We start from the raw sequence: 71,309 nt of genomic DNA, 5'->3' as shown, positions 1-71,309 counted from the left end.
CTCACGTACTGCTTCGCTGCAGGGTGACACAAGAAGAAGTTCAGACAGTTGTCTGGCCGTAATTGGTGTCCAGTTGGGTTTTTTTTTTCGTACCGATTTCTGATCGGGTATGTGGGTTCCCTACCCAAGTAACAATTTTAGCTTTATTATGGTCAGCAAAATGTCGTTTGGACCATAGCATTAATCTTCATAAAAAGCTAAAGTACATTCTATAACATCACCTGGACTCTAATAAAGCCAAAATTAGGCTATTTGGCCCTATCCTAGGGACGTCATCATGACCAATCATTGTTAGTCATCAATATTGGTCACCAAAGCTTTTAAAAAGCTATTATAAAACATGTTAGAAATTTTTGTTTTTTTTCGGTTCTGTCAGTTCTTGGAGTTTTTTTTTTTATTTTTTCCAGCAACCGTAATGGTTGATGAATGATGATTGCATTATTCAGATATGAATCTGGTAAAATTAATAGCTAAAAAACCAATGTTTTACCCATATAATGAGCGTCTTTTCTACTGCCAGTCAAGATTTTAGGTAAAATGTATATGAAATAGTATCTTAAAATAAATGCGCCTCGTCAAATCTGATGGTCAATCATGATGGGATTGATGGAAAAAAGGCCTGAAAAAATATTTTCCAATGCTGGCATTGTGAATCCATCAACATGGCGTCATTTTGTACCCTTCGATTTTGCAACCAACATGGCGTGAGTCAATTCATAGTTTTATTATGGTTTAATGATGACCCCAAAAAAAGCTACGATTTGACGTTTCTCTCGCAAGCAAACCAATTACACGCTAAGGTTGAGGTCCTCATTTCTGAGTTGTTAATCATTAGTACAGTAAATGAGGACAGACTTTTTGAATGAAAAGGGATTGGTTTTCAATGACCCGTGGAATAAATCATGAGTTGAAGTCAAATTTCGTTGTCTGAAGCCATCTTGAAATCCAAGATGGCGGATTCCGCTGAACTTTAAAATGGTGTAAATGACTTGAAATCGCATGAAACCCCAACAAAATGGGTATCGGGTGAAAGTGCTAAACGAGTAGAAGTCGAATTTCGCTATCCGACGCCATCTTGAAATCCAAGATGGCGGCATCCGCTCAACTTTTAATGCTTAATGCTGACAAAAAGTCGCATTAAACCACCACTATACGAGTATTGAATGAAAAGGCTAAGCTAGAAGATGTCGATTTTTTTCTTTCCGACGCCATCTTGGAATCCAAGATGGCAGCTTCCACTGAATTTAAAATGCTGTTAATCAATGAAAATCGCTTGAACACAACTTTTTTTTCACGTAATACTACATTAAAACTACTATTTTAAAACAATTTAGATCATTTTAAAATCACTTTTATTATTTTTTCATTATGTTTCGAATGCATTTAGATTTTTTCTTGTTTTGTTTATAGTTTTTGATTGTTTTTGCCATTTATGTAATTCTTTTATTCCTATCATGCTATTATGTCTAAATTGTATTGGTCTTATTCTAGCGAAAACTATAAGGTTATGTTGTTTCTGTTAACCGTCTGATTTTGGCACATGTGCCAAATTCGATGTTGCCAAAATCGAATGTTGCCAAAAACGAACGGGGTCTGTATTGTGGTATTTTTTGTGGGATTTTCAGTCACTTACAGATTTTTAGAGAAACGCGAAAAGAGATATTTGACTTCTATCATTTAGCCTTAGCACCCAATACAATATATTTGAGAGTTTCATGCTATTTTCATCCATTTACAGTATTTTTAAGTTCAGCTGAAGCCACCATCCTGGATTTCAAGATTGCGTCAGAATGCAAAAATAAACTTTTTATAGCTTATCCCAATTGACAAATATCCATATTTTGGAGGTTTCATGCGATATTCAATGATTTAGAGCATTTTTTAAGTTTATAGAAAGGTGCCATCTTGGATTTCAAGATGGCGTAAGATAGCGTAATTCAACTTCTACCGGTTGATTTCTTTTAACTTATACCCCTATAATATAGGTTTTATGCGATTTTCAGTCATTTACAGTATTTTTAAGTTGAGTGGTAGCCGCCATCTTGGATTTAAGATGGCGACGGGCAACGAAATTTGACTTCTACTCGTTTATTACTTTCACCTTATAACCATATTGTGAAGATTTCACGATAATTTCAGTAATTTACAGCTTTGAAAAAAAGAGAGGAAGCCGCCATCTTGAATTAATGATGGCGTCAAGCTTTTTTTTCCTACTATTTGGGCCCTTTCACTCAATACTCATATTGTAAAGATATTCATACCACTTTCGGTGATTTCAAGTTTTCAAAGATGTATTTTTTTAATTTAAACTCAAAACCAACACGCATAACTTACCAAAAATGTGTAAAAATGGGAGTTCCAATTCAAATATGTGCTATCTAATCTGAGCGTGTCCTGTTTTGACATTTTGATCGAGAACTGTCACTAAGTTTTATGGCGGTTTAATAATCAGGCACTGAGTGCTATTATAGAACATGCAAAAAAAAGCTTGGAGCAAACTTCTAAGTTTGTGTTTTATTATAGTTTTAAAATAGCATTCATAACTCTTTCAAAATAACTAAAACAGTATGTTTAATAAAAGTTTTATTAGCGTTTTCAAAACCATCTGCAAACATATGGTCGAAAAAAAATATAAGCATTCTGCATGACCATAATAAAACCGTCATAAAACGAGCTGCACAAAAAAATGTCATAATTAAACCATAATAAAACTTCCTAATGCTAGTTGGCATAATCTGTGTTACTTGGGTATAGTACCGATCCGAGTGTCGATAATATTCTTTAATTTTTTCGGGGTGTGGTACGCACGCGAATTTCTGCTTCAAGCACCTTGAATTTCAGCACGGCCGGTGTTTTTTTTTTCTTCGATAACTTCAGCCTGCTGGCCAACAAAAACTAAACTGAGCTCTTGAATTTTTCACTCTTTTTTCATTCGATGTTGCGGGCAAAATCTTAATCGGGTTGAACGAAATGTTCCCCCTATTTTCGTGACACTACTCCTTGCCTAGATATCACACAACACTCTAAACACAAATAGGCCGCCCGCGAACTCCTGGAGCAGGATGAGCGAAGATTTAGATTTCGCCGTACACGGCCAATTTTTTCCCGAGAAACACGACACGATTCAACACACGGTTTCTGTTGATAGCATGCAAAGCTGCTCCATTCACAGTACGACACCAAAAGAGCACGAACACTACGTTCCCACCGCACAATCGTCGTCGCTCTTGCTCTCTCTCTCGCTAGTTGGCGATTGCTATCTGTTCGCTCATTCACAGAAGACCATTGAGGAGCACTCACTCGTCCCGTCGTTTGACGGCAGACGACGACGACGTCAGTCGTCTTGTCTTCACTTGCTTCGCCGGCACCTTCCTTCCGCAGCACAAAATCAACCGAGGGACAAACGCGCGCAGACACACCACTTAACGGGACTCACCGGCGGCGGCAAACCCAAAAGACAACACTGTGTGCATGAGCATGAGGAGGAGGCCTCCGGGAATACACCGATTCCAGCCAGCCGGTCAAACAAACACGCACTTCCCGGAGCGAATTTCGATTCGCTCTCTTGTTTCGTCACCGATTCACTCTCTTTACTGTTCGTGTGTCTGTTCGTCTTCCTCCTTCACCTCCTTGGCCAATACTCGATTAACAACGAACGTATCGGAGGCAGAGAATGGATATTCTTCCTCGTCTCCGCGTCGCTCACTTCGGTGATGTGAGTTCGGATGCTGTGAGTTCCACCTTTCCGCGAGCTCACTCTACTTTTTGTAACTCATTCGAGTTTTGTTATTCACTGATCTATCTGGCTGTTGCTAATACTTCACACTGGTGAGAGAAGGACGTTTAAGAATTATACCGACCGACCGAGATCTGATGATATCTCTCCAATAAGGAGATGCAAATGGGCTCCGTCGTTTCGAGGCAGATTAAGGCTGATGTCATGCTGAAGCAACTAGCAACGCAACGCAACGCAACGTTCCAATAAGATTGCGTTGCATTGCATTGGTATGTCATGCTGGCGCGACCGGTCGCTTTGAAATTCCCTACAAATCATCACATCTCTACATCTGATAATGCTTTGAATCGTCTCCTTTCTTTCCGGAGCCATCAAAAACTCATCAAATCACGACCCGGATTGCAAGAATGCCGAAATTTGAACCGACAAAATTCCTTGTTTTTTTTGCCGGAACTAAGAATTCATGAAAATTTTCTCGCCGATTAAGATAGTTTTTAGTTTATTATCACAAGTTCGGACAGATCTTCGTACTATTGTGCTTAAAACCCGGAATCACTGCTTCAAATCGAGAAAAAACAATGTTCCTATTGGATTTCTTACTAGTCGTGCTACTAAACACATTGGCATCAGATTGGTCGCGCTACACAAAGCGACCAGTATGACAGGTCTGCGCGATTTCCATGAAGATCAAATGAGAGCTGGTTAGTCGTGTGAACGTTGCGTTGTAGGTCGCGTTGCTAGTTGCTTCAGCATGACATCAGCCTAATGCTTGTGTTTATTTATCCCCTCTGTGTCTTCTCTCGGTCTCGGCCTATCTGTCTCTTTGGTCGATTCGAGGTGGCGCCTCTATACTAGTGCTTTGCTCATCACACTCGGTCACACAATCCCAGTCAGAGCTCGGTGGTGGAGATTTTCGATTTTAAGTATTTTTTCGGCAGAATTTCAGTGAGCTCTCTGCGGTATTAAGATTGGGAAATCCCTCGAATGAGCTTTTAAACATTCCAGTGGATTGATTGAGCATTGTTTTAGTTAAATATAGTATTTTTAAAAAAACCGGTTAAATACACAATTGACACAATGGTAGATTTCGCATTTCTAAATCATATGATAATGATTAAAGATAAATCCAAAATAAATATAAAAACAAAAGTTTTCCAAGAACGGGTATAAAAAGAGTTCATTTAAACAATTAAATTATATCATTGAAATACATGTTGAAATGGTGTCGTGGTAGCGCTTGGAACTCACGCGCTGCTGGTCGGAGGTTCGAGTCTTGCTCATTTTTTTTTTGTTTTTTTTTACAACTGGATAAATTAAATCAACAGTATTGATGGCTGGCGGATGAGCTCTACCTTGCAAAAAAAAAAAATGGTTCAGCATAAGAGGAAAGTGATATGAATTATAACTCCTGCATTGATTTGATTCTGGAATTTGAATCTGAAAGGTTAATCTGATTTCAAAATCCGAACTTTAAGGAAAAATTTTTTGGTAAAAAGTCATTTTTTTCGATTTTTTGTGGTCGGGGTGGTCGCGTAAAAAACATCGAAATTTTTAATCAGGCAAAACTTTGAACTCGAAAATTTGTTTGGTAAAAAGTCATTTTTTCGATTTTTTTTGGTCGGAGGTCGTGTAAAAAACCTTGAATTTTTCGAATCAGGCAAAATTTTCAACTTGAACTTTTTTTGGTAAATGGTCGGGGGTCGCATATAAAACCATGTATTTTTTCAATGAAGCAAAATTTTCAACTTGAAATTTTTTTTATGAAAAAGTCATTCATCTTTAAAATTTTTTGGTAACGTCAGTTTTTTTGATTTTTTCTAATCGGGGGTCGTGTAAAAAGCCTTGAATTTTTTTAAATCAGGCAAAATTTTCAACTTGAAAATTTTTTTGTAAAAAGTCATTCATCTTGAAATTTTTTTGGTAAAAACTCATTTTTTTCGATTTTTTTCTGGTCGGGGGTCGTGTAAAAAACCATGAAATTTTTGAACCAGGCAAAACTTTCAACTTGAAAATTTTTTGATAAAAAGATATTTTTTTTTTCGATTTTTTCTGGTCGGGAGACGCGTAAAACAATTTTTTTTTGGTAAAAAGTCTTTCTTTCGATTTTTTCTGATAGGGGGTCGTGTAAAAATCCTTGAATTTTTCGAATCAGGCAAAATTTTCAACTTGAAAATTTTTTGGCAAGAAGTCATTTTTTTCGTTTTTTTTCCTAGTTGTGGATCGCGAAAAAAACCTTGAATTTTTCGAATCAGGTAAAAAATTTTAACTTTTAAATTTTTCAGTAACAAGTTTTTTTCGATTTTTTCTGATCGGGGGTCGTGTAAAAAACCTTGAATTTTTTTTAATCAGGCAAACTTGAAAATTGTTTGGTAAAAAGTCTTTTTTTTCGATTTTTTCTGGCTGGGGGTCGCGTAAAAACCATGTATTTTATGAATCAGGCCAAATTCTCATTTTGAATTTTGTTTGGTAAAAAGTCATTTTTTCGATTTTTTTCTGATCGGGGATCGCGTAAAGAACCTTCAATTTTTTTAATCAGGCAAAATTTTCAACTTGAAAATTGTTTGATAAAAAGTCTTTTTTAGATTTGTTCTGGTCGGATGTTGCGTAAAAGCCTTGAATTTTTCGAATCAGGCAAAATTTTCAACTTGAATGTTTCTTGGTAAAAAGTCATTTTTTTCGATTTTTTCTTGTCGGGGGCCGCGTAAAAATCTTGAACTTTTTTAATCAGGCTTTAATCAAGTTTTTAACTTGAAAATTTTTCGGTAAAAGTTTTTTTCTTTTTGGATTTTCACTGATAGGGGTCGCGTAAAAACCTTGAATTTTTTGAATCAGGAAAAATTTTCATCTTGAAAATTTTTTGATAAAAAGTCTTTTTTTCCTAATTCTTATTTCTAATTCTGAATCTGAATTCATAATTATTATACTTAACATGACTCCTCAATCCGAATTTCAAATCTAAATCTGGGAATGTGAATGTGATCTCATTCTGGAATGATCTGAATTCCGAACAGAAATTCAAAATCTAAACTAAGAATCTAGCTCTAAACTGAACCTGAGCCTTATATCTGATCTGAATTCATAATTTGATGTCCGAATTTGAATTCCGAATCTTTAATCTAATCTGAATTCTGAGGGTGAATGCTGGTGAATCTGGATTCCGCTTTCAATTCTGAATGTGAATCCAAAATTTGAATTTTAAATCTCTGTTTTTTTCAAAAATTAAAAAAAAATCTAAACTGGACCCTGAATTCAAGAGCTTTCATCAACTTTGTAATTTTCGAAAATCGATTTTTTAGTTTCTTAATCTGAATTCTGAAAAGAATTGTGAGTTCTGATTTTGAGCTATGAATTTCAATTCCTCATATGTAATTTTTGTTGTAATTGTTATGTAAATAACTGGATATGACAATGCATGTGAAAAGAAAACTCTGTACACATACGTCAATTTGGTGTCATTTCAACCAAATTACATTGGTTTTATGCCGATTTTGAGAAGGGTCTACAGGCTTAATATAACTTCCCTTAATCTGATTTTGGATTTCTAATTCAAAAACCAAACAGAAAATCAAAATCTAAACGTAGTCCAGCCCATCTGAATCTAGATATCCTATCTTATCTGAATTTTTAATTTGATGTCTGAATTTGAATTCTGAATCCGTACGCAGAATTAAAATAAAGACTTCGATTTTAAATCTGAATGTGAATCCTGAATCTGAACAAGGAATCTTTTTTTTTTCTTCAAAAATTAAAAAAATAACATTCAGAATTCACACTTAGAATTTACCTACATTCATCTGAATCTGAACCAGAATTCTGGAGCTGAAATCTGAATTCGAATCTGAATCTGACATCTGAATCTGAACTCTTGATCTCAATTATGAATCGGAATCCTTTTCTTTGAATCTGAATGTTAATCCTGGATGTTAAGTCTGTACAGAACTATGAATTCGAAAGCTTTCAGAAATATATAAATTTTTAAAATCGATTTACTAGTTTCGAGTCCTCAGTCCAAATAGTATTTCAGCTGTAGAATTCATTAAATAAAAAGATCAATGATGAATTCCATAATTAACAACACGTATTCTTGCTAATAAATTCGTGAACCTTTTTTAACTTCTGAAGGTAGGCTCATTGTTACATCCAAAAACGTCGAGCCGGTGCTGCGTTCTTCGACCAGAAGAGGGAACAAAAAAAATGGCAAAAATTTCAAGTTGTCTACTATTAGTATGCTTTGTCCAGTCCATGTATGAACTCTTAAAGGGGTTTTTTGTGGTGGAAAAAAAAGATGTCAGATCTAAGTTATAGAACTGAATTCTGAATCTTAATATTGATTTTAAATTTTTTTTCCTAACCTGTGAGTTGATAAGAATAAATTTACTTAAATTTGATTTCAAAAAGGTTGAAAAACACCAAGGCTAAAAAAATCTTCTCATCAAATCCGGACAAAATACGAGAAAATTTTGTCAAAACCCAGAAATTTTTCAACAAAAACCAAGTAAAAAATTGACAATAAAAATCCAAAACTATCGACAAATTCAAAATCGTATTTAAGCCTTCCAAAAAACCTTTCATTTCATGATTATTTTTGTATAACCTGTCTTAAGTCTCAGGTCTGAAGTCTTAGGTCTCATGTCTCGTGTTTCAGATCTTGAGTCTCATATTTCTCTCAGGTCTCAAGTTTCAGGTCGCATGTCTCATGTCTTATGTCTCATTTCTCAGGTCTCAGATCTCATGTCTCAGGTCTCCGCTCTCATGTCTCAGATCTCGAGTCTCATATTTCAGGTCTCAGTCTCAGGTCTCATGTCTCGTGTCTCAGCTCTCATGTCTCAGGTCTCAGGTCTCAGGTCTCAAGTCTCAGGTCTCATGTCTTAGGTCTCAGGTCTCAGCTCTCATGTCTCATGTCTCATGTCTCGTTTCTCAGATCTCGAGTCTCATATTTCAGGTCTCAAGTCTCAGTTCTCATGTCTCATGTCTCATGTCTCAAGTCTCAGGTCTCATATATCACGTTCTTAGTCTCAGAGCTAAGATTTTCCCAACTACAAAAAGATCCTAAGTGTTTTCCTTTGAATTTTCTCTCAAAAACCGCGTTAATTCGCGAAATCCGTGTAAAAAAAACCGTGTTAATTCGAAAATCCGCTTAAAAAAAAGTTGCGTAAAAAAATACCGCGTAAAAAAACCACAGTGCATTTCCTTTGACTAATTTGGCCCTATTTGCTTAAAATGTTATCGTTATATTCTTCCCTCCACTGGAGGTTTCTCGAAGAACCATAGAATCATTTTTCCATTCCAATTACCCTCCCCTACTAAAGTTGGTTTCTTTCGTATGACTAATTCTATAAATATGCTACAAAAATATATGGGACTCTCGCTTTCTCTTCCTTTCTCACTTAATGGAAAAAGGAAAGGGTCCTAAATTAGCTAACTGTGATTAAGTAGGGGTCACAAACATCCCTAGAGTCTTTTTCCGAATCCAAATATCATCCCATGCCAAATTTAGTTCCTTTTACTTGATTATTTCTCAAGATATGCTAAAAATTGTATGAAAGCCCCCTCCCCCCTTTCTGTTTCTCCAATGCAAAGTGAGAAGGGAACATTTCGTTCACCCAAATACCCTCGCATTCCGAATTCGATTCTCCTCGCTTTATCAGTAATATAATATAGCAAAAAAAATAGTTGGGCTCCCTCCCTTTTTCCTATCCTCCCATTGCAAGTCAAACAATATTAGAACTTTTCCCACATCCAAATAAATTTCCATGCCAATTTGGTGCCAGTTGCTCGAATAGTCATCGATTTATTCAATAAAAAATGTATGAAAGCCCCGTTTCTTTCTCCTCACTGAAAGAAGGAAAGGGTCTCAAATAATTATTGGAATATTTGTAGTATCCAAAACTGGATGCCAAATCTGGATCCCTTAACTAATTCTCGCGTTATGCAAAAAAATTATAAGAGAGCTCCCCTCTACCATTCGTATCTCCTTACTGGAAAAAGGAAGGAAAAAGAAATATTGATCGTAGCCAAATACCCTTGCATGGCAAATTTGGAACCATTTGCTTGAAAGATTCTTAAATTATGCAAACGTTCCTCTTATGCTTGGGAGATCCCCTCGCTCCTTCAAGTAAGAGGGAGGGTTCTCAAACTGTAATAGGAACCTTCCCCGGCCTCAGAACTACCCACCTGTCAAGTTAGGGAACAGACAGACAGACAGAAATCCATTTTATATTTATAGATATCCAGGCAAACCCGGATAAAACCGCACAATCTGGCAACCTTAAACACATATTTCAAAGTTTTTTTTTATGGGAGTTTAACACGGAGTGTCATTCTTCCCTTGATATTTCAAAGAAATCTTTCCACCTCGTCTTATTCATCGGAGCCGGAAAAATCTTTGCAAGAATCTACTGTTCGAATCTGTTCCTCTCCAGCAATTTCGTCTTGTTTATCGGTGCCGGAACAACTACAAAACATAATCCCGAACATGCTCAACGGAAACCGACTGAGTTGATGATTCCTTAATAAATAGTTATGCATCGATCTTTGGTCAGGATACTGCCAAGAAAAAAAAATTCTTTACACCAATTCGAGATGTGACCGTTTAGAAAGTACAAGTTTTTGTTAAAAAAATCCCTTATAACTAACGAACGTCTCTCAAGTTTACTCTCTGAGGGAAAAATGAGCGCATTTTAATTCCATGCAAATCAAATGCTTAGAAGACATTTTTATTGTATGAATTCAATTACAATTGTTAGAGCCAAAATTCTGCAATTTTCGAAACACCCTAATATTTCAACATTCTAAAAATCATAACTCGCTTACGAATCGTTATATGTATGTGGTGTCTTCGGCAATGTTGCCACCAAAACTGTTGGCTACAACTTCTGTTCATTGGAAAATGTTTTTATGTGAAAATCATGCAAAAATTACACACCCCAAAATATTATTTGAAATTATCAAAGCGCATGGTTCGATGTGTATTTTCGCTGAAGACATGATTTGTCTATCTTTTATAGTATCTTCGTAATCCGAGATGCCAATGTGCCTAACTTTCATAATTTGCCTGATTTTTTTAGGCTCGGCCTGACAACCTCATAAGCCATTGAATTTCCCTGATTTTGAAAATATGCCTGATTTTGCCTGATTTTTGCGAAAGTGGTGAAAAGGATAGTAAGGAACTGGATTTGGAACTATTGCTGAAGTTAAAAAGTGAAAATGTGTCTGAACCAAAGCAATCGAAAGATTCCCTTTCATTCTTATTTAAAAAAGGGTATTAAAGGGAATCTTACGATTGCTTTGATTCAGCAGAATTTTTCAACCAAATAGGCTCCTAACACATATTAGAGTGAAAATGTATGACCAAAAAACAAAAAAGGCCATCACTTTGAGTGAAATTTTTGTTACTTTAAGTTACAGTGCCCGAGCTTGTTTCATTTCTGTGATGTTACGGTTGTTCAATTGTATGTTCCATAGGATGTGTAGATGAACCCACTTTTCACTATTCACGAGGATTTTAACAAGTAAGAATCATTCATCAGTTCAGCCTAGTCTCTCTTGAAAATCACCATCGATCGAACCAAACGATCTTCACTATTCTGGACGATCTCCAGAATTCCTTGGCTGCAATTTGATGCTAAGCATTTCTTCCTTCCATGCGCAACAGAAGTTCTTTTAATGATGGTTGCACAATTTTTGGGGCCAACCGATTACTGTTTACAATTCTGGTCAGTGTTCCTCGTTCAGCACAACGAATTTCAATTCGTCACACAACACACGCGGCGATCCTGTTATCGAACACATTGCAGAGGGTCAATTCTTATTGGATTTGGTATTCCCTCTTATTTTGAGACTATCTCTTGGATGGTTGATTGAAGATTAAATTCATTCTCTTTCCCTCTCTCTCCCTCAACAACACGCACCCACCCGCTACCAAACCAAAGATGGTCTTTTGGCTACACTCTCGCACATCACTTCGGCACACACAGCTAGACAAGATTGGTCACGAAAAAATGGCCCCAAATCCCCTACCCCACGAGAGAGAGAGAGAGGAAAAAAAACTGTTCTATCCACAAGACAGTGGATTAAAAGCCAAACGAAACCCCGTTTAAAGAACACTAACAATCGAAAAATGCACTTTTCGGCAACCTTTCCGGAAGCCAAGAACTATTTTAGACTTCTGCCAACACCATCGGCGGCAGCGCGAGAACACACAGATGAATTATTCTTAAGAGAAAAAAAATGGATGGGAAAGAAAAACCTCTTTCGCAGCACCTCTTAAAACCGATTCTACCGCACCGAAAAAGCTCGCATCAGAAGGAAAAACGACGACCACGAAGAACGACTCTCATCGAACGACTGACTGGGTACTTCGGCGCGTTGCCTTGCCAAAAAGTGTAGGGCAGCGATGCCACACATACCGATTTTCCGGTATTTATACCGATTTTTGAGCAAAATTTTGACCAAGAATCGGTATATACCGATTACAGATTTTTGGCAAAACATACCGATTTCATACCGATTTTTAAGATTTTAACTCAAAATTCATTCCACTTCAACATTTCCACTTCATTCAAGCTATCCTCGTAAAGGTCCCGTAGAAGGAAGAGAAAGTTCGGTAGCTGGCGTGGCGTAACTTTGATCTGTACAACTTTTAAAGTATTCTGCCTAAGATCTCCACGGCTCACTCTCATAATTCGTTCAGTTGTTCGCGCTGTTTTGTTCCTTTGTTCTGTCAAATGATGCACTATTATGGTACTCAACCTCAAAGCCAATGGACTAATCTCAAGGCTGATATTTGAACTTCTGCGACTGCCAATAGAAGTTCCTTAAGGTCAATCTCAATTGACGATCGCATTAAAGCTCTTGTCTCGTGAGATGCTAACTTTTCAAGAAAATACATACACCGTTTGAATATAATCATAATCCTTGTTCAACTCGTCGCCAGATGGGGTATGTCGAGAATTGACGTGCAATCAGATACACGGAATGTAATATCATCGGTATAATCTTCAATCCTTCTGCATATTGTTAGCCAAATAAATTATATCATAAGTATCTAAACTGCAAAAGTCGCAGAATTAAAGACCACGCCAGGCAAAATGGGTTTCAGTTATAGTAAAACCACTGACCATACTGACTGGACACTCGATTTCGTTTGTTGGATAATTTTTCCAACAGTACGCAATATCGATTCCAGAGTGCGCATCGATCAATTTGAAGAAATGCTATCCCAGTTAGAAAGTTCCACCCAACTTTCGAAAAAAAAGGCAATTGGGACGATAAAATCAGGCTAAACAGGTACAATTTTCCTACACGGCATTTGTATCGGAAAAATGGTAGGTTCACCACCTACCGTCGGTATTGCGAACCTGCTAAATATGATGATAAAAATTAGCCAGAAAATGATCGAATTTTTGTTCTAAGTGTCCTGTCAGTATGATCAGTGGTAAAACTATGTGTTTTTTAATCTTTTTCGGAAGAACACCTTCTTTTAGAGCACATTTCTCATTTATTTTCGCATAAAATTCTTGGATTTTCATATGACTAATGTGTGATTTTTCATAAAATAAAATTAATTTTTTATTGGCTATAAAAAATTGAAGCAACAACTCTCTCAATTTTCTGCAATCATTTCTTTTTCTAAGCGCTAGAATTCATATCTAATACTAAAAGCTGAATTGGCCAGATTGGCGAAAATCCATCAATAAAACGAAGAACATCAACTTGGGCCCAAATTTACCTCGAACGTCAAAAAGCCGATGGATTTGTAAGTGCTCACTAAATTAAAATTTCCTTTAGGTTGACCTGGTTCTATTAATGCCTTATCGAATTTATCAAATTTACATCCCACTTTAGCCAAACATCAAAGTCTCAAGTTTTTACTTAATTTATATGCTTAACCAACGTGTAACCTGAAGATGCTAGCCATGCCCCTATTTTTCTTATAAAACGGTAGCTTTTAAAATAAATTTCCATTTAGTTATGAGTACTGGAAAGAAACACTTATTTCGGATTTTCTGCTGAATTTTCATTTGTGATTTATGCTTTCGTCAGCAAAAGCAGATAGTTTTAAATTAAAAAAAAATGTACAAGTCATGGCAAATATGAAGTTCTGTTAAAATTTCAAAACCGTCATTTAGTGTAAATTTCTGTTACTTAGAACCAAGTTACGGAGAAAATGCAATAATATATGCTTAAACACATTTAGTCAGTTTTGAACTAAAAATGAACATTCATAAGAGTTCATTGACTTGCTGTTTATTGCAGGCTTCTATTTAAAGAAAAATACGTTAGGAAGTTGAAAATGTAAGCATTTTTGAATATCCTTCTCAAATACCGATTTTCATACCGATTTTTAGGATTTACATACCGATAAAAGATTTTTTTGGGTTTCAAAATACCGATAGAAATGTGGCATCACTGGTGTAGGGTCGCCCGCCGCACTCTCGCTTCATTGAAGAAGACGCGTACGCACAATCGTTCGTCGGGTCGGGTCGAAGGCTCTCTCTTTTCCGTCGTTTTCTCTCACTTCCGAGAAGAGAGAGAGAAATCTGATGGTGTTTGTGTAGGTGAAATCGAACGAGAAATGAGTGCCCACCGATGTGGAGGTGGACAATCGATCGATTTCGCTGTTGTGTTACACTCATACATTCAAACCCGCTGGAGATTTGTTTACGTTTCGACCTGGGGGAGGAAGACTGAAATTTGCTGTATCGTTTTCTGTATCGTTTTTTTACTGTTCGGCAAAAAGCCAGCAATTGTTGAAAAGATTTGTAATCGTTCAAATTTTAACTTTAGATGATCAGTTTCTTGTAGCGAGTTATGTAACTCAGTTGTTTCGGTGCTAAATTTAGATTTAGCTATATTTTTAGAACAACTAATTATCAAACCATTTTTATTTATCAGCTTCAAAACTTTGACGAAATTTGAGCGACTCAATACGCCTGATCATGCAAGAATTTGCCAGAGCAAAACAAACCTAATTGAATCATTGGTTTATGCAAAACAAGTGCTTTTCAGCATCAAACAAGTTTTATTAAAAATCACTAAACAAGAAAGTAAAATTTTGAACCTTCACACTGGTCGGTAGATTGATGAGAGCAATTTGACGTTTGAAAGATTTTTTTCTTTTTTTATTCAGTCTTCCTCCCCCAGGTTTCGACTGCCGTCAAAAATTTAAACAGCCGTTTGACAGTTCTCCAATGAGAGATGTTAGCCGTGATGGGCAATGTTTTGGTGATTAACTTGGCTAGCGATTGATAGATGGCGGTAGAGGAAATTTGAAATGACCGTTAATCTTTCCGTTAAACGATTATGGGCAACGCAGATTGAAAAGACTGCTGATAGAGAACAGAACTGTCAGACAAGGATGCCGAAATCACAGAAGATTCTGTAATTTCCTAGAATTTTGAGCAAATTTTTCATCACAGAATCTGTGTCACAGAACACAAAATATTAAAATATTCACAGATTTCACTGATTTTTTTAATTTGAATGAATTTCAATTTTTTTTTGTCCAATATTAAACATAGATTTTCTACTTACTTTGAATTAGAAAAATATAATAAGATTGGTTATGTTAATTGATTTTTGCTGGCTAAAATGTAAAGAAGACCCAATTTATCATGAATTTTCAATGAAATTAAAGGAAATAGCATCACAGAAAATCACCACCGAATTTTTGGGATAAAATCACAGAAAGTCAGATTTTTTTTCTCAAAAACACAGAATTTTTTTTTCCGCCAATCTCACAGTCAGTCTGTGTTAGGTAATGTGCCAGAAGGATTGAGACTACTGCATTAACCAAAATCTGGCCCTTCTGGCGACTTGAGATTACCGGTGAAATGCGACTTCAACTCTTATAGTTTCGATTTCGGCTAAACCGTGACTTTTACAGAGCATTGAGACTTCCGCTGATATAAAAATGTAGCTCGAGATGACCGATTCTTAAAATTCATAGAACTGATTGAGACTTCTGTTGATTTTCTATGGAAATGAATTCTAAAATACGCTCAAACTTCTGCTAGTAGAAATTGTTGCACGTGACTTGAGACTTCTGCTGAACGCAAATTTCGAAATGAACTGAGACTTCTTCTCATGAAATGCAACACAGGTTCAAAATACGAATTTTAAATTATTTCATTTTTTTAAGCAAATTAGTATGAATTGAAATTTCGAAGAGTAAAAAAAACAAAATTAGTCCTAACTTTCGAGCTTCGATGTGACATCACATACATGGTACATTTATTATCCTAAATTGTCTTACATAAATAAAAAGTAATAAAACCAAATACTAGACAGTTTCGTGTTCTAAATCTTTCAGATTTTTATATGGAATGCACTACGGATTAAACAGATTAAAACTTTGGTGTAATCTACATAATTTTCGTATTTCTAAACCTAAAACTCAGCTTAATAGTCTTTATTAGTGTTTTTTTCTCTTTCAGGTATCAGCCTTTCCAAGCGAATGAATGTTCTACGGAGAGCTTTCAAGCGCTTTTTTTGTAGGTACTACTCTAATATAAGTTGGGGCGTAGTTTATCATTTAAAAATGTGTAAAAACATTGACCTAAACATACTGATAATAATATACAATTTTCCTATAAATCACACATGCGTAGCCGGTTGATTGATTCAATGATATTAATTTCAGGTGGGCGGAATCGGTAGCCGATTTTAGGCAATCACCAGCAGCGGACCACCCTCGGTGATTGGATCCGGTGTAATCGGTAGATGGCTCGTTCCGGGATCGTTCGGGGGAACATTGTCACCCGGCAGCTCGGTGTACTGATTGTTTCTAAAAGAAGAGGAACGATTAAGCAATGTTTAGCTCAACGTGAATATTACATAAGATTGCTTCCGAGAATTTACTGTTCGCTATCGAATAATAATGTAATAATGGAAAAGTAATTGGCCCATAGTCTGTTGAGCGAAATTTTAGTGCTAAAGATTTTTTATAGTGGGCCAATTGTGTTTGGAATGAATAAGGCGAGTGGTTTGTGTCAGTTTTTAATGTTAGTAATGGTGATTTAATATACAGTGTAACAGTATTACTAGACGAAATCAATATGAGGCAAAGAGTAGAATCACATTGATGAATTTCCAAAAACGACTTTTTCCAATTATCATTACTGAAAACTGACAAAACCTTCAGATATTACATATTTCGTTTAAATTATACTTTGGACTATGATCTGTTTTTCATCCTGGAAAGTCGTTTTAGGAAAGAAAAAAAACATTAATGTAACGAGAATAAAAAAAAAAGCTAGTTTGAAGAAGATTTTCAAACAAATGTTTTCCATAATTGAATTATTTTAAATAATACTTTTGTCTTTCCGACAGCTTTAGAGCTTTTTATCATTACATCATAGATAGGAAAAGAAGTCTCATTAAGAAATACCAGCTAGGAGCATATAAGGTGAAGGAAAACACGGTCGCACAATTTATCAAAATGGATCCTGATCTAAAGACTGTTCCAGAAATTATAAGCCCATTTTCAAAATAATAAAAAAAAATTGATTCATTCAACTTTATTCATATTATTTTACACACTGTATTTGTGTCCTACCCAACACTGCACTTTTATTTGTTGAAAATCTTTAATCCTAAGCCAGACTTTGCTCTTTTCGTCGAACATGACTCATAAGCGTCTGCACAGTGGCATTACCCACCATTTTCACCATGTCAATAGCTGGTTTTATGTACTTCCGGAGCTTTGCTTTGGTTAAAGCCCAAACAGTTTTGGCTTTTGTACCACCCTAGAGTGTCTTTGTCGTAATGACATGATGCCAAATCGGGCCAAAATATGACGGGTCCATCATGCTGATAGATCATCGGCAATAAACGCTTCTGGAGGCATTCCTTGATATAGTTCTGGGTGTTCATTTTTTCGGATGTGACGTATGGGCTATATATTTTGCCGTACTCGCAAATTGCCTGCCACACAATCACCTTCTTGCCAAATTTTTCGGTGAAAATGGCTTTCTCCGTTCTAGGGATATTCTTGTCCTTGCGTACAGTGAAGTATTTGTGACCCAGGAAGGGTTTTATAGTCCAATTTCATATACGTTTCATCGTCCACGATAATTCACCTAGAACTTTTGTAAATCATACAGTTTCCGGGTTTTTGGTTTGACAGAAGTGGCTTGATTTGGGTTCCTTTTAATTTTTTTCTGCTCCGGTACGTCTTAAGCCTAATTCGCTCTTTAGCACGCATCACATTGGACGTTAAGGTCCTGACTTTTTCGCCACATCCCGAACGGAAGCTGATAGTTTCTGTTTGAAGGCATCTCTGACCTTTTTGTCGATAGCAGGACTTACAGGACCAGATTGTCGACCCCTCCTCGGTTCATCTTAAAATGTACAATGTTTACCATATTTTTTTAATAGCTGTCCGTACCGCTCCGACGCTTACATCCTCTTCTTTGCCCAATTTTCTCAATGAAATTACACTCACAGTACACCACTTGTGCACGATACTTTTTCTCTCCTCCTCTCTCCTCTTTAATAATCTAAAGAATGTATGTGAGCACATACTTAGCCATAAGCTGCGGCGAACCCGTGCACCCATGGTTGATAACCAACACACATACATACAAAAGGTTGATTGAACCTAAAAAGAATACTACTATTTAACATTTCTTCATATTTCCCCCATTGACTACTAGGACGTGGTCGGCGCCGATATTGATCTGTTTCAAAGGAAGGGTATGAGTTTTGTGTAATTTGAATGTCCTGCTTATCCCCAAGCACCATTCTTTTGGCCCTTGCACAAAATTGATGGCTTGATCAATCACGGAGTAGCAACCATTGGCGATGTGGACCATGTTTTGCTTAGCCACGCCAACGGTCATGGAATTGGAAATGCGTAAGTTTATCAAAGCCTAATAAAATATGTTATGTGAAGTCTTTTTGGATTGTCGGTGCATAATTATTTCTACACAGCATTTCAAGTTCAATGATTCAAGGTGGATATGAGTAATCAACAAAGCTTAGCTATGCTTAGTGCAATAGTATTTTTTTCTAACGAGGCTTATTGGTCACCACAGTATATTTATTGCCGTTGACATTTTTTTTTATGTTAATGCCTTTGATAATCACCATACAGACATATCTTAAACTTAACACAACTTATGTTCTAAGACTACGAATAATATTTTTAAAGACATCTTTGGACTGGTTAAAATTAAAAACGCTTGACACTTCGTTAAAAACACGACAACAATTATACAAAGGGTGGTTTTGTGCAAAAACGGTGCGACTGAGTGGTATCCACAGAAAATTCTGTTGTCGAAGTCTTCTCGTTGGTGCGTGAATGTTGATGTTTTGTAGCAGTTGTGGGCAGTCTATGTTATTCATTAACAGGTCAAAGACAAACATTCTTTGAATGTATGTCCGCCTGCAACGAAGGGTTTCGAGGGATAATAAAGTGCATCGCTCTACGTACGGTGGTAGTCTAACGGCATCATTCCATGGCAGTCGTCGGAGTGCATATCTTAAAAACTTCTTTTGAACCCTTTCAATCCTTTCGATTTGTACTTCCTGATGAGGTGTCCAGACTATCACGGCATATTCCAATACACTACGAACCAGGGCACAGAAAATCGTTTTGAGGCAGTAAATATCTTCAAAATCAGCGGTGTTTCTCCGGATGAAACCAAAGATGGCAAAAGCTTTTGCGGTGGTGGCGGCTATGTGTTCCGTAAAAGTCAGTTTGTGATCAAACACTACGCCCAAATCTTTTATGGAAGTCACTCTCTCCATTTCTTCTGTGTCCATGGTGTAAGCAAAGCGGATGTGCTCTCTTGATCTATGGAAAGTTATACATTTACACTTATTCGAGTTAGCTATCATCCCATGTGACCTGCACCAGTCCGAGAGTATCAAGATGTCAGCTTGAAGTACATTAACTTCGAAGATTTGAGTATCCAAGCAAGGTCGTTCACGAAGAGTATAAAAATGAGTGGGCCTAAGTGGCTTCCCTGAGGGACGCCAGACGGAACGTCGAATGGCTGAGATCTGATTCCTCGTAAGTTCACAAATGCTTGGCGTTTCGTCAGGTAAGAGTACAGCCACGATGTGGACCACGACGGGAAACCAAAGCGTGCGATTTTTTTAATTGCGAGCTCGTGCGGTACTTTGTCGAATGCTTTAGAAAAGTCCACGTAAATAGCGTCAACTTGTTGTTTTTTGCTCATAGCGGAATGCAGTGTATTAGAATAGCACAACAAGTTGGAAACAGTCGATCTTTTCTGCACAAACCCGTGTTGATATTCTGATATTATCGGTTTAGCGGCGTTGTACAGTCTTCCATACATAATTGTTTCGAAAACCTTTGATAAACAGCAGAGTATTGAGATCGGTCTGTAATTTGTCACATCATGTAAATTTCCTGATTTGTGAATAGGAGTTACAGCAGCCATTTTCCAAACACTAGGAAAAACACCATCAGTAAGCGATCGATTGAAAATTATCCGTAATGGCTCGGCGATCGAAGCGGCAATGTTCAGTATGAGAAACGGAGGAATACCGTCTGGTCCGGGACCTTTTGAAGGATCAATGGCTTTTAAGGCAGACAAAACTTCATGTTGGGTGAGAATTGGCTGAGGTAAAATGACGTCAAAGCTGGGCATTGCTTCAAGGTATTCGTTAGAGACAGGCGGTGATTGTGAAGTGTGGACGCTTTTAAAGAATTCAGCGAACAGATTCGCGGATTCGGCAGTAGTTTCAGAGGAATGACCTTCAAAAGTAACTCGCGATGGAAAGCTGTTGGAATGACGTCGAGATTTGACAAACTTCCAGAAATCTGACGGATTATTTTTCATTTCTCTCTCCATATTACGGATGTATCGCTTGAAAACAGTATTACGTAGCTCGGAGTATTCGCCTTCCTTTTTGCAAGCTCGGTTCTGTTCGCATCAGTTTTATTTCTGAAGTATTTTTTGCGCAACTTGCGTAATTTATTTCTACAGCGACGAAGCTCAGCATTCCACCATGGTTGCTTGTACTGCTGGTATCGGAGCTGGCGTTTTCTTGGAGTGTGAAGCGCGACTGTCTTTAGCAAGTGTTCGTAGAAAACGGAAACAGCATCGTCAGGGCTAAGACTGCCTAGAAGGTGCAGCCAATCGGTAGATGCTAGGGCTTCAATAACGGGTACAGAATTACATCTTCTAAAGTCAAGATCGATACGATAGATATCGTTGTCGGTTATGGCATTATCATCGGGGCAGTCGATAAGAATCCCATAAGGTCTGTGATGTCGGTCCGTTGGTAAAATGGAAATTGGCGGGTCCAAAGTTTCGGTTACTTCAGGTCTGTTTGTAAAAATCAGATCGAGAACTCTACCGTTCACGTTTTCTCTGGAGCATATCTGAGCAAGGCCTACAGCTAACGTCGTTTCTATAACTGCGAGTTCTTGTTCGGTTGAAGCATTCACAGGGATGTATCCGTTGGTGATTTCATCAAATGTCCACGAGAGATTCGGGAAATTATAGTCCCCAGCAATAATTACGACGTCGTTTTCAGAGGTGTTATGCATAATTCCTTCAATGGCTGTGCAGTGTGTGGCATAAGTAGAAATATCAGTATTTGGGCGGAAATAGGCACAACAAAAGTATAGGTTTCTTTGATACCGAAAGATCGACGATCAAAGTCTACGGATAAGCTCTACTCAAGGTCAATGTTGACCTACGACGAGAGTTATAGAATGATCGTATGAAAGTTGAAAAAGCAGCATTCACTTACAGTGGAGGCAATATACATACATAAATTTCATTTCTTTCTAAAGCGACGAAAACTACACAAATTGGGCGTAATCCGGCACCTTTTTCGTATCTATCGGATGAATGCAAGATTTCGCTCTAATAACCTTCGAATCGTTGCCACCGACAATATTTTCCAGTTTTCTCATTGATCAATATCATTCTATTTCCATCTGATTTTTAGCTATCTGAATGCACTGTTGGTTGCAGAGAGAATATGGCGATGATTTTCTCACTTGAAGCCCGCGCGGGAGCAAAATCGTTTCAAAATTTACAAACCTGGCGAACTTTCTATCATATCCGATTTAAACTGACTTTAGATGACATTTTATGCGATCTTTTCACTATGCAGTTGGAATTGCGATTCGCAGCATCATTGTAAACAACTTAAGTTATCATTTCTGATACGATTTCAAGTTAGCCGCCGCCCGAGCTGAGTTCGAGCTGTTGATGAAGCTCGGCATCTGTCGCCCGTCTATCTCTATCAGCAACTGGTCCAGCCCTGTGCATATGGTTTGAAAAGCCAATGGTTCGTAGCGCCCTTGCGGTGACTACCGTCCACTGAATAGTCAAACAATTCCGGGTCTCTATCCATTGCCACACTTTCAACTTCCAAGACTTCACATACAACTAGCAAAGTTAAGCCATTTTTTTCCGAAAATTGATTTCAACGACTGATCCATGAAGTAGTACGAGGCCTGGATTTAGTCTGGCTTCCATACATTGATGATTTGTTCATTGCTTCTAACTCACCGAGAGCACCTACACTCTTTTCTCGACTTGATCAACAAAATCTAAAAATCAACGTGGCGAAATGTGAATAAGGGCGAACCGAAATCATCTTTCTAGGGTATTTAGTTACAAAAGAAGGGATAAAATCTGTACCTTAACGAATTAAAACGATACAAAGTCTTCAAACAACCGTCTACTGTCAGTGAATTAAAAAGTTTTTTAGTCATGCTGAACTTTTATAGACGCTTCAATCCGAATGCAATTAAAGCTCAAGCTCCACTTTTAACATTGATTCCGGGAAACAAGCGAAATGATAGATCTCAGCTAAAATGGTTTTCCGAAGCTACTTCATCCTTCCAACTATGCAAACAACAACTAATCAATGCCACGCTTTTATAGCCTACCAGGGCAGACATGCAGAGCTGTTTCTGTGGGTATAGGCATAACACCCGGCAGCCGAAGCCTTGCTTCATCAAGTCGTGAACGGAGCACTTCAGGTTTTATCTCCAAGAAGTTTGATAAAAACCAATATCGATACGGTATCTATAACCGGGAACTCACTGCCATCTATATGGCGATTCGGCATTTTTAGTTCGTGCTGGAAGGACGGCAATGTCACCTTTAAGAAGAACGTAACGTCAGATTTACTTTCGAGAATCGATGCGGTTGGCGGGATTTTTGATGCTCTGGCGAAAGATAAAGAAAAACCGGCTCAGAATTGCAGCATGGTAAATTAAAGGTAAATTGACATCATCCAATTTAAAACCTTGTATCGTTCTAGGTAGTGTAAAAAAAAACTTTTCTGAATATCCTTTCGGCCTTACGTGCTTTCGGCCTAACAGCCTTCGGCTGGATAACCGTCAGCCAAATAACAATAACCCATTCGGCCTAGTGGCCAGATAACCCATTCGGCCTAACGTCCAATATGGATGGTGGCAAGCAAGTTAACGCAATCTACATGGACATTTGCATTTGCATTTGGTTCAGTTAATCACGTAATTCTGCTTCAAAAGTTGCAACGTTTGATATTATCCGAAAGCTACTTAACTAATCGTCGTCTAGCTATTAAATTAGATCTTCTGAATTTGCAGATTTCATCCCAACTTCAGGGGTACCACAAGGTAGTAACTTGGGCCCGAAACATGATATGTTTTTGTTCTCCACATGATTTGTCTTCAATTCGCCATCGAGAACAATGGATCAATGATTGCTGATGACAGATGATGATGATGAAACACGGTTCATCACACGGCTAAGCAAGACTACTCAAGTTAGGTTCGCGGCAACACAATACCTATGGTTTCCAGGTATTCTAGGTAGAAGTATCAAACTATTCATTGAAAATTGAGTACATTCATGAGAAGTGGAGAGGGACAAATAGATATCGCTAATACAATGTGTAGTTATTTAAGGACTTGATACCCGAAGACAGTTATCTTTTAGCTTGCCACGCGGAATGGGATAAATAAACCCAAGAGGCTTAAAATCCCAAAGAAAACTACAAAACAAGACAGTCATCTCAGTCACCTACTTTTCTTCAGCTACTTCATTTCGTTGAATCATCCACCTGTCCCTTGTTCCTTTTTTTTTTGGATGACTTACAGGGTCCGGAAATTGAACTGCTATATTACTTCAACAGTAATTATTTCGTTGCACACGAAACAGTATTGAACGACCCCTCGTCGATTTGTTTACATTAAGTCTAAGCTATCGTTGGATGTAAGTGTTTACAAAAGGTGTTATCCGGAAAAATGGATCTCGAACAGAAACGTATACTCTGTGGTTGCCTTGTTCCTAGCTGGCAAACGGCAGAAGGACATAGTTCATGAGTTGTCCGATATAAGTATGTGAAGAAGTTTTGTTTACCGTACAGTTAAAAGATAGCTGGAGACCGGAAGTGCCAAAAAACAGTATGGTGGGGGACGCCGACCTCCTGTGGTGACACCTGCCATGGCGAAGATCGTCAAGAAGCGCCTTAAGAGAAATCCTCGTCGTAGTGCCACTTAATTTGCAGAGGATCTCAACACACAGATCGAAGTGTCCGTCGGATCCTGAAAGTTAAACTTCAGACCAAGCCCTACAAGATCCAAAAGGTTCAAGACAATACGGTGAAGCAGAAACAAGAACGGGTAAAAAGAGCGAAGGCTGAAGAGGGTTGCGGAGGGAAGGTTGAAGAATATCGTGTTTACCACCGAGAAATTCTTCACCGTACAACAGTTCGTGAATAAGCAGAACGACAGAGTTTGGTTGCCAGACAGATCACGAAGCCATGCCGATTTCCTGACGGCCACTCGGCGACAGAAACCAGCATCCGCTGGTTTTTGTCCCTGAAGAAGTGAAGATCAACCAAAATACGTATCGGGAACTAGTTCTACAGAATGTCGTCGAACCGTGGCACGTCGACATGTTGGTTCCAGGGATTCGGTTTTCCAACAGGACTCGGCACCGGCTCACAAAGCGAAGAAAACCCAACTTTGGATTGCGCAACATTTTCCAGGATTCATATCGAGCTGCGAGTGGCCGGCGAGTTCGCCAGACCTTGAACCCTTGAAGGCCGAAGTCTGCTTTAAGAAACATAAAGGTGTGGAGGTCCTGAAGCGACATCTCGTGATAGCCTGGGATAAAATACCACAAGAACATCTGCGGGCCTCATACGATGCGTTCCTCTAACCATGCCTTTGTCCAACCATTATTGACACCATTCAAATTTGACAGGTTAAACGCTGTTAAACGGGTGAAACGGGTGTTAAATAAAAATGAGAATGTTTTCAATACCTTTCAGTAACTCAAATAAAGAGCGTAAAATTTTCTTTCTCCAAGAAAATTGCTCTTTGGGCTTCCTAGAAACAGTAGGCGTGTTTGGTTTTGCTACTTTGAATTTAGTCAAAGCAAAGATGGCGTCGAAACAACACGTGCTCCGTGAACGCATTGTACGGTTCTACGAAACGCATTTCCAGCCAGGAAAAAAGTTCACGGTGGCACATTTTAAGGAAGAAAATGTACCTGTCAGTACGGTATATCGTATCCTGGGTTCCTTGAACGTAGAGCGGAAGGTCGGAAGTGGTCGTCCGGTGACGATAATGACGAAGCAGAGGAAGACATCGTTAAAGAAGCTGTTGGACAACAAGGACGCAACCAGCCTGCGTGACGCCGGTCAGAAATATGGCTGCTCCCTCGTATTGATCCATCGTACCCTCAAGATGGAAGGAATCGTCTGCAGGAAGAAGACGAGGTCGCCGGAGTACACGGAGGAGCAGATTGAGACGGTTAAATCACAGTGTCGGTGGATGACCAAAAAATACCGCGGGACGTCATTCGCTCTGGCTGGCTGGCGTACCTTGAGGAGAAAAAGATACCGTTCGTGCCGAAAGATCGTAACCCAACAAACTTGCCACAGTGCCGCCCAATAGAGGATTTCTTTGGCTCACTCAGTGCCCTAGTGTATAAAAACCATTGGAGGGCCTACACAGAAAAAAATAATGACTATTACGTGTCATTGAAAATGGTTACCTTTAAAATAAAACTGCCTATAATCGAAAAAGCATGTACATTTAAGTTAAAATCATTCAAATTTACAGCAAATGTCCTGTAACAGAATGGAGCATGACATTTGCCGTAGTTTTACAGGTTAAAGGCAATAATTTTTAATGAGCAGGTTTTTTACAGGCTGGTTTCAAATTCCAGGACAATGAAAATTAAGGTTGTCAATCAAAATCACAAAAGCTATTATGCTAGTAACTGTTCGACTGCCAACATTTTCACTATTCCGGAGATTACACAAGTCAGCTAAGCAAAAGTGACGATTACTCCGAAAACAGCGGTGCGATGAATTTGCAGGACCAAGCAGGAGGAAGAAGGGGTAACTTTTTTTTCATTAGAAGCTCAGAACAGATTTTCAACTTTAATTTTTTTTTCTAGCTCAAAATAAACCGGATAAATGGAAAAATTGTTTACGGTTGGCTATTTCAAAAGCCTTTCCTGTGTGATTGCTATTGATTTCGACGCATGGAATTATTTGCATCGATGGAGACGGTCTTACCACCAACAAACTCGCTGATTTGGCTAAATTAAAGCGGCATTTGACGTGGCAACCTGTACGGAGATGGGTTCTTGTAAGATAGAATTCCATCCGTGTGTTTTCGTTCCCAGGAACGATAGGAGAAAGTATTCACATGATGAGATTAAATAATAATAAATAATGCTTATTAAAATAGATTGTTTTTACTCAGAAATGAAAAATCGCCATTAATTCAGGTTACTAAAACATAAACAAGACAAATTCCAATAGGAACGTTCTTTCCAAATTTACAGCCTGTAATTTTAGAGCAGCCTGTAAAAAAATACGATCACGTAAAAATAAATTTCACGTGATATTTTTTCGACCTGTAAAATTGCGGTAAAAGTCCTGCTCCTTTTTGTTACAGGATATTTACCGTAATTTTACAGCAATTAATTTTTTCTGTGTAGGACACGAAGCAACTGACTACAAGAATCCGGAATTGTATCCGAAAAATGGACGTAAGTGTCGTACAACGTTCTTGTGAGAGCATCACGACAAAGTTGCGTCGAACATCAGACCACGGCCCTTACTCAAACATTCACTGACATTTTTTGAAGAAAATACATTATGTTATTAATAAAAAATACTGAAATCGATGAAAAAAATAACAATTTTTTATATGTGACTGAAAAAAATCTCATTTTTTATTTAACACCCGTTACAGCTATATCTAACTTTTAAATCGATCAACCAATGAATGATAGCTAATGAATCGAAATAAGAATTTCTTTTATCTTCTGATCATTCGAAATTTCTCACTTTCCGTGATAAAATGGCCTAGCCGAGAAATTTACTTTTTATTCTCGAGGCATTTCAACTTCAATTTCTTCATATGAAATTGACCTTGGATGGGAAATATTTCGGTCGCTTAAGAACGACACTTTTCTGGTCCTTCGCAGAATTCATTGTTGGTTCTGTGTTCTGCGGCATGAGACCGACAAGTCGTAGGTTAAAAGTTCGAGACAAGTTTAAATGAAGACAAAAATATCACGAGAGGGGAAAAATAAGCTGACAAACATCGGTCATCATTATTTTTGTTTTTTTTTTTGTTGATCCGTCAATTGACGAATCATGTCATCTTCACTGATTAATTTCTCCAAATCTCGATGTTGAAGAGCTGAAGCAGCTTCTCCCTAAATTTTGATGCCTTTTTTCAGAAAGATAGCTGATGTAAAATTACAACTAAAAATGTTTCAGCGGTTGTTCAGCAAAAACTGTTAGTTGGGATGTTCACTTAACGGACAAAACATCATTGATATCGATATTTGATATTGATTTTTTCGGATTGTTCTGAAGTGGTGAATTAAAATAAAACTCAAACCTCCATAAAACGATGCGAATACTTTGTTTATTTGAAAATCATAAACCTAAAACTTTTGAATTAGTTGATTGTCTATAGAACAGTTAAAAAAAGTCGTATGACTTAAAAAAGTCATCCTTACAATAAATATCAAAGCCAACTGTTTGAAGAAAAATCACTTCGGCGTTCTAGCAACACTGAAAAGTGTCCACATATCCATGGGAAACGAATTTAAAAAAAAAACTAAACGTGTGGCAGTGGGAACCTGTTTGTGTTTAACTGCAACAAAACCATTTTGGCACAACCAGACTAAAACGTATGGCACTGGCCCTCCAGACAAACACACAAACACCATCGCTAGAGAAGAACGAACGGCTGCTCCGACCAAATGGCACCACTGCTTTGGCCCCCTTTTACCTATGGCAGACTGGCTTTGCTGCCATTGTTGGCGGCAACGCTGGCACCACTGCTCGATTCCTCGTCCAGCTTCTTCGGGTCCGATCGGTTCCTGTTTCGTTTTTTTTTGTTTGATATTTAAATTTTAAATAAAATAACAGTCAGCTTAAACTTGAATCACACCAGCTTAAAATTTAACCGTTAAGTCATGTATAGGTACGTATGCGACAACAATGAACTGACGCCGTTTGTTAGACCCCCTCGAGACCCACGCTGTGTAAGTGTGTGAGTGTGTAAGTTATGATGTTTTTTTTTTGATTCGGTTAATCCGTGTCAGTACTCGTGTGGACCATGTTGTTAGGGTGTTTTAGTAGGGTTTCAAGATTAGATTCGACTGTGTCGATTGTTTTCTTGGGCCGTCTGTAAAGGTTGTAAAGAGAGTTTTTAGTGTTAAGGTGTTTAGGTGTGGGTGAGCAGAAAGTGTTACAACTTTTACGAATGAAAAATAAATTCTCGGAAGCAGATAACATTGACTATACTTACTTATACAACACGTAGTGCTGCACGATAAAGACAATATCGAACAGGACCGAGAACAATCCCAAGCCGAATTTGGTAGGATCGCCAAATATAGACGCCCAATCATCTTAAGTAGCAAAAATACAAAAAAAAAAGGTAAACGGTTTTTTTAAACGGCTCAGTAAGATCGATGTCTTTAGTTGGAAAATTACCATAATTATGAGCATTGAGAAGCATCTGCAGCATGCTCAACATGCCACCGGTGAAGTCCAGCAGAATGTTCTCGATACTCCAGCCGACCGTGCTCTTCCGCCGAAAGTTCAGTACCGCTTGTGGGACGTACTTGATGAGGGTGATGGCCAGCTTGATGTAGCTCAGCGTGTACAGGAAATCCAACCAATGCCAAGTTTTGGTTCCGACCAGGATCCCGGACACGACAATGACGACTCCGAAGGCACTCAGCAGACCTCGGACGATGTTCGAGACTCGCTGCTCTCCTCGCTGTGGATTGGATTGAGTTCGATTGGTTCAAGAGTTCAGAATTGTTGTTTGAGTCAAAGACTAACCTCAAATAAGAAACACTGAATTACAGTGACTAGGGTAGCGGTGGCTGCGTGTACTGAGAAAGCCACATCGTTGGCCACTACCGGATTGAGTCCTCGAGGGTTCCGGTTGAAGTATTCCTGTTCGATCGAGTCGTTCCAGAACAGGGTACAGTTGAAGATCGCGTACAGCGTATGACCCAATAGATTCAGGGCCAGGAAATCGAACGACAACCCAACGACGCTCTTCCGCCGGAAGTTGATGATCATCTGCGGGTAGAACGATACGGTCCAAGCGACGAAGTAGATCCATCCGATCACGATGGCCACGATTATGAGCGTATCCGAGTGAGCTACGGTAACCCGGATGAAGGCCTGGGCAACGTCAATCAGTCCTGCGGGTGTCACCGATCCAATCAGATCGAATTGGCCCGGCGATATGCCTTTGAGCGTCACCTGGACTGCTCGATCGATGAACCCATCCGGCGGAGTATCGATGTTTATCACCGAAGGGCTCGCTTGGACAAACTCCGCATGCTCATCGGAAAAATTGAATTGGATCGCCTGATTTAGTCGACCCCGGAACAGGACCGAAATATTTTTATACTCCTCAACGAGAATCGTGAGGTCCTGTGGGTCCAAAACTACGCTGGCGCCAATTGTAGTTTGACCTCGAACCAATTCTACCAAAAATAACCGGTTAATAAGACAGATCCTGGAGAACACTCCTCAAAAATATGTGACTCACCACCAAACAAAACAGCTAACGACAAACATACTAATCCTACTGTGGAATGCATCTTGTAGAAACGGGTCATCGACTAATCAGCCGGACGTTGACGGATCAAAGCACTAATTCCTCCCGAACGACGATGTAGTGATGTATCAAACAATTCAAAAGCCGACAAACGTAGACACTACATTTATGGTCCTGGAAAACAATTAGAAACGATTTCGAATGATTAGTCGCTTGCAACTTCCACCTTCTCCAAAAGAAGATAAAGGCGACGCGGCATCATCATAAACAACAGCTGGATAAGCAGACCTGTCGTGTTGTGTTGTTTTTTGTCATCGTGACGTATAGCGATTCGATTTAAGTGCCAAGCTTCGCCTAAGTTCAGTAACTCTCAAGATTCCAACAACCGTCTTCTAGAGAACATAACAACATACACATCGAGGGAGTTGAACGACCGCGACGATATTCAAAATATACCAGGCAATCAAACTACAATCACTGCGTTCGTCGGACGTCTCGATAAGTTCACGGCACGACGCGGCGCGGAACAATCATCATCATCACAAACAGCTAATCTCCTCGCCAGAATGCTCCGGCCGGTGGCGCACGCGGTCAAGTGAATGTACGCACGCGGATTGGTTCATACGATACATACACATTATAGGCGCATTATTTTGCTGGTGTTTTTTTTTTTCAAACTCATTTTTTGTTGTTGCTTTGAAAACCAATCGATAGACGTGTTGACCGTGATCTTTGGATCACACGGACTAGAACCTCATCGAGGGAATAAAATCAGTTCTTTTTGATTTGTTATGGTGGATATTATTTAATTTAAATAAAAAATTGGAAATTGGAAAATAATCATTGGGATTTTACCAAAACGTAAAAAAAGTATTAAAAAATGCTCTAGTTCCGTGGTTTTCAAAGTGGTCCCTACCGCCCCCAGGGGGGCATTGAAAGCTTCTAAGGGGGCGGTGAGCTCAATTTGGTATTTTGGGGGCCGCTGGAAGGGCTCCCGACATAATTCAAAAGAAATGGGAAGCAAGCGCACTTCCACTTTCATCTTCTACTCTGATATTTTTCAAAAGCAAAAATTATCCAAAATTCTATACAAATCGCATTTTTTCAATGCAACCCTAAAATATTGTACCTTGCGTTACTTTTGGTCCAATCGATAGAACTTTCCAAAAATTCCTCCATGTGTACTCAATTTTTCAAGAATCACTTTGCAATATTTTAGAAATAGATTTGGCGCAATTTCCGATTCTCGTAGAATTTTTGTATCTTAAGTCATGCTTATAATAGAAAACACTATGTTTGCCAAGAAAAGAGTTGGATATTTATTCTATCAAGCGTTGGAGTTTTGAACAAAAAAATATCAAAAGAAAATAGAGTTATGAAAGTTGAAAGATGAAAACTATAAGTGGCTCTAGTTTGTCATTTTTGTATTTTTTTCATTTATTTTCATTTTTGCAATTTTTTTATATTATTGACTTTTTTATCATTTTAGTTACATTTGTCATTTAAGCCCATCTGCTAAATTTTGTCCCTTTAGTAATTGTTGTTGCATTTTTTGTCAATTTGTAGTTTTCGACATTTTTGTCGTGTATGTAATATTTTATCATTTTTGCAAGATATTATTCCATTTGTGATCAAAATTGACAAATATGTAAGAAATATCAAAACTGGGAAACAAGACAAAAATGAAAAAAGAAATAAAAAAGAAAAAAATTACAAATGTCTCAAAGATAAAAATGATTAAACGAGAAAAATGGAAAACATTATAAAAAAGTCAAAAAATTCAACAATGACTAAAATGACGATAATGAAAAAAACGACAAAAAATGATAAACTTGACAAAAACGATAAGCATGAAGAAAATTAAATGAATTATATAAATAGAGATATGACAAATTTAAAAAAAAACTCAAATATGCCAAACTTGACAAAATAAACAAAAATGAAGAAAATAACAAAAATTAAACAAGCGTCAAAAATAACAAAACTGACAAAAATGGCAAGAATGACTAAAATGACAACAAAAGAAAGGTCGAAAATAACAAAATGACAAAAATAACCAAAATGACAAAAAAAGAGAAAAATGACAAAAATGACCAAAATAACAAAAATTACAAAAATGACAAAAATGGCCAAAATGACAAAAATGGAAAAAATAACCAAACTGATCAAAGTGACAAAAATAACAAAAATGAAAAAAAAATCAAAAAGGCCAAAATGACACATATGAAAATAAGAAAAATGATTAAAATGTAAATGACAAAAAAGACAAAAATCATAAAAATGAAAAACATGACAAAAATAACAAAAATAAACCAAACTTACAAAAAGGCAAAAATTACAAAAATGACAAAAATGTCAAAAAAAACGACAAAAACAACAGAAATGACTTAAATACAAAAAAAAAATATGACAAGAATGACAAAAACGACAGAAATGACCAAAAATAACAAAAATGACAAAAGTGACAAGTATGACAGAAATGAAACCAAAATCTGACAAAAATGACAAAAAAACAAAATTTACAAAAATGACATTTTAATCATTTTTCTCGCTTGCAACATTTTTGTCAGTTTCGTCATTGCTGTCATTTTTGTTATTTCTGTAAGTTTTTCATTTTGTCAATGTTGCCATTTTTGTAATTTTTTTCATTTTGTCAGTTTTGTCAGTTTTTCATTTTTGTCATGCATGCCATTTAATGCAATTTATGTCATTTATGTCGTTTTGCCAATTTTGTCATTTTGGTAATTTTTTTTCATTTTTGTAATTTTTGTAATTTTTTGTAATTTTTGTAATTTTTTGAAATTCTTGTCATTTTGGAATATATTTTTAATTTTTCTCACTATTGACATTTTTGACATTTTTGTCATGTTTGCCATTTTTTTTATTTTTTTTCATTTTTTGTAATATTTGTCATTTTTGTCATTTCTGTCATTGCTGTCATTTGTGTCATTTTGTCATTTTGTTTATTTTGTCATTTTTGTAGTTTTTTATAATCTTTGTCGAATTTTGTAAATTTTTGTCATTTTGTAATTCTTTTCATTTTTAACATTTTTATAATTTTTGTCATTTTTGTCATTTTCTTTTCATTTTTGTCATATTTGTAATTTTTTTTTTAATTTTTTCCATTTTTGTTACTTTTGTCATTCTTGTCGATTTTATAATTTTTGTCTTTTTTCGAAATTTTTGTCATTTTTACTAGTTTTTTCGTTTTTTGCCGATTTTGTGATTTTTGTCGATTGTTTTAATTTTTGTCATTTTTTTTTTGTCATTTTCTTCATTGTTATCATTTTTGCCATTTATGTATTTATTTTTCATTTTTGTAATTTTTTTTCATTTTTATCATTTTTATCATCTTTGTCATTTTTGTCATTTTGGCATTTTATCGTTTTTGTCATTCTTTTCATTTGGGTCATATCTGTTTGTTTGCAATTTTTGTCATTATTATAATTTTTGTCGATATGATCTCTTTTGTCATATTTGACAATTTTAATCTCTTGTCATTTTTGTTAATTTTTTCGTTCTGTCATTTTTTGTATTGGTTTTGTTATTTTTATCATTTGTTTGTCATTTTTGTTATAATTGACGAATTTTGTCATTTTTGTTATGTTTATCATTTTTGTCATTTTTTTATTTTTTTATAATTTTTGTCATTTTTATCGTTTTTGTCATTTTTTTTTCATTTGGATCATAAATGTCATTTTTTTCAATTTTTGTAATTTTTTGTCAGTTTTGTCATTTTTGTAATTTTTTTCGTTTCTGTCAATTTTGTTATTTTTTTATTTTTTTCATTTTGGTCATTTTTGTTGAATTATGTCATTTTTGTCGAATTATGGTCATTTTTGTCAAGCTTATCATTTTTTTTAATTTTTTTTCATTTTTGTCGTTTTTGGCATTTTTGTAATTTTTGCCATTTTTGTCATTTCGGTCGTTTTTTGCCATTTTTGTCTGTTTTTCCCTTTTTTGTCTTTTTTTGTCACTTTTTGTCAGTTTTTTTTTTTTAAATTTTTATCTTTTTTGCCATTTTGATATATTTTAATTTTGACATATTTTTATTTTCTCATTTTGTCATTTTTTTCATTATTATCATTTTTATCATTTTTGTCATTTTTTGTCATTTTTGTCATTTCTGTCGTTTTTATCGTTTTTATCGTTTTTGTCATTTTTGTCATTTTTGTCCTTTTTGTCATTTTTTATATTTTTGTCATTTTTTATATTTTTGTCATTTTTGTCATTTTTGTCATTTTTGTCATTTTTGTCATTTTTGTCATTTTTTCATTTTTGTCATTTTTTGTCATTTTTGTCATTTTTCGCCATTTGGTTCTTTTGTCATTTTTGTCTCTTCCGTAATTTTCTTTCATTTTTGTCAATTTTGTCATTTTTTTTCGTTTCTGTCATTTTTGTAATTTTTTGGAATTTTTGTAATATTTGTAATTCTTGTTTTTTTTTGTCATTTTTATCGTTTTTGTCATGTTTTTCATTTGGGTCATATTTGTCATTTTTTGCCTTTTTTGTTATTTTTGTCATTTTTGTCATTTTTTATATTTTTGTCATTTTTGTCATTTTTGTCATTTTTGTCATTTTTTTCATTTTTGTCATTTTTGTCGAATTTTGTCATGTTTGTCATGTATATCATTTTTGTTTTTTTTTTAGCATTTTTATCATTTTTGCCATTTTATCACTTTTTTTCATTTTTGCCATTTTTCCCATTTCATTCTTTTTTGTCAAAGAAATGACAAAAAATGTCGTTTCTTTTCGTTTTTGTTATTTTTGTATTTTTTTTTTAATTTTTGCCATTTTTAATTTTGGTCATATTTTCATTTTCAACTTTTGTCATTTTTTTTAGTGATTTTTGAGTTTTGTTATTTTCATAATTTCAGTTATTTTCATCATTTTTGTATTTTCGCCATGTTACCATTTTTTCTATTTTGATCATTTTTTTTTGTCATTTTAGTGATTTTAATGATTTTTAATTTTTGTCATTTTGTCCGTGTCGACATTTTTGTTATTTGTGTCATTTTTGTAATTTTTTGTTAGTTCTATGATTTTTTCATTTTAGTTATTTTTGTCAGTTTCGTCGTTTTTATCTATTTTTGTCATTTTTGTTATATTAAACGCCAATTTATCAACATCTTTGAGAATATTGTGTGGAAATATAGCTTTGATTTTTCCTTGCTATCCAATCTGGCGCAAGATTTGAAATCGGAATGCTAAATTCTTAAAAAAAATATGTTTTAACAGATGCAAAAATTCTGTCCCAAGTGGATAGTATGGTAGATCTAAAGATCGTCAAAATTTGAATGAATTGAATTTTCCTAGAGTAGGACTGTATTTGGTATGAAAGTGGGATCCATTTTGTTGAATGTCTAGTTATTCTTAAAAGAAGCTAAAGTTGAAAAGGTTTTTTCACTGAACAAAAAAAAAATCCAGAAATCTAAGGTTGAAACTCAGGTTGTTCGACTGTGACATTGGCGACAGACTATATCATGAAGTGATTAATTGTTCATTGAAGGAATGTTTGAAGAGAGTGAAAAAACCGAAACTGATATGCTGACATGTGGAAGATACGTGATCATCATTTGAAATTATATCGTTCAATTTATACGTGGGTATTGAAGCGATGCAGATGGGCCACGTATTTGTCAAAAAAAAAGTGGCAGTAGTAGGAAGAATTCTTAAGGTTCATGATTTATTGTCAATGTAAAACGGTTATAATTGTTTCAGTTTCAGTGTGTACTGATTGACAAAAAAAAATCCCCCAGAAGCTTTCGAACCTTGACGACCCTCCACGTTTCAAAACGATCACCTGCAACGATCACCTAGTCGGGGGTATAAAAAAAAAAACAACAAATGACGTCCACTAGATAACTATCGACACGGTATGGAAATACAGCGTTCGGTGTAGTAAATTTTATGCATCATTATGAATAGGTACCGACTAGGTACAAATTACAATACGCGTACCGGCGATGATTGCTCGAAAGTAAGTTCGGTCAGGTCAGCAAAAGTAGTAAAGCGGTAAGTTCAACTGATTAATAGATTTAGCAGATATTTTTTTTAAACCCACAATGATTAGGTTTTTTAAAAGGAGACTGACCCAATAGACTGAGTCGATTTGAGGTCCTTTATGAATTTTCCAAACCCTGGGTCTAAAAAGCTTCGATTTGATTCGAAACTCATCCATGATTTATTGCAGAATTTTTGATTAACTTTTACATGAGTAAATTTGAACTTTTGTGTTTGTATGGGGAAATTGAATATTTTGTTCTGAAAAATCAACATTATTGTTGGTCCTTCTGAGGAATCGTGACTGCTAATGATTTTTGTGCCAATTTGTAAAACCTTCAAAGGAAATTTTCCGCTGATCAACTTTGTCGAGGACCGTAACTTCGTATCTTATTAGACAAAAAAAAAATTAGGCGTTGAATGAGGGCATGTCTTTTGGCTTTGAAAAACAATAAATTAAATTGACATCACTGCTGGGTGCTTGAGGAGGTATTGCATGACTTCTTTTTATGCGATACTTCGCTAGGCACCAGCAGTGATGTCAATTCAATTTATTTTTTATCAATGCCAATAGATACACCCCTGTTAAACTGCTAAAAACTTCTTTGTCTAATGAGATACGGATTTACGATCTTCGACAAAGTTGTTCAGCGGAAAATTTTCGCCATAGAGTTTATAAATTGATAGAAGAATAATAAGTAGGATCGGTTTCCACAGAAAAAAAAAATAAAAATGATGTTGATTTTTCAGTACAAAATATTCAATTTTCCCATAAAAACCTCAAAGTCCAAATTTCCTTATGTAAACGTTTTTTAAAAATTCTGCAAAAATTCATGGATGAGTTTTGAACCAAAACAAAGCTTTTTCGACCCGGGGTTTGACAATTTAAAAATAACCCCAAATCGAAACACCCAATGCCATTGTCTCTAAATTGTTAAGTTTTCTAAAATTTAGGACAGCTTTAAGTGTTTGTGGCCTAAAGTGCTCCGAACCTGAGAGATAGCAGCCAATCGTATCAACGCCGTTTTACAACCGGGAGTAAATTTTTGCTAAGCCATTTACGATGTCATTTGATTGAATGATTGATTGATGCCTGGATGATACTATACATAACAATGCCAATGAGTGAGCAAGCCGAGCACCATCGATAATCTTATCTCTTATCAGGTTTTTTTTTTTGCGGAAAGGTACTTGAGTCTGTCTGATTCGGAGTTTTGAATATGTACTCCGCTATCTGTCCAGTAAGTGTCGGGTTCAATGACGAGTTCATTCGTGAGAACGTCATCGTTGCGATCTCATCTTGTTTATTCTGCTGGTCATGGTTAAGAATTTTTTCAAGTATCATTTTATGACTCAATGATTCCCGATTGATTAGGAACAGTATAATTTGTATCAGTTACACATTCTAAACAGAGTCTGAAAAATTTCGTTTGAATCTGCAACAAATTCACTAAACACTGATTGATTACAAAAATAAAACAACCGACAGCCAGTAAATACTATCGCAGCATATTGTTTCAATTTTTTGCGTTGCTTGACATACCCATTGCTATGTACATTAGACTGAGTCGATTTGAGGTTATTTTTGAATTTCTCAAGCCCTGGAGTCTAAAAATCTTCGTTTTGGTTCGAAACTCATCCATTAATTTTTGCAGAATTTTTAAGTAACGTTTACATTAGTAAATTTAAACTTCCAAATTTGTATGCGAAAATGAAATATTTTGTACTGAAAAATCAACATCATTTTTGATTTTTTTTTTCTGTGGCACCAAGCTTGCTTATTATTTTTTTATCAATTTAAAAATTCTCTAAAGGAAATTTTCGCTGAACAACTTTGTCGAAGATCGTAACTTCGTATCTTATTGGGCAAAAACCTTATAAGCTGTTTAACAGGGTTATGTCTTTTGGCATTGAAAACCAATAAATTAAATTGACATCACTGCTGGTGCTTAGAGAAGTATTGCATGAAAAGTAGTCATGCAATACCTCGTTAAGCACCCAGCAGTGATGTCAATTTAATTCATTGTTTTTCAATTGTAAAAGACATGTTCTCATTCAACACCTAATAACTTTTTTGTCTAATACTATACAAAGTTACGATCGTCGACAAAGTTGTTCAGCGAAAAATTTCCTTTAGAGAATTTGTAAATTGGCACAAAACCATAAGCGGGCTCGGTTCCGCAAAAGAAGCAAAAATGAAGTTGATTTTTCAGTACAAAATATTCAGTTTTCCGATACAAACACAAAAGTTCAAATTTACTCACGTAAACGTTACTTCAAAATTCAAAAGTGACCACAAATCGACTCAGTCTCGTTAATTTGGAAAGAAAATAAAAATAGTTGTCGATTTTATCGACTGTTCTGTCACCGTTCCACCTGTCATGTCGATGAAAATATAACTTTATCGAAAAAAACATAGGGGAAAAAATCATTCCCGGTCAGTTTTGAACCGAAACAATTACGAACGTAACCCAAGCGTCATCATTTTTTTTAAGTGCCCAATAAATCATTATCTCCCGTCACATTGAGTAGGTCATAAATGCGATATGACAGCAAAAGTTCTGGATCAGCTATTGTATTTTAGCCAGCCATTGTACGAGCTAGGCAGATAAGAATCGGACAATCTGTTTTATCTTCAGCCACGAGGAGGACCGGTGCAAAATTCTGCAGATAGAAAACCGAACAATTGCACCTCAAAAATGTAGGGGAATTGAGGGTAAAACAGCCCAAACTTCATTTTCCGAAGCGTGTGGTGGCTTAAACAGTCTTCATTCGATTTCTTGGGAAAAATCACACAACATTGGTCATTTTTGTCATTTTTGTCATTTTTGTCATTTTTATCATTTTTGTCATTTTTGTAATTTTTGTCGTTTTCTTCTTTTTGTCTTTTTGTCATTTTCATCATTTTTGTCAATTTTATCATTATTGTCATTTTTGTCATATTTCTCATTTATGAATTATTTGTCATTTTTGTAAATAATTTTGTCATTATTTGTGTCATTTTTATCATTTTTGTAATATTTGTATTTTATGTATTTTTTTCGTAATTTTTGTCATTTTTGTCATTTTTATCATTTTTGTCATTTTTGTCATTTTTGTCATTTCTGCCATTTCTGTCCTTTTTTGTCATTTTTGTCATTTTTGTCACTTTTGTCATTTTCATCACTTTTATCATTTTTGTTATTTTTGTCATTTTTTGTCATTTTTGTCATTTTTGTCATTTTTACCCATTTTTGTATTTTTTGTCATTTTTGACATTTTTGTCATTTTTGTCATTTTTGTCTTTTTTATCATTTTTGTCATTTTTGTAATTTTTGTCATTGTTGTCATTTTTGTCATTTTTGTCATTATCGTCACTTTTTTTATTTCTGTCATTTTTGTCACGTTTGTCATATTGATCATTTTTGTAATTTTTGTAATTTTTATAATTTTTGCAATTTTTTTAATATTTGTAATTTTTGTAATTTTAATAATTTTTGTAATTTTTTTAATTTTTGTCATTTATGTAATTTTTGTAATTTTTGTCATTTTGTAATTTTTGTAATTTTTGTAATTTTTGTAATTTTTATCATTTTTCTAATTTTTGCCAATACTGCCATTTTTGTCATTTTTGTTTTTTTTTTTCCATTTTTTTCATTTTTGTCATATTTGTCACGTTTGTCATTTTGATCTTTTTTGTAATTTTTGTCATTTTTGTTATTTTTATCATTTTTGTCATTTCTGTCATTTTTGTAATTTTTGTAATTTTTGTCAGTTTTGTCATTTTTGTCAGTTTTGAAATTTTTGTCATTTTTGACATTTTTTTCATTTTTGCCATTTTTACCATTTTTGTCATTTTGTCATTTTTGTCATTTTTGTCATTTTTGTCATTTTTGTCATTTTTGTCATTTTTGTCATTTTTGTCATTTTTGTCATTTTTTCAATTCACGATATTTTTTTTTGCTCAATGAGATCTTAAAAAAAAAGATCTTGTTGGATTTCGAAAAAAATCTGCATGCCATGCCGACTTTCTGAATTAAATTTGTCATTTTTTTTGTATTTTTGGTCTTTTAATTCATTTTTGTCGTTTTTGTCATATTTGGTACTTCTCAATTTTTTTTTTTAAATTTAAAGCATTTTTAAATTTTTGTATTTTTATTATTTTTGTCGATTCTTTTGTCATTTTTGAAATATTTATCATTTTTGTAAATTTTGTCATTTTTCCAGTTTTGAAATTGTTCGCATATTTGTAGTTTTTATAACTTTTGTCATTCCTGGATTTTTGTTTGTCATTTTTTTTTCATTTTTGTAGTTTCTGGAATTTTTTGTCGTTTTAAGCATTTTTGCCCTTCATGTAAATTTTGTCATTTTCACTTTTATAACATTTTTTTTCATTCTTGTCATTAATCAATATTTTTTTAATTTTATGACATTGTTGTCTCTTTTGTAATTTTTTGACATTGTTGTCATTGTTGTCATTTTTGTCATTTTTGTCATTTTTGTTATTTTTGTCATTTCTATCATTTTTGTCATTTTTGTCATTTTTGTCATTTTTGTCATTTTTGTCATTTTTGTCATTTTTGTCATTTTTGTCATTTTTGTCATTTTTGTCATTTGTGTCATTTTTGTGATTTTGGTCATTTTGGCCATTTTTGTGATTTTTGTCATTTTTGTCATTTTTGTCATTCCTGTCTTTTTTTTCATTTTTGTCATTTTTGTAACTTTTGTATTTTTGTAATTTTGTAATTTTTGTAATTTTTGTAATTATTATAATTTTTGACATTTTTGTAATTTTTGTAATTTTTGAAATTTTTGTATTTTTTGTTATTTTTATAATTTTTGTCATTTTTGTCATTTTTGTCATTTTTGTCATTTTTGTAATTTTTGTCATTTTTGTCATTTTTGTAACTTTTGTATTTTTGTAATTTTGTAATTTTTGTAATTATTGTAATTTTTGAAATTTTTGTAATTTTTGTAATTTTTGTCATTTTTGTAATTTTTGTAATTTTTGTAATTCTTGTAATTTTTGTTATTTTCGTAATTTTTGTCATTTTTGTAATTTTTGTCGTTTTTGTCTTTTTTGTCATTTTTGTCAAAAATGTAGGGGAATTGAGGGTAAAAACAGCCATTGCTCCAATCGGTTTTTCGGAAAAAATCACACAAGAAATCACAATTGAAAAATATAGAGAAATCGAGGGTAGAATCAGCCATAACTCCATTTGTAGCGTGTGGTGGATCAAACAGTCTTAATTCGATTTCTCGGGACAAATCGCACAACATTGGTCAGTTTTTGTTCAAAGTTTTCTAGTCCAAATCAGTTTTTTCTCGATTGATAAAAACAATCCACAAAAAATAGGGGAATTAGGTGTTAAAAAATCACTAAAGGGCGAACACGAAATGATTGCGACACATTCAACAGGGCATAACTATTTTACCATTGGGTAAAAATCAACCAAATTTTGCACACTTTCTCATTGATGTGTATTGTTTACATGCTGTCAAATCCGAAGTTGTGTTTTTCGATTCAACGGAAATGGAGGTGAACCAACGCGAGTCGAGACAACAAATACTTTCCAAACACCTGGAATTTTCTGACTTGTCGCACCGGCAGTTTGGAAAAAATGTTGAACTTTCAACATTCAACCGTCTCCACAGTGTTGAAGCGGTTCCAAGAGCGGTTGAAATTGGATCACGGCAAAGGAGCTGGAAGAAAACCGGGACCGGCAAACAAAAAGACGGAGGGAAAGGTGAAACGGATGATTAAAGCAAATCCCAACGTCTCAAGCTGTGATTTGGCTAAAAAGATCGGCATGTCGTAGAGCTACGTCCAGAATGCGAAAAAGAGAGCTGGACTACATAAATACAAGTTATAGAACTTCCTAAACCGCGGCTAAAACTCGGGCACGAAAGCTCAACGAGAAGATGCTGACAAAATATGGCTTCTGTGTGATGGACGACAAAACGTATAGAAAAGCCGATTTTAAGCAAGTTCCGGGGTTGAAGTTTTTCACCGGCAAGAGCAAGTTCGATGTACACGACAAATTTAAGAAGAACATGTCGAAGTTAGTCTCCAAATATCTCGTTAGACAGGCCATCTGCTCTTGCGGACTGAGTAATGAGCCTTTCGTGACAATGGGGGACAATAAATGGCGAATCTGAGTCTTCGAAAAGCGCCTTTTGCCGTTCTTGCCGTAGCACGACAAAGCTCCGCCAGATTGAGCATCATGCCACTATTCTAAAAGTGTCCTGAAGTGGTATGAGGCCAATTCTGTCCATTTTGTTCAAAAGGACACGAATCCGCCAAACTGTCCGGAGCTGCGCCCTCGGAAGACCAAGAAGACAGTCAAAGACGACGAGGACATGTTTAGAAAATGGAAAAATAATAGAAACTGGTACCGGATGACACTTTGATGGAGGACATCATGCGAAAATGCGTTTAATTTCACACTCAAGGCTTCATCGATTAACTTTTTTTTTGATTTCTGAAGTAAATATATCTACGTATAAAACTACCCTAAAATTTTTGTTTGATTCTGAACATTATAAGAAAATTGGCAGGACATTTTCGGTGTTGCAATTATTTCGTGTTCGCCCTTTACTAATTGTAATTACGGTTTAGTTGAACATTGTTTGATCACTTCAACCGATGCAAATTACTTTCGATTAAAAAAAAATTTTTGAAGTTGCTTTCAGATGATTAAAGTATTACATGAAATTTTACACTACATTTTAGATTTTCTCGAATTTAAATTTGAAGAAAGAAAAATTCTGGATAAATACGAAAATTGAAGGTAATTTTGACCTGAGGTACAGAAATTCTACGAAAATCGGACTTGTTCGACTTTCACCATAAAAATTGCAATATGTATTTCGAAAATAACATAGCAATACTATCGAGATTCTGCTGAATGATTGTTGAAAAATAAATCTAACATGGGATATGTTTTTATCTATCGGTTAAATAAAACAATAAACGAGGTACAATATTTTAGGTTTGAAGTAAGAAAGGTGATGTTTATAGAATTTTGGACGGTTTATGAGAACAACATTTTGTCTACCCACTAAACAACCAATCAGTTTCTGTCAAAAATAAGAACGAGAAGGAAAGATGTAATCCAGGGGAGGAAGACTGAAATACGATGGATCGTTTTTGTATCGTTATTTTTGCTGTTCGGCAAAAAGTCAGCAATTTTCGAAAAAAAACTTTCGTTGATAAATTTCGTACAGCGAGTCATGTGAAAATAATCCAATGCTAGTCTGCCAATTCTGTTATAAATATACATTTTGAACTTTGTAAAAATGTTGTTCGATGAACCATATCAAATTCTGTTATTTTGGCTATTTTTAGAACGACCATTATCATTAATCGAACAATTATTATTCATCAGCTTCAGAAACATCTTTGAATTTAAGCGGTTCTACACGCATAAACCTGCTGGAATGTGTAAGAACAAATTAAAACCTAATTAAACAATTATTAAATAAAAACAGGTTCTTTTCAGCATTAAAATTTTTTATTAAACAACACTCTATAAGAAAGTAAAATTTTAACCTTCGCACTGGTCGGTAGTTTGATGAAAGAAATTTGACGTTTGAAGATTTTTTTCTTTTTTTCATTCAGTCTTCCTGCCCTGGGATGGAATGAATGATTCTTTCGAGTTTAAAAATCAGAATCTCATATTAAACAAAAAAAAAATTGAAATTAATTTGCAAGTTTATGGATAGGAATATGATGTTGAAATATTATTCGTAGAAATTTCAATATGATTCATATTTCTTGGTTCGAGCCTGAAATATTGTGCTTCGCGTGACTTTTGATCGAGCCGATTAAACTTTTCAACTTAACTCATATTTGTTTAATTTTTCAAAAATCATCCTGTAAAATTTTAATATTATGCTAGGAATATATCCTGAGATATTGTACATATATCGTAATAGCAAAAGGTCATGGATGTTCAAAGTTGAAGTAAAGTGCGCTTGCGTCTTATTTATATGAACGGTACTCTCTGTACTTGGCTAACAAAGATAGGGTATTTCAAAGTCTGTAAAATGTTCTGCTCTTTTCGGCTATGTCCCGCATTTTTTGAGTATCTGGCAAACCTATCATAATCGAAATTGTTGCTTCGTTTCATAAAAGCAGCGTTAAAAATCTGCGCTCTCTGTGCCAATCCGTCTTTCTACCGGAGGCCGAATCAGGAAGAATTTTTTTTTGGTAGCGGCCTTGAAATTCTGGTGTTTTTTTTATTTTTTTTCAGCATTTTTTTCATTTTTGTCATTTTTGTAATTTTTGTCCTTTTTGTCATTTTTGTCATTTTTGTCGTTTTTGTAATTTTTGTCATTTTTGTCATTTTTGTCATTTTTATCATTTTTGTCATTTTTGTCCTTTTTTGTCATTTTTGTCTTTTTTTGTCATTTTTTTTCATTTTTGTCATTTTTGTCATTTTTGTCATTTTGGTCATTTTTGTCATTTTTGTTATTTTTGTCATTTTTGTCATTTTTGGCATTTTTGTCATTTTTTGTCATTTTTGTCATTTTTGTCATTTTTTTTCATTTTTGTCATTTTTGTCATTTTTGTCATTTTTGTCATTTTTGTCATTTTTGTCATTTTTGCCATTTTTGTCATTTTTGTCATTTTTGTCATTTTTGTCATTTTTGTCATTTTTGTCATTTTTGTCATTTTTGTCATTTTTGTCATTTTTGTCATTTTTGTCATTTTTTGACATTTTTGTCATTTTTGTCAGTTTTGTCATTTTTGTCATTTTTGTCATTTTTGTCGTTTTTGTCATTTTTGTCATTTTTGTCATTTTTATCATTTTTGTCATTTTTGTCATTTTTGTCATTTTTGTCATTTTTGTCATTTTTGTCATTTTTGTCATTTTTGTCATTTTTCTCATTTTTGTCATTTTTGTCATTTTTGTCATTTTTGTCATTTTTGTCATTTTTGTCATTTTTGTCATTTTTGTCATTTTTGTCATTTTTGTCATTTTTGTCATTTTTGTCATTTTTGTCATTTTTGTCATTTTTGTCATTTTTGTCATTTTTGTCATTTTTGTCATTTTTGTCATTTTTGTTTATTTGTCATTTTTGTCATTTTTGTCATTTTTGTCATTTTTGTCATTTTTGTCATTTTTGTCATTTTTGTCATTTTTGTCATTTTTGTCATTTTTGTCATTTTTGTCATTTTTGTCATTTTTGTCATTTTTGTCATTTTTGTCATTTTTGTCATTTTTGTCATTTTTGTCATTTTTGTCATTTTTGTCATTTTTGTCATTTTTGTCATTTTTGTCATATTTGTCATTTTTGTCATTTTTGTCATTTTTGTCATTTTTGTCTGTTTTGTCATTTTTGTCGATTTTGTCATTTTCGTCATTTTTGTCATTTTTGTCATTTTTGTCATTTTTGTCATTTTTGTCATTTTTGTCATTATTGTCACTTTTTTTTATTTCTGTCATTTTTGTCAAGTTTGTCATTTTGATCATTTTTGTAATTATTGTCATTTTTATAATTTTTGTAATTTTTGTCATTTTTGTCATTTTTGTCATTTTTGTCAATCTTGGAATTTTTGTCATTTTTGTAAATTTTGACATTTTTGACATTTTTGTCATTTTTGTCATTGTTATCATTTTTGTCATTTTTGTCATTTTTGTTATTTTTGTCATTTTTATCATTTTTGTCATTTTTGTCATTTTTGTCATTTTGTCATTTTTGTCATTTTTGTCATTTTTGTCATTTTTGTCATTGTTTTCATTTTTGTCATTTTTGTCATTATTGCCACTTTTTTTTTATTTCTGTCATTTTTGTCACATTTGTCATTTTGATCATTTTTGTAATTATAGTCATTTTTATTATTTTTGTCATTTTTAAAATTTTGTAATTTTTGTCTTTTTTGTAATTTTTTTAATTTTTGTAATTTTTGTCATTTTTCTAATTTTTACCATTACAGCCATTTTTGTCATTTTTGTTATTTTTCCATTTTTTTTCATTTTTGTCATTTTTGTCACGTTTGTCATTTTGATCATTTTTGTAATTTTTGTCATTTTTGTCATTTTTGTAACAGTTGTAATTTTTGTCATTATTGCCATTACTGATATTTATGTCATTTTCGTCATTTTTGTCATTTTTGTCATTTTTGTCATTTTTGTCATTTCTGTCATTTTTGTCATTTTTGTCATTTTTGTCATTTTTGTCATATTTGTCATTTTTGTCATTTTTGTCATTTTTGTCATTTTTGTCATTTTTGTCATTTTTGTCATTTTTGTCATTTTTGTCATTTTTGTCATTTTTGTCATTTTTGTCATTTTTGTCATTTTTGTCATTTTTGTCATTTTTGTCATTTTTGACATTTTTGTCATTTTTGTCATTTTTGTCATTTTTGTCATTTTTGTCATTTTTGTCATTTTTGTCATTTTTGTCATTTTTGTCATTTTTGTCATTTTTGTCATTTTTGCCATTTTTGTCATTTTTGTCATTTTTGTCATTTTTTTCATTTTTGTCATTTTTGTCATTTTTGTCATTTTTGTCATTTTTGTCATTTTTGTCATTTTTGTCATTTTTGTCATTTTTGTCATTTTTGTCATTTTTGTCATTTTTGTCATTTTTGTCATTTTTGTCATTTTTGTCATTTTTGTCATTTTTGTCATTTTTGTCATTTTTGTCATTTTTGTCATTTTTGTCATTTTTGTCATTTTTGTCATTTTTGTCTTTTTGTCATTTTTGTCATTTTTGTCATTTTTGTCATTTTTGTCATTTTTTGTCATTGTTGTCATTTTTGTCATTTTTGTCATTTTTGTCATTTTGGTCATTTGTGTCATTTTTGTCATTTTTATCATTTTTGTCTTTATTTTCAGCCATTTTTGTCATTTTTGTAATTTTTGTCATTTATGCCTTTTCGTCTTTTTGTCATTTGTAATATTTGTATTTTTTGATTTGTTGTAATTTTCGATTCTTGTAATTTTTGTAATTTTTGCAATTTTTGTAATTTTTTCAATTTTGTCATTTTTGTCATTTTTGTCATTTTGGTCATTTTTGACATTTTTGTCATTTTGGTTATTTTTGTCATGTTTGTCATTTTCGTCATTTTTGTCATTTTTGTCATTTTTGTCATTTTTGTCATTTTTGTCATTTTTGTCATTTTTGTCATTTTTGTCATTTTTGTCATTTTTGTCATTTTTGTCATTTTTGTCATTTTTGTCATTTTTGTCATTTTTGTCATTTTTGTCATTTTGGTCATTTTTGTCATTTTTGTCATTTTTGTCATTTTTGTCATTCTTGTCATTTTTGTCATTTTTGTCATTTTTGACATTTTTGTCATTTTTGTCATTTTTGTCATTTTTGTCATTTTTGTCATTTTTGTCATTTTTGTCATTTTTGTAATTTTTGTCATTTTTGTCATTTTTGTCATTTTTGTCATTTTTGTCATTTTTGTCATTTTTGTCATTTTTGTCATTTTTGTCATTTTTGTCATTTTTGTCATTTTTGTCATTTTTGTCATTTTTGTCATTTTTGTCATTTTTGTCATTTTTGTCATTTTTGCCATTTTTGCCATTTTTGTCATTTTTGTCATTTTTGTCATTTTTGTCATTTTTGTCATTTTTGTCATTTTTGTCATTTTTGTCATTTTTGTCATTTTTGTCATTTTTGTCATTTTTGTCATTTTTGTCATTTTTGTCATTTTTGTCATTTTTGTCATTTTTGTCATTTTTGTCATTTTTGTCTTTATTGTCAGCCATTTTTGTCATTTTTGTAATTTTTGTCATTTATGCCTTTTCGTCTTTTTGTCATTTGTAATATTTGTATTTTTTGATTTGTTGTAATTTTCGATTTTTGTAATTTTTGTAATTTTTGCAATTTTTGTCATTTTTGTCATTCTTGTCATTCTTGTCATTTTTGTCATTTTTGTCATTTTAGTCATTTTAGTCGTTTTTGTCATTTTTGTCATTTTTGTCATTTTTGTCATTTTTGTCATTTTTGTCATTTTTGTCATTTTTGTCAATTTTGTCATTTTTGTCATTTTTGTCATTTTTGTCATTTTTGTCATTTTTGTCATTTTTGTCATTTTTGTCATTTTTATCATTATTGTCATTTTTGTCATTTTTGTGATTTTTGTCATTTTTGTCATTTTTGTCATTTTTGTCATTTTTGCCAATTTTTGTCATTTTTGTCATTTCTGTCATTTCTGTTATTTTTGTCATTGTTGTAATTTTTGCCATTTTCGTCATTTTTGTCATTTTTGTCATTTTTGTCATTTTTGTCATTTTTGCCATTTTGGTAATTTTTGCCTTTTTTGTAATTTTTGTAATTTTTGTCAATTTTGTTATTTTTGTCAATTTTGTTATTTTTTTCATTTTTGTCATTTTTGTCATTTTTGTCATTTTTGTCATTTTTGCCATTTTTGTCATTTTTGTCATTTTTGTCATTTTTGTCATTTTTGTCATTTTTGTCATTTTTGTCATTTTTGTCATTTTTGTCATTTTTGTCATTTTTGTCATTTTTGTCATTTTTGTCATTTCTGTCATTTTTGTCATTTTTGTCATTTTTGTCATTTTTGTCATTTTTGTCATTTTTGTCATTTTTGTCATTTTTGTCATTTTTGTCATTTTTGTCATTTTTGTCATTTTTGTCATTTTTGTCATTTTTGTCATTTTTGTCATTTTTGTCATTTTTGTCATTTTTGTCATTTTTGTCATTTTTGTCATTTTTGTCATTTTTGTCATTTTTGTCATTTTTGTCATTTTTGTCATTTTTGTCATTTTTGTCATTTTTGTCATTTTTGTCATTTTTGTCATTTTTGTCATTTTTGTCATTTTTGTCATTTTTGTCATTTTTGTCATTTTTGTCATTTTTGTCATTTTTGTCATTTTTGTCATTTTTGTCATTTTTGTCATTTTTGTCATTTTTGTCATTTTTGTCATTTTTGTCATTTTTGTCATTTTTGTCATTTTTGTCATTTTTGTCATTTTTGTCATTTTTGTCATTTTTGTCATTTTTGTCATTTTTGTCATTTTTGTCATTTTTGTCATTTCTTTCATTTTTGTCATTTTTGTCATTTTTGTCATTTTTGTCATTTTTGTCATTTTTGTCATTTTTGTCATTTTTGTCATTTTTGTCATTTTTGTCATTTTTGCCATTTTTGTCATTTTTGTCATTTTTGTCATTTTTGTCATTTTTGTCATTTTTGTCATTTTTGTCATTTTTGTCATTTTTGTCAATTTTGTCATTTTTGCCATTTTTGTAATTTTTGCCATTTTTGTAATTTTTGTCAATTTTGTAATTTTTGTCAATTTTGTTATTTTTTTCATTTTTGTCATTTTTGTCATTTTTGTCATTTTGGTCATTTTTGTCATTTTTGTCATTTTTGTCATTTTTGTCATTTTTGTCATTTTTGTCATTTTTGTCATTTTTGATATTTTTGTCATTTATGTCATTTTTGTCATTTTAGAAATTTTAGCATTTTTGTCTTTTTTGTCATTTTTTTAATTTTTGAAATTTTGAAATTTTTTTCATAATTTTTGTCACTGACAAATTTTTGTCATTTTTGTCATTTTTTGTCATTTTTGTCATTTTTTGTCATTTTTGTCAATTTTGTCATTTGTCGTAATTTTTGTCGTTTTTGTCATTTTTGTAATCCGGATAACTACATGGCGACCGTCATTTTACTATGCTTATTATGGTTATAATTCCAAGATCGAATTCATTAGCTTTCATAACGATGCACTTAAAAAATTATTAAAAGAAGGAACTTTCTCTTTTCTTACAAATTTTGGTTACAAAATATTCTAAACTTGAAAATGTCTGAGACTGATGTCCGATTCTTGTTAGATCCTATCGGTTATAAATTGCATCATTAGTTTCCTGAAAATTCAATGTTTCGATCGACCTTGACTGTTTAATGTCTACACTTATTGCAATCAGCATCATCGGTGATAAGACTGCGAATGCAACAGATGTGCATTAGCTTGTACCAGCTGGTTTGATAAAAATAAACAAACAAACATTCTCTTTGCCAGGTTTTATTCGCCGAATGAATGCCAGCCGGGTCATAAACGAGAAACCTGTATTTCATCTCTAAATTACATTGAAAAAATTTCAGTCTTTCAATGGATCAACGAGAACAAGATGTAGTTTCGTCATTGTTCAATAAAAAAAATGTTGGCACTTTCTTGGGACCCACACTTTTTTTTTCGTATTGAACCTTTTTGGGTTTTTCCCTAACAAAAGCTGATTCCAGTGCTTTACATTTACAATTTTTTCTAAGCACACAAGAATTGCAACGCTACCGGGAAAATCCCACCGCACAGCAAGGTAAACCTTTTCTGCACTTGTTGCAAAGCTGGTAAAATAAATAATAAAACATAAATACAGAACTGCACACCTGACTTCTCGCTCTCTATGCTCCGGTCAGCTCGTTTTAGCGACGCAACGTATGTTTGCTTCTACTTCTCGTTCCTATCGGTAAGGTGGAGTGTTCTTAAATTATCTAAGTTTATCCAATGGTTTCGTTAAAAATAGTAGCACAAAAATGGTACCGATACCCCACAAAAAAATCCTAGGTGCTTCACATTTCAAACCCGTGAACAAGCTTTGGGGTCACACTAAGCCTGTTCGTGGCAGTCAATGAAAACCGGAACTAAAAAGTGCTGCAAACGGGTCACCTACATAAGGAATCTTGTTTTGAGCATTTCATTCATGGCAAGGTGCGGTGAGGTGAGCAACCTTCTTAGGATTTTTACACGTCAATCACCCGTTTTTTTTTTTCAAGTTCATGGATGGTAGGTCCTTTTATAGGAAGTTTCTTAGTAATTGAACTGAACTGATTTTTATCCTGATCTTTGACATACAATTGGATTTTTTTGGAAATACTGCACAGCTTTTCCAAGAGATTAGAGTACTACATCTGGATTTTTTTACATGGCGACCGTTACAAAATTTGTTCCGATTCGAAAAAAAATCTAACTTGTATTGAAAGTAAGAATCCAAATTCAGATTTAAGTATCGGAACCCCTCTTGATTCATGATTCCATTTTCGGGTTGCAGATACAGAGTTCAGATTCAAATTTGCACACCTCAAAATGACAACAAATTGTACGAGGATCTTTCCTCGACAATCTTCAATGATCTTCAGCCGATTTACACCGGTGAAAACAACAGCCCCATCGCAAAAAAATGCTCAAGTACTTGAACAACCTGTACGCTCACCGATTTGCGCCGCGTAATTATAAATCAAAACAACTTAGGTATCCGAACGTCTGACTGAATGTATGTAATCGATCGTCGCTCGGCCTTGCGAAGTTCGCGCAAAAACTTCGCCTCCATCTTCCGCCAAGGTCACTCGACACTTCCATTTCATCCCATTCACTCATCACCGATCGCCGTCAATCAACCGAATCGAATCGCTCTGCTGTCTAGGTCACTAAAAAAACAACCACAACACTACCCGGGGCCAGCCTCCCATTCATTATTGTTTAGTGAGATATGTGTAACAACTCTTACTTTCTTTCCCCCGAAGATGCGTCTACCGTTTTACGCGACACTTTCTTACTGGCGCGCTTGCTTTCTTTCTGAATCCGTCCAAGTTCCGGATCTGATCAGCTCTGTCAAAGTGCCGGCAAAACTAAAACTTTGAAGTAGGCAACTAAACGCAGCTCTCCAATAATGGCTTCCGTCCAAGCCGGTGGTTTAGCAGGGACTGAATGCAATTTCGCACGACGGGATCAAGTTATGGACGACCGAGACCACATGAATGAATGGAAGAATTGAGTCGTCAAAATTTGAGGAATCCCGACCGAGACCGAATCAAGTGATATCGTGTCTGGGGTGAGCTGAGCACGCATACGTGCGCGCGCTCTCTCTCTTTGCCATTAATCAGCTGCTCGTGCTGCCCAGATATCAGTCACTAACTAACTACTAAATAACTGAACAGGGAGCGGACCATAACTTCGACAAGGGCTCTTACTATTGGACCGACTTCTGGCCGAGTAGGAGTCTACAACTGGAAGGGAATCTCGGTCCAAAAATAAGGGTGTGCAATTTAAAATTTTTGTCGATTGTGCCATTTTTGTAATAAAAGCCGTTTTTGCCATAAAAATGACAAAAGTGTCAAAAATGAAAAAACATCAAAAATTGCAAAAATTACAAAAACGACAGAAATGTAAAAATAACAAAATTAACAAAATTACAAAATTTACAATACTACCAAAATAAAAATAAAATAAAACTGACAAAAATTATAAAAACAAAAAGGAAAAAAAATAACAAAAATAACAAAATGACAAAATGAAAAAATGACAAAAATTACAAAAATGAAAAATAATAGACTCGAATGAGCACTCAGTGATTAAAAAGTCTCTAATAAAAGTAAAAAAAAATGCAAAATATTACAAAAATGATAAAAAAAGACAAAAATGATAAAAAAAAAGACAAAAATGACAACAATTACAACAAATACAAAAAATGACAAAAATTACAAAAACGACAAAAATGACAAAAATGATAAAAAAGATAAAAATGACAAGAATGAAAAAAATGAAAAAAATGACAAAAACTACAAAAATGACAGAAATGACAGAGATGACAAAAATAAATAAAATTATAAACTTTATAAAAAAAAAACAAAACTAACAAAAATGACAAAAATGACAAAAATGACAAAAATGACAAAAATGACAAAAATGACAAAAATGACAAAATGACAAAAATGACAAAAATGACAAAAATGACAAAAGTGACAAAACTGACAACAAAAATAAAAATGACAAAAATCACAAAAAGTGGCAAAAATGACAGAAATGAAAAAAATAATAAAAATGACAACAATGAAAAATAACAAAAATGACAAAATTGACGAAATTGACAAAAATGACAAAAATGACAAAAATGACAAAAATTACAAAAATGACAAAAATGACAAAAATGACCAAGATGACCAAATTGACAAAAGTGACCAAAATGACAAAAGTGACAAAAATGACAAAATTGATAACAAAAACAAAAATGACAAAAATCACAAAAAGTGGCAAAACTGACAAAAATGAAAAAATTAATAAAAATGACAACAATGAAAAAATAACAAAAATGACAAAATTGACAAAAATGACAAAATTGACAAAAATGACAAAAGTGACCAAAATGACAAAAATGAGAAAAATGTAAACAAAAACAAAAATGGCAAAAAATACAAAAAGTGCCAAATGACGAAAATGAAAAAATTAACAAAAATGACAACAATGAAAAAATAAAAAAAATGACAAAATTGACAAATTTGACAAAATTGACCAAATTAACAAAGATGACAAAATTGACAAAATTGACAACATTGAAAAAATTGAAAAAAATGAAAAAAATGAAAAAATTGACAAAATTGACGAAATTGACAAAATTGACAAAATTGACAAAAATGACAAAAGTGACAAAAATGACAAAAGTGACCAAAATGATAACAAAAACAAAAATGACAAAAATCACAAAAAGTGGCAAAAATGAAAAAAATGAAAAAATTAATAAAAATGACAACAATGAAAAAATAACCCAAATGACAAAATTGACAAAATTGACAAAATTGACAAAATTGACCAAATTAACAAAATTGACAAAATTGACAAAAATGACAAAAATGACAAAAATGACAAAAATGACAAAAATGACAAAAATGACAAAAATGACAAAAATGACAAAAATGACAAAAATGACAAAAATGACAAAAATGACAAAAATGACAAAAATCACAAAAAATACAAAATTGACGAAATTTAAAAATTGACAAAATTGACCAAATTGGAAAAATTGAAAAAATTGACAAAATTGACAAAATTGACAAAAATGACAAAAATGACAAAAATGACAAAAATGAAAAAATAACAAAAATGAAAAAATTGACCAATTGACTAAATTGACAAAATTTACAAAATTGACAAAATTGACAAAATTAACAAAATTGACATAATTGACAAAATTGACAAAACCGACTAAATTGACAAAATTGACAAAATTAAGAAAATTGACAAAATTGACAAAATTGACAAAATTGACAAAATTGACAAAATTGACAAAATAACATAAGTGACAAAAATGACAAAAATGATAACAAAAACAAAAATGACAAAAATCACAAAAAGTGGCCAAATGACAAAAATAAAAAAAATAATAAAAATGACAAAAATTACAAAATTAACAAAATTGACAAATTTGACAAAATTGACAAAATTGACAAATTTGACAAAATTGACAAAATTGACAAAATTGACAAAATTGACCAAATTAACAAAATTGACAAAATTTAAAAATTGACAAAAATGACAAAAATGACAAAAATGGCAAAAATGACAAAAATGACAAAAATGACAAAAATGACAAAAATGACAAAAATGACAAAAATGACAAAAATGACAAAAATGACAAAAATGACAAAAATGACAAAAATGACAAAAATGACAAAAATGACAAAAATGACAAAAATGACAAAAATGACAAAAATGACAAAAATGACAAAAATGACAAAAATGACAAAAATGACAAAAATGACAAAATGACAAAAATGACAAAAATGACAAAAATGAAAAAAAATGATAAAAATGGCAACAATGGAAAAAATGATAAAAATGTCAAAAATGACAAAAATGACAAAAATGACAAAAATGACAAAAATGACAAAAATGACAAAAATGACAAAAATGACAAAAATGACAAAAATGACAAAAATGACAAAATTGACAAAAATGACAAAAACGACAAAAATGACAAAAATTACAATTATAATTTTTGTCATTTTTGTAATTTTTGTCAATTTTAACATTTTTGTGTTTTTTGTGTTTTTTGTGTTTTTTGTCATTTTTGTCATTTTTGTCATTTTTGTCATTTTTATCATTTTTGTCATTTTTGTCATTTTTATCATTTTTGTCATTTTTGTCATTTTTGTCATTTTTGTCATTTTTGTCATTTTTGTCATTTTTGTCATTTTTGTCATTTTTGTCATTTTTGTCATTTTTGTCATTTTTGTCATTTTTGTCATTTTTGTCATTTTTGTCATTTTTGTCATTTTTGTCATTTTTGTCATTTTTGTCATTTTTGTCATTTTTGTCATTTTTTGTCATTTTTGTCATTTTTGTCATTTTTGTCATTTTTGTCATTTTTGTCATTTTTGTCATTTTTGTCATTTTTGTCATTTTTGATTTTTTTTGTATTTTTTTTCCATTTTTTGTCATTTTTGTTATTTTTGTAATTTTTTGTAGTTTTTGTCATTTTTTAAATTTCGTCATTCACGGTGTGCCAAAATACATTATTAAAAATAAAAAATAACCACCAAACCGGCACTTGACATTCGAAAGATATAGTATTCAGGCATCTATCCTGAAAATTTGGAAATGTTTCATCGGGCTTTTTTGAAATTAGAGCGATTTTAAATTCTAAGTCAATTTGCATTAGATTTCTAATGGGGTTTTTCGACCTTATGTTTTATGACCATGGATTTTTCTGACCACACATATTTTATGACAATCACCCAGTTCAATGACTTTATAGAAAATTTTCTGCCCGAAAACTTTGTGGAAGACCGGAAAAAGATTTGAGTTGATCCTGAAAAGTTATTGGCAATTTTCTAAAACTTGCAAGAACATTCAAAGGTGAGTAAAACAGATAAATTTAAAAAAACAATTAAAACTGTAAAAATACCGACATCGCAGGCACTGAAGCTGTTCCAGGAGATTTACAAGGCATGCTTAAAGGAAAACTTAGATTCCATCACTCATTGATGAGTTTTCTACAGTGTGGGAGAATCTTAAACTGCCAAACACTTCCAAATTCCACATTCTACGATTCCATGTAAAAGATTTTTGCGAATACACCGGAAAATCGCTGGGTGTATTCGGAGAGCAAGCCTCGGAGAGTGTTCATCATGATTTTTCAGAAACGTGGAAACGATATCAAACCCCTGATACATCGAAGTTGTACTATGATCATCTCTTAAATGCTGTAGTGGACTATAACAGTGGTCATCTGTGTTGATTTTTAATTTTAAATAAAAAATATCGTTTATTTTTATTGTTGAATCCAAGAAGGTAATCGAAAATGTCTATTTTAAAGCCAATATAACGCTATTTACCTCGTTCGACTAAGCACATTTTAAGCACGAAAAAAGAGGTTGAAGACCCAATAACGATTCAAACTACGCCTGGAAAGATATTCGCTTTTTAGTGAAGCGAAATTGAAAAAAAAACTTAAGAAACATGAACAAATTTCAATCAGTCTAATAAAGTTTTAGAAAATTGCCAATAACTTTTCAGGATCAACTCAAATCTTTTACAGATCTTCCACAAAGTTGTCGGGTATAAAATTTTCTATAAAGTCATTGAACTGGGTGATTGTCATAAAATATGTGTAGTCAGAAAAATCCATGGTCATAGAACATAAGGTCGAAAAACCTCATTGGAAATCTAATGAAAATTGACTTAAAATTTAAAATCGCTCTAATTTCAAAAGAGCCCGATGAAACATTTCCAAATTTTCAGGATAGATGCCTGAATACTATATCTTCCGAATGTCGAGTGCCGTTTTAGTGGTCATTTTTTATTTTTAATAACGTATTTTGGCACACCGTGCATTTTTATAATTTTTGTAATTTTAGAAATTTCTGTTATTTTTGTTGTTTTTGTAATTTTTTGTAGTTTTTTTGGAATTTTTGACATTTTTTGTTATTTTTGTCATTTTGTCAATTTTGTCATTTTTATAATTTTTATAGAAATTGAAAAAGGTTCTTGAAATTTTTGTAATTTTCATGATTTTTGTGTTTTTTGTCACTTTTGTCGTTTTTGTCATTTTTGCAATTTTTGTCATTTTTGGCATTTTTTTTCTTTTTTTTTTGTATTTTTTCCATTTTTGTCATTTTTGTCACTTTTGGCATTTTCTGTCTTTTCTGCCTTTTTTTGTGATTTTAACCTGTTTTGTATTTTTGATTGTTTTTTTTTTGATTTTTTTGTAATTTGAGTCATTTCTTTCAATTTCGTCATTTTTATAATTTTTGAAATTTTTGTCATTTTTGTCAGTTTGTTGATTTTGTCATTTTTCTCATTTTTTTTAAATTTTTGTCAAAAGTGTCATGAAATGTTTCTAATTTTTGTCATTTTTGTTATGTTTCTAATTTGTGTAATTTTTGCCATTTACGTCATGTGATTCATCATTCTACAACTTCCGTATAAATTTACTGAAGTTCCAAACGTTTCAGCAAGTATTTTCGATGAAAGTAATTTTTATTCGCAGGAACACCAGATCTAACATGTAAAATAAAATATTTATTTCTCTAGTTTTGAAAGTCAAAAATAGATAAAGTCCGATTGAGCTGAAATTTTGCAACGGAGATTTTTTACTGAAGTGGACACTCAAAGCAAAACTAACCGTATCCGGGTAATAAGAAATGTGCTATAGATAGAACTCTGTGTCATAATCATAATCATAAAATAGCTACAACCCTTATAATGAATCCAGTTGTTTGGAACCAAAAAAAATGTCGCTGCTTTCGTATTTTGACGGATTTATGATGCCTGGAATCATCATCACCGCAGGCTGCGGTCGGCTACACCGCTTTAGAAAGGAAAAATCGAAACCATTGAATGTTTTGAGATAGAACATTGGCCTACGACACATTTTAAGCTGACGTAGCAGCATCACAGTTCGACTAGCATTGGTAAACTCTGAAGATAGTAGCTAAATGAACATGGAGATTGGTTTATAAACGATTTTCCAGAATTGAATTGATATTCAACTGTACTCAACCACATTCGCTTCCTTCTCTGCATTTCGAGAATCTCTTCAATCGAGCTGTGCAACGATTGGATTTAATTTTTTCGTTGATGAAAATTTTAGGACTAAAATTTTCTTAATCTGCTTCCTATTTTTATCTCTCGACTTTTTTTTAGTTCATGAACTTGCAGGCCTTGAACCTTTAACTCTTGAAAAATGGCAAAACAATCAGGAACGACAAAACTGACGTAGCCGAAAAAATGACAAATATGATGAAAATTTTAAAAAAATTGACAAAAATGACAAACATGCACAATTTACAAAAAAATAAAAAATTGCAAAAATGACAAACATAAAAAAAATTAAAATAAAATACAAAAACGACAAAAATGACATAAATGACAAAAATTTAAAAAAAAAGCACTAACGGCAATTATGACGAAAAACAAGAAAAATTTACATAAATTATAAATTTTCAATAAGAACAAAAACGACAAGAATATCAAAAAATGACAAAAATCACAATATTGAAAAAAAAAGTAAAAAAAAAACAAAAACAACAAAATGAAAAAATAAAAATTTCGAAAATGAAAAAATGGCTTGAACGACAATTATGGCAAAATGAGAAAAATAACAAAAACGACAAAAATGATCAAAAATGACAAAAATGACCAATATGACAAAAATGATCAAAATGGCCAAAATGACCAAAATGACAAAAATGACCAAAATGACAAAAGTGACAAATATGACAAAAATGAAAAAAAAAATTTAAACAATTAAAAACATGACAAATATAAAAAAAATGAAGAAAAACGAAAAAAAATACAAAAAGGCTAAAAATTACAAAAATAACAAAAATGACAAAAATGAAAAAAAGACAAATATTACAAAAAATGCCAAATACGTGCAAATACCAACATGTCATGATTGGAGCAGATCCCGAATTGGGCGTGTGTATCTAGGAAAATTTGAATTTTTCAACAAAAATCTTAAAACGACCCAGCTATGCCACTTTTTTGTACCGAATCACAGCGACCATAAAAAAGAAGTGCCAGGCAGAGAGTTCTGGTTCAGAGAGCGTTTAGCTCAAGAGACTTGATTGATACCCTACTTAGAACGAGAGAGAGAGAGAGAGAGCTCCGTACGACGAATCACTCGACTTGGGCACGATTAGAACGCTCAATGGAAGGAACGACCGGCGGCGGCCGAAGAACTGCGGCTGATATGATTGATGGCAGCATTTGCCGGTTTGCTAATTTCACGTGAACATTTAATAGTGGAGGACAGTAGACAAAAACTGTTGGGTGGATCTTAAAGTTAAAATTTCTCAGTTGAACATTTAATTTGCTGTAGGAACATAAACATGGAGAACCCTGATACAGTTTAGAACAGTTGCCTGTCCTAGGAGAATTATGCAATCGGTATTCGTGCGCATTGTCCCACTTTCTTGCCATTCCGTTGCTCTTTCTTATTACATACATGGAGTAAATGGAGTATGTTACGTACGTCTGTCAAATAAACGCAAAGAAATTGAAACTAATGGAAGCCGCAAACTGCAAAACTAGTACACTGTTCAATTACGCGTAACTCTTCCGAATCCGATTTAAAGTTTGAAATAACATCCAGACGCATGGGAAAACCACACCGGTGCGGTGCCAGTTTTAGTTTCTGGTATCCATAGTATAACTTGAACAGGTAAATGCCAGCGCTTTTTTGTGAGAGGTTAGAAAGGTACATTTTTTTAATTGTTTGTAAAAAAAAAATTAAAAAAATCTTAAAATGTTGAAAAAAAACAATAAACTTGGAAGTATTTTTTTTTTTATTTGAAGAATAATAAAGAACGTTTCTAAATCTGTAAAATTAATATTTAGACGAGGCGTTCAACGAATAGTTAGCTTAACTTTGGGGTCTTCCCCATTCAGGGGAAAAAAAGGGTTCATTCAAAAGAGTCAGCTCCATCCGATACACATTGGGGAGCCCTTCCGTCATTCGACTATTGCCAGGTGATATCAGATTACGTTTACACTTTCTTTTTTTATCTTCTTGGGTGCACTTGGGGCGACTAGGTGCAATGATGAGAGGTAAAAAAAACAATTTCAATGCACAGGACTTTATTTGTAAGGCTTCTGTGCAAAAAATTTGTCTCAATTGAAGTAGGCGTAGACTGTTCAACAGTTGTAAAATTTTCAAAGTAAAATCTGGAACGGTAGTTCACTAACTTGAGTTTGTAATTTATAATTGGATTCTGATTCTTTCAGAGAAAGAATTCAAGTAGGCTTTGCCTTGTGAAGACACCAAAATTTTCGCTCCGTAGGTTAAGTGTTTTACAGTGTAAAAAAAAATATATAAATACAATTGGAATCCATCTGATTAAAAATATAGTTATTTTACAATCTATAGTTATTTGACAATCTATAGTTATTTGACAATCTATAGTTATTTGTGGTAGCTGTGCCATTCTATTCCTTCCTGGGGAAGTCAAACCGGACCACCGGGTTCATTCAACAGAAGAACGGGGCCTGTATGGATAGACCCAAAAGGATTATTTGAAGAAATCTAGTTTTTGGTAATAAAGCTGAATTCCGTTGCAAAATTACCAAACCCATTAATTATTACCAAAACGATCGACCAAGCCGTTGGTAAAATAGATGGTGCCCACCGATGGCGGTAACTTCTACCTTCTGAAGGTTAGGAGCCAGGATCAAGCCAACAAGCTGAAAAAACTGTCCCTTCTTCTTGGTAATACCCCTGTTACTATCACCGACCACCCCTCGCTCAGCGTCTCCCAATGCGTCGCCCCCTGCACCTGCCGAGATGTTGCTAGCCTTCGCGACGAGGAGTTACAACAATATTTGGTGGCTGACCGAAGCGTGACAAAAGTCTACCGGTTTATCCGAAAAATTAACTGCAAGGAGGAACCAACAGATACCATGGTGCTGACTATCAAAGGATCAGCTTCCCCACCACCGGCAAGTATGGACATACTAAGCTGCGCTGCCAACAAATTCAAGTTTGTCTTACTTGCGAGGAACCCAATGCCCACTCAAAATGTGACAAACTACCGCACTGCATCAACTGTAACGGTCCCCATGCTGCAAACAACCGATCCTGACCAATACAAAAGAAGGAACAAGAGATTGTTCGCATCCGTGTGGATTTGGGAATTTACCAATCCGCCGCCGTGATAGAGTACCGTTCTCGAACTTCATCTTCCCCAAGGCGCCATCGTAGGAGCCCTCCAGCAAGGTTCAACAGAGACTGGAGGCCAACCGCTCCCAGCTGCCGTTGGACGATAAAGATTCCATAATTCAATTGCAAGCCCAAATCATCAAACTTTCAGGAGTTGGAAGGGAAAAACGAGTCAAGTTCCGGTGTCGAGTCGGACTGAACAATGATCAGTGTTTCGAGCCAATCTTCATCCCAATCAACACCAAAACGAAATCACAACAGTTGATCATCCGGGGAACAATCACCAACCAACAACAAGACAATAGGCCCTAAAAAGAAAAGAGTGTCCCCTCCAAACGACCAGAACAACGCAACACCAGGTAACCCACTCCCAGACAACTCCACCAAACCCTTTCGGTAAGTCAAATCACCCTTCAAAAATGGACACAATAAATCAAATCAACCCCATTAATTTCCCCAGCAATCCGCCCTAACCTTTCTCAACACGAAAACAACCATTGAACTTCGCAATTCAGTGGAATACCAGGGGTCTACTAGTGAGACTCCTCGACATTCAGCACATTCTATCCAAATACTCTCCATCTGTTTTTGCCATTCAAGATATTCTCACCAATTCATCTCCTCCCTAAAATTTGATTAAAAATTATCATCTCCACACCGTTTCTGACTCGACTTCGAACATCAAACAAGGCGCAGGAATTGCTATTAAAGCGAACAAACCATACGATCTTGTGAGAGTCGATTCAACTCTCTACGTTATTTGTGCCAAAATATATCACCCTTTCAACATACATAACTGTTGTCTCTTTATATATTCCACCGCGAATGCCCTTCATGGATTTTAGAAACAAACTAGACGATCTACTCCCTCAAATCCCTGCCCCTTTTAAAATTATGGGCGATCTGAATGCTCACTGTACCAGTTCGGGAAGCAATCACACTACAAATAAGGGTTCAAATTGGAAGAACTCATTCTCTCCCATAACCTAACTATCCTCAACAATAGCTTACCCACCCGAATGGACCCAGCTACGGGAAACATGTCTGTCTTGTCTCATGGGAACTTAGTTCTAAATTTGCTTGGCAATTGTTAGACGACTCATATGGTAGTTCATTTCCCGTTACTTATCAAGGTAGAACATTCCAATCCTGAGGTTTCTGCTCGTCCCCGATGGAAATTTAACGAAGATTGGTACAACTCTTAAAATGAGGTTGACGACCTTATCCTACTTGAAAAACCCTCAACTATTTCCGTCTTTACCAAAATATTGCATACAGCCGCAAAAAACAGTATCCCTTAAACCAAAGGGGTCCCTGGGAAAACAGCAGTTCTATGGTGGAACTCCAATGTCCGAGACGCTGTAAAACTTAGATGAAAGAGATTGAGAGCTTTCAGAAGAATTCCAAATGATGATCCCAGAAAGTATTCCGCCCTCGAACTGTATAAAGTAGCTAGATCTGCGTGTAATTTGCCGTCCAAAAAGCCAAACGTGATAGCTGGGAAAAATTTACCGAAGAAATACATCTTGAATCCATCCCACTAAAGTAGTCTGGGACAAAATTCGTGTTCTAAATGGACAAACCCGCAAAAATTCCTATCACATGTTGATCAACCAGCAATATATAAGTGATCCATCTCAAATAGCTGAAAACTTTTGATATCACTTCTCCTCTATCTCCTCTACAAACACTGAATCTTCTTCTTTCCCTGACTCGTCTACTAACCAAGATAGTTCCTTCAACAATTTACTACCCTACAATACCGACTTCAAGTTGGATGAACTTGAGTTTGTTCTACACAAAGTCAGGGAAATTCAGCTGGTCCAGACGACCTGGGGTACCCCTTCTATAGAAACCTTTCTCTCTCTCTGCCAAATTGGTTTTGCTCCAAATAATTAACAAAATTTGAAATGAAGGTTTTATACCCGACGAACGGAAAGTGGGCCTTGAAATTCCTATCCCGAAACCCAAAGTAACCAACCATCACGTGGATAATTATCGCCCCATAACCCTTCTTAACTGTTCCAGAAAAATAATGGAGAAACTAGTAAATCGCCGGCTACAAGCTCTTCTGGATCAAGAGAACCGTCTCGATCCAAGGCAATATGCCTTCCTCCCTGGTCGATCAACCGATGATTTCTTTGGCAACCTTGAAACCCTCCTGGACGAATCCCATAATGAAAACCGGCATATCGAAGTTCTCTTCCTCGATCTAGCCAAAGCGTTCGATAAAGTCGACCGAACTACAATAACCATATCAGCTGGGACGTGAAAGGGAACATGATCCACTACATACGAAGCTTCTTTCCAACCGACCGATACAGGTACAAATCGATGGATATCGATCTAGCCCTAGATCCTTAGGGATCTGTAATTGCCCAAACCCTATTCCTGATAGCTATCAACTCCATTTTTCAACTCATCCCAAGTAACATCAACACCCTTATCTATGCTGGTGATATCCTCCTTATTTTCATCTCCCCGTTTGCCCGTCTGGCTCGTAAAAGACTCCAAACAGCCCTAAATGGTATTGCGGCCTGGGCGCCTTAAGCTGGTTTAAATTTCTCCCCAACAAAATCTAAATTGAGTCACCTCGGCCCAGACCGAAAAAATTCTACAAATTACCTCCGTTAACCTTAAATAGTCAACCGATTCCACTAGTTCACTCATTTAGATTACTAGGTGTCTGGACAGATGATAAGCTCAATTTTAAATGTCATTTGAACCCTGTTCTTAAAGCTACCCTCAACAAAATGAACATCCTCCTTAGCAATAAAACCAGCCTAGCCCATCGTGAACCTCTCTTCCGCTTTGTTCATGGTTAGCTGTTACCTGCCTCTCTGTACGGTTTGAGATTTATCAGTAGAACTGAAGAAACTCTTTTTAAAAAACTTGAATCCCTGTAAAATGATGAGTGCTTACGAACCATTGGATACATCTTCAAAACCAGTCCTATACTATCGCTAATGGCTGAAAGTGGCCAAATGCCCTTCAAATTCCTTATTGCTCAACACCTGTCCTCGAAGTCTTTGCGATGGTTAGCCTTGGGAGGCTCTGAAAATGCCTGCATTGTAATCCGTACCAATCTATTACTCCAAGAGCTTACTGATTCTCGTATCCCTTCTAGATGCCTATAGCTTTTCTACAAGATTCCGTTACTGGTTCGATAAAAATCCATCAATCGACTTAAGTCTCCTGAAAAAAGTGAAAGCTGGCCAACCGCCCAAATTTTGCTACCTCACTTTTGATCTCTTGTTGAACAAAAATACTGCTCTCATATTCATGTTTTCACAGATGGATCCATAACAGACTGTTAGGTGTTCAGCGCCGAGGCCTACGCCCTACTTAACGCTTTACTAAACTTGAATCCAGAAGTTGGGCTCCACGTTATCTTCACCGATTCTACCAGCGTTATTAATGCGGCCTCGCCGGCAACTTAAAACATCCCTGGGTATCGAGCATCTCAGATGAAGCTCTAAAAACAGCACCCTAAGATGGGTAGATCGTCCCAACCCCAGGGAACGCCACGCTCTAACACGGCTACGCATTGGGCACACTCTCCTTACCCACAGCTACCTAATGGATCGAAAGGATCCTCCCATCTCCTTTTCATGTCATAAGGAAGGCATAAGCCTTCGGGAGGTTCTTTCCAATTGAAAACCGGTCTAATCTACCAAATTTAAATCTTGTGTGTGAATCTATCCTCATCTTTCCTATCAAAAACATGAAAACGCCCGATATCATTTCCCTACTTTTTTCTTTCTTTATAAAAAAACACTAGACACGGACGAAGTCGGGATGAATCATCCAAACGGATGAAAATCCTTGCAAAAAAACTGATTAAAACTGCAAATGTGAATATTGTGAACTAATTGTGAAGTGTGCTGTATCAAATGGGAAAATCAGGTGGATATTTCATACACCGGAAAGACCGGAAAGAAGCGGCAAAACGGCTTCAGAAGTTTCGGTTGGAATTGGTCCCAGTATCAAAACAACATCAGCCCTGCTCCTGCAAACTAAAGACGAACGGATTCGAATCCGTGACCAGTTCTAGGTTTCACAAGCTCTGAAATGCCTGTTTCAATGTAACAGAGATTAAGTTTAAAAGAAAAATGAAGACGCAAGTCTTTCATTTTCCAGGATGCTTATATGTTTTGGCTATGTTGGTAAAGGAAAAACAAGGAGAATCCTTAATTTAAAACCACATTTTTTAATCCAATTATGAAGAAAATTTGCCTTTTTTTAAGTACTGAATGAAGGTGAAAAAATATTGATCACGTGGCTTAAAACAGATCACCAAACAATTTCAAACTTACCGATACTAAAATACACTAAAAAATCTTTTGCGAACGAAGATCCTCCTTAAAATATCCTAAGATAGACTTCTGCAGTACGCTTTCTGCAATATTTTTTCTAGGAATAATTTAGTAACTAAGCACAGCAAACGGAACCTTAAAAACCAGCTGATTAATTTGACGTTTTCCTGATAACTGAAAGTCTCCAACCGGTCGATGGGGGTTTTCGATACCTTTTTTTTTTTGCTTCCAAATTTCCAACATTTCCGATACCCGAAACTTTTCTTATGTAAAACGAACGGCAACTGATAGCAGAAATCTCACCACCAGCAACGGTTCATGAAGAACTAGATAGATATCTACCTACAGCTAAGATATAACTTCTTATCAAAGACACTGGGAAACGAGACTAGCTATGAACAACAAAAATTGAAGGATAACCCACCTCACGATGTCAGAGGCTTTCGATAAGGAAAATTTCTGACCAGTTTTTTTCCTGTCTTTTATTGTTCGCCATGATGTCACGACATGTGCATTATTGTACATCTATCATTCGTTTTTTTTTCATTTTCTTCTTGTAATCGTGATTTGCAATCGAAAAAACGGTAACTAAATCAGTGATTACCTCACGAATGTCTAATAACGAAATAACATATTGGAATTTAATCGAGTTTCAGGGTCACAATTGAATTTAATGAGAATTGGAATCGAGCTCACTCACAAAAGATTAACTTTTCGGAACATGTAATACTTATCTTTTGCCTAAATTTTCATCAGTTTATGTCATTTCTGTCATCTCTGTCATTTTCGTCATTTTTGTCATATTTGTCATTTTTGTCATATTTGTCATTTTTGTCATTTTTGTCATTTCTGTCATTTTTGTCTTTTTTGTCATTTTTGTCATTTTTGTCATTTTTGCCATTTTTGTCTTTTTTGTCATTTATGGCATATTTGTCATTTTTGTCATTTTTGTTATTTTTGTCATTTTTGTCATGTTTGTCATTTTTGTCATTTTTGACATTTTTGTCATTTTTGGCATTTTTGGCATTTTTGGCATTTTTGTCATTTTTGGCATTTTTGTCATTTTTGTCATTTTTGTCATTTTTGTCATTTCTGTCATTTTTGTCATTATTGTCATTTTGGATTTTTTATGTCTTTTTATTCATTTTTGTCTTTTTGATTTTTTTTTGTCATTTTTATCAATTTTGTCAAGTTTGTCATTTTTGTCAATTTTGCCATTTGTGCCATTTGTGTCATTTTTGACATTTTTGTCATTTTTGTCATTTTCGTGATTTTTGTCATTTTTGTCATTTTTGTCATTTTTTTTCATTTTTGTCATTTTTGTCATTTTTGTCATTTTTGTCATTTTTGTCATTTTTGTCATTTTTGTCATTTTTGTCATTTTTGTCATTTTTGTCATTTTTGTCATTTTTGTCATTTTTGTCATTTTTGTCATTTTTGTCATTTTTGTCATTTTTGTCATTTTTGTCATTTTTGTCATTTTTGTCATTTTTGTCATTTTTGTCATTTTTGTCATTTTTGTCATTTTTGTCATTTTTGTCATTTTTGTCATTTTTGTCATTTTTGTCATTTTTGTCATTTTTGTCATTTTTGTCATTTTTGTCATTTTTGTCATTTTTGTCATTTTGGAATTTTTATGTCTTTTTTATTCATTTTTATCTTTTTTGATTTTTTTTTGTCATTTTTATTAATTTTGTCATTTTTGTCATTTTTGTCATTTTCGTCATTTTTGTCATTTTTGTCATTTTCGTCATTTTCGTCATTTTTGTCATTTTTACATTTTTATCAATTTAGTAATTTTTGTCATTTTTATCATTTTGGAATTTTTATGTCTTTTTTATTCATTTTTATCTTTTTGATTTTTTTTGTCATTTTTATTAATTTTGTCATTTTTGTCATTTTTGTCATTTTTGTCATTTTCGTCATTTTTGTCATTATTGTCATTTTCGTCACTTTCGTCATTTTTGTCATTTTTACATTTTTATCAATTTAGTAATTTTTGTCATTTTTATCATTTTTGTCATTTTTTTCTTTTCTGTCCTTTTCTGTCATTTTTGTCATTTTTGTCATTTTTGTAATTTTTGTAATTTTTGTAATTTTTGTAATTTTTGTAATTTTTGTAATTTTTGTAATTTTTGTAATTTTTGTAATTCTTGTAATTTTTGTAATTTTTGTAATTTTTGTAATTTTTGTAATTTTTGTAATTTTTGTAATTTTTGTAATTTTTGTAATTTTTGTAATTTTTGTAATTTTTGTAATTTTTGTAATTTTTGTAATTTTTGTAATTTTTGTAATTTTTGTAATTTTTGTAATTTTTGTAATTTTTGTAATTTTTGTAATTTTTGTAATTTTTGTAATTTTTGTAATTTTTGTAATTTTTGTAATTTTTGTAATTTTTATAATTTTTGTAATTTTTGTAATTTTTGTAATTTTTGTAATTTTTGTAATTTTTGTAATTTTTGTAATTTTTGTAATTTTTGACATTTTTGTCATTTTTGTCATTTTTGTCATTTTTGTCATTTTTGTCATTTTTGTCATTTTTGTCATTTTTGTCATTTTTGTCATTTTTGTCATTTTTGTCATTTTTGTCATTTTTGTCATTTTTGTCATTTTTGTCATTTTTGTCATTTTTGTCATTTTTGTCATTTTTGTCATTTTTGTCATTTTTGTCATTTTGGTCATTTTTGTCATTTTTGTCATTTTTGTCATTTTTGTCATATTTGTCATTTTTGTCATTTTTGTCATTTTTGTCATTTTTGTCATTTTTTGTCATTTTTATCATTTTTGTCATTTTTGTCATTTTTGTCATTTTTGTCATTTTTGTCATTTTTGTTTTTTTTGCAATTTTTTCATTCTTGTCGTTTTTGTCACTCATGTTATTTATTTATTTACATAGTATTCCGTCTTACGACATGTATTTCTTTTTATTTGTGTCATTTTTATCAGTTTGGTTCTTTTTGCCGTTTTTGTCATATATGTTATTTTTGTCTTTTTTGTAATAATTTTTTTGTAATGTTCATTCGCATAAAAAATCTCAATATGTTTTACTTACCTATCTTTTGCCATTTGTCTTAAATTATTTTAAAAAGGTTTCATTATCATTATATTTGCAATTTTCACTACAGGAGCACAACAATTAACAAATCATCCTCGAGTATTTGATATGCTAGATATATTATTCCATTCCATAAAATAAGATCTCATCTGTATACATCAGAGAAAGGTTCTGATTAACCGAGTTCAGAAGCCCTTTTGTATTCCACTAACCGACCAGCTCTCTGGTACCGATGTTGGATGCTGATGACGTCGATTGCACTTTCTTCAACAGACAAACTATTCCTCTTGAGAAAATTCCTCCCACTCTCTCTGATGAGACAACTTTTATCATCTTTCACATAATCGACATAAGCAAGGCGCGCTCAAAAACAATCACTTCGGTTGATTTTCGTCCCTTGACCAGAGAGCCAGAGTCGTGGCTTGGCGCGCACCATTAAGTGCGTTGATTAGTCGGTTTGCCATTTCGCATGAAAAACTGTACCACGCCACACTCGGCCACGTTTTCCGTATGCTGGGAATCTTCCCGAGATCAAGTCGTGTGAAAGGATTTTTCCTGCGCGACACAAGTGATGATGATTCACTTCTAGCCAAGCTGCACTCGTTGAAAGGGAAAATTCATTCTCGATCATACACCCTAATTGCTTCGCTTGGCTCGAGATTAGAATAAATTAAGTAACATACATTTACGACTGGAATGACTAGCATGTCTCAGATACAAAACTACTCTCAATTGGCGAATTCATAGTGACTTTGCTAAAATTTAGCAATTAAGAACCCTTTAGAAAAAAAACCACTCGATACTGATGCATCTCTCGCGTGCGTCGTGGCCATAATTTGGCTCAATTTGCAAACAAGCTTCTGATCATCAGTTAGCAGACGATGCACGAAGAGATTCCGGACCAGTTCTAGCCGGTTGGTTCTAATTGATCGTTCCTAATTTCTAACTGTTAACGGTCTTCGAAAAATTCGGCTGCTTATCATCATCAACACCAACATCGTCAGCACTTTAACTTCCCTCATGTCGATCATATCGAGGCGTATCTGCAAAATGGGCACATTGTTGCGTCAGATTTTTGTTTCGGTCCACATTTTTTTGTTCGATTCTTGGAGACTTTTTTCAGTTGCTTGCTTCAGGGCACTTGTACGCGAATAGTAACGATAGCAAATACCTTTGTTGGCTGAGCTGAAACAAACATGTGAGAAGAGAAAAAAAAACTATGTTAATTGACGAGCAAATTGTGCGTTTGTTTTTTTTTTCTAAAGAAAGATAAGCAAAAATGAACGAATTCTGCTGATCTGGTACAAGGGATCTAGTTTCTTAGGGTCAGAATGAAGAATAGTAGAACATTGAAAATTAGGCCTCATTTTGAGCAATCGATTAAAATGACCGATTTGTGCAGCCGATTTGAACGCACGCATGATTTAGACTAGTTTTCAATTTTGGTCATTTCCATTTAACAATTTTACCAATAATGTTCAATTTAATAATGGCGACAAATTTGAAATTTTGTGAAATTCGACAATTTACAAAAGTTTTGACATGTAAAATAAGTATAATTCTATCTTATAAAAAAGGGTAAAAAATATTATTCGATGCCCTCAGAGCCCAAGGGACAGATAAAAGGTCACGAGAAAAAGTTTCTAATTTTTTCGTTGTTTCAATTCTTACAAAAAAAATATGAATAAAGAATTTTCATCAATTTACATAATGACGTTTGTACATATTGATTAGTAAATACATTACAAGCCACTTTTTTCCATTTATTTTTGGATTGGATACCCAATCTGGAAAAATTCTAAACGGTAATTTGAAAACTCGAATTTAAACGATGTTTCCAAACTTCCATAACGGTTTTTTTCGAAGCTCATCAAATGGCTATCGTACTACAAAATTAACTATAGCATTGTAAAAATCAGAATTTTACACCTAAATTAGCGCGAAAAAATTTGTAGTTTAACAGAAATTGCCGAGAAACAAATGAAAACTTCAAATGACATTAGGGGGATTTTTTTGTTCTAAATTCTACATTCTTTGCTTCAAAAAATGTTTCGCTTTTGGCTTTAAAAGAATTTTTTGAATATATACATTTTTTATGATTTTTTGAATAATGTTTTTTTTTTTGTTTTATTTAAATGAGCTTAGTTTTCACTGTACGTGATAAATTTAACACTTCTGATGGTATTAAAATTTACATTTATTAACTTTAAAAAAATATTTAAAATCTGATAATTATTACTTGACATTTCTCTGGGTGTAATTAATTTTAAATTATAATTTGAAGGTTCTAATATGTATTTGTATATTATGGCACATCCTACCTTTTTATGTTAAGCTGTTCCGCAACTTTATGTTCACTTAATTTAAAAGATTTTTTCTACAATAAGCCGAAAAAAACCAAATCACCGATAAGAAGCCTTACAAAGTATTCGATAACTTTGCAGTCTGAAATCCACCGACGACGCCGATTCACAACTTTTTTTAAAATTTCTTCACGTCTCCCGGAATACTGTATACATCACCTCACGAATCGATCCTATCAGTTAACGGGAAATTAACAGACAATAACTTTTCACTTCTATAATACTAGAATATTTCCGGGGAAAATCGCTTTTATTGATCTAGCCTTTGTTTTGAACGCCCGTTTTTTGTTATCAGCATCGCCCGCAACTGCAATGCATGAATAATCAAAACAACAAACAAAAACGCAATCGGAACAATTCCAACTAGAATTTCGAACAGTTTCGTAGGCGCCGAGCATAGTACCAAGGTTCTTAGATACACTAGGTTCTCCGACTTTCACATACCGTATTTTTTTTCACCTGGAGGCAAACTAGAGGCAACCTAGGTTCGCTCTAACTGCTGTCATCGTGCTCATTTATTGCTCGAGAGGCAACCTAGGTTCGCTCGAAAAAGGGACGGAGTCGCCCTGAGAAAAAAGTCAGTTTTGCGAGAAGTTCACCAATACTCTCAACGTTGTTGTCAAAACATTAAACAGCTGTTTTTGGCTGAAAACAAAACAGTTGAAATAATGAACGGGCAAATGATTATTGCCGCGATTTTGAACCTCTCAGCCAAGCAAATTCGTACTATCTGCAGTCCAGTGCAATCCGGACACGAAAAACGGTAATCCGGATGTGAAGAACCGAATGAAGAAATCCAGAAGGGAGAACAAAATGACAGCTGCATGTAAACATTGCGCTCGTTCTCACGCACACCTACGTATGGAATAACTCGAAACCCGAA

The 71,309-nt window shown here is 33.8% G+C and overlaps 1 protein-coding gene and 1 long non-coding RNA gene across 5 annotated transcripts; both read right to left on the bottom strand.

The window, feature by feature from the left end:
* LOC129744387 (uncharacterized) lies at window positions 1-12,075 on the bottom strand. Its single transcript, XR_008736903.1, has 3 exons — window positions 11,985-12,075; window positions 2,745-3,825; window positions 1-16 (listed from the first exon to the last, which is right to left on the bottom strand). It is a non-coding gene; the product is annotated as an uncharacterized LOC129744387 (long non-coding RNA).
* A 3,858-nt stretch (window positions 12,076-15,933) lies between these two features.
* LOC129744369 (cystinosin homolog) lies at window positions 15,934-70,724 on the bottom strand. 4 transcript variants are annotated; one of them, XM_055736869.1, is made up of 7 exons: window positions 70,385-70,724; window positions 69,235-69,248; window positions 29,784-29,966; window positions 29,060-29,718; window positions 28,706-28,994; window positions 28,518-28,620; window positions 15,934-16,523 (listed from the first exon to the last, which is right to left on the bottom strand). In XM_055736869.1, exons 3-7 carry the CDS (start codon window positions 29,851-29,853, stop codon window positions 16,403-16,405), a joined length of 1,242 nt encoding a protein of 413 aa, XP_055592844.1. In that variant the 5' UTR covers window positions 29,854-29,966; window positions 69,235-69,248; window positions 70,385-70,724; the 3' UTR covers window positions 15,934-16,402. The 4 variants fall into 4 exon arrangements, with proteins under 4 accessions (XP_055592844.1, XP_055592834.1, XP_055592860.1 ...); XM_055736859.1 differs by lacking the exons at window positions 69,235-69,248; window positions 70,385-70,724 and adding an exon at window positions 51,264-51,528; XM_055736885.1 differs by lacking the exons at window positions 15,934-16,523; window positions 69,235-69,248; window positions 70,385-70,724 and adding exons at window positions 27,608-28,086; window positions 51,264-51,528.
* Window positions 70,725-71,309: the final 585 nt, after the last annotated feature.

This window comes from Uranotaenia lowii, chromosome 1 (assembly GCF_029784155.1).
Source record: "Uranotaenia lowii strain MFRU-FL chromosome 1, ASM2978415v1, whole genome shotgun sequence".
In the NCBI taxonomy this organism is placed as follows: domain Eukaryota; kingdom Metazoa; phylum Arthropoda; class Insecta; order Diptera; family Culicidae; genus Uranotaenia; species Uranotaenia lowii.
This window is presented reverse-complemented; position numbering and strand designations above follow the sequence as displayed.

What these genes read in the sequence shown, in the direction of transcription:
- LOC129744369 (XM_055736869.1), bottom strand. Translation starts at nt 29,853, where the DNA reads ATGACCCGTTTCTACAAGATGCATTCCACAGTAGGATTAGTATGTTTG. An exon ending in TTCAGTGTTTCTTATTTGAG is followed by an intron (nt 28,995 to 29,059) that starts GTTAGTCTTTGA and finishes TCCAATCCACAG; the next exon opens with CGAGGAGAGCAGCGAGTCTC. An exon ending in TCTCAATGCTCATAATTATG is followed by an intron (nt 28,621 to 28,705) that starts GTAATTTTCCAA and finishes TTGCTACTTAAG; the next exon opens with ATGATTGGGCGTCTATATTT.